This window comes from Triticum aestivum, chromosome 7A, assembly GCF_018294505.1.
Source record: "Triticum aestivum cultivar Chinese Spring chromosome 7A, IWGSC CS RefSeq v2.1, whole genome shotgun sequence".
NCBI classification, from domain to species: domain Eukaryota; kingdom Viridiplantae; phylum Streptophyta; class Magnoliopsida; order Poales; family Poaceae; genus Triticum; species Triticum aestivum.
The window spans coordinates 67,136,745-67,208,833 of record NC_057812.1 but is presented as its reverse complement, the minus strand read 5'-3'; the positions used below and the strand labels follow the sequence as shown (position 1 = coordinate 67,208,833).

Genomic DNA, 72,089 nt, shown 5'->3' with positions numbered 1-72,089 from the left:
TACGGGACCTCGCCGGACTATGAAAAAAAATATGCTCAGGTTAAAATACTAAGCCACGATGAGTCCGAAAGCTTAAATGTACTCGTACTTTATATACTTACGAGTTCATCAGGGGCTGGGCCCTGGGATCCCATGTCGGGCCGCTGTCGGCGGCGGTAGTGGACTCCTCCGGAAGAGGAGCCTTTCCCGTTTTGGGCAGTTCGGCCTCCAAGGGTGCGGAGGCCATCCTCTTCCTTCTTCCCCCCGCAGGGGATTCATCTCCCTCCTCCTCTTCGTCCTCTTCGGAAGCGGAATGGGCACCATAACCTTCCGATATTGTTTCCGAACAGCCGCACGACGAAGGCCACCCTGGGTCTTTTTGGCCTCCTTTTCGGTCATCTTCTTTGGCACCTTGTAAGGCGTCAGGACCAGCATCTTCATTAGAAGTGGGATGGCCGGGTCTTCAGGCAGCGGGGCCGGACAATGGATCCACTCCGCCTTCTTCGTCCAGCCCTGGGAGAGTTGAATAACACGCGTTAAGCGCTTCCTTTGGGTCATGCGGATAGAAAAGTTGGATAAACTCACAGAACTTGCAGGGCGGGACAGTTGGTACCCACGGTCCTCGGCGGAGTCCGGCCATGATTTGCTAGACTTGAAAAGCACCTTCAAAATGTCCTTGTGCAAGGAGCCGAAGAACCCTCGCAAGGATTGGTGCCTGGCCAGATCAAATTCCCATAGATTGCAAGTCTGGTGTTGACAAGGCAGTACCCGGCGGACTAACATCACCTGGACTATGTTGACGAGTTCAATGTTCTTACCTCCCATATCGTTAATGCGCGTCCGGAGCACCGACAGTTCGTCGAATGAGGACCAGTCCAGGCCTTTCTTAACCCAGGATGTAAGCCGCAGAGGAGCGCCGGATCGAAACTCGGGAGAGGCGGCCCATTCCTTGCCGCACGGCTCAGTGATGTAAAACCACTGCTGTTGCCACTCCTTGACAGAATCATTAAAGGTTCCCGTTGGACATATGACGTTGGGCATCTTGCTCACCATAGCGCCCCCGCACTCGGCGTGCTTGCCGCCCACCACCTTGGGCTTCACATTAAAAACCTTCAGCCATAAACCGAAGTGCGGCGAAATGCAGAGAAAAGCCTCACACACGACAATGAATGTTGGGATGTTGAGGAAGGAATTAGGGGACAGATCATGAAGATCGATCCCATAATAATACATGATGCCATGAACGAATGGGTGGAGGGGAAACCCTAGCCCGCGGACAAAGTGAGGGAGGAATACAACCCTCTCGTAGGGTTCCGGAGTGGGGACGATCTGTCCCGCCGTCGGGAGACGGTGGCTGATTTTCTTGGCCAGATACTCGGCCTCCTGAAGCTTTTTGATATCCTTCTCTTGGACGGTAGAGGGCATCCATTTGCCTCCTGCTCCAGATCCAGACATCTTTGGAAGACCTTTTGTGGGCAGAGAAGGTGAACGCTTGGGCGCTGGATCCTGAGCAGAAGGGAATGAATCGGGAAGAAGGTGTGGGTGAAAAGAGTGAATCCTTGTCCCTTTATAAGGGCGGAAGAGGCCATGCGCCTCCCCACTCACCTGGTAAAACCTCTCATTCCCCAAGCGTCGTAATTGATGGCGCGGTTGGGTTACCCACATCCGTATTGATGAGAATCACGTGATAAGGGGACACGATCTCTGCTTCGACAAGACGTGCCAAGGACACCACCTCGCGATATGTGCAGTGGTTGGTTGAGAAAAATGGTTTGAATAATGACCGGGCCGTGGTATGATGTCATGCTGTCAAACGTGTCAGCAGATTGGATTTGTGGAAATATTATTCTCTCTACGGTGGTATGTGAAACTTGTTTTGCAGAGCCAGACACTAACCTTGTGTTCAAAATCTTCTATGGAGTATTCGGAGGAAGAACCCGCCTTGCAATGTCGAAGATAAAACTGCGCGCTGGACTCATCGTCATTGAAGCCTCGTTCAGGGGCTATTGAGGGAGTCCTGGATTAGGGGGTCTCCGGACAGCCGGGCTATATCCTTTGGCCGGACTGTTGGACTATGAAGATACAAGATTGAAGACTTCATCCCGTGTCCAGATGGGACTCTCCTTGGCGTGGAAGGCAAGCTTGGCAATACGGATATGTATATCTCCTTCCTTGTAACCGACTCGGTGTAACCCTAGCCCCCTCCGGTGTCTATATAAACCGGAGGGTTTTAGTCCGTAGAACAACAATCATACCATAGGCTCGCTTCTAGGGTTTAGCCTCTAGGATCTCGTGGTAGATCAACTCTTGTAATACTCATATCATCAAGATCAATCAAGCAGGAACTAGGTTATTACCTCCATCGAAAGGGCCCGAACCAGGGTAAACATCGTGTCCCCCGCCTCCTGTTACAATCCGCCTTAGACGCATAGTTCGGGACCCCCTACACGAGATCCGCCGGTTTTGACACCGACAGCCACCCTAAGAGAATTGAGCAAGATTCTCAGAGAGCTAATGTTGATGCACCTAGTCCTTCTAAAAGGAAGAAAAAGAAAAATGATAGGACTTTGCATGCTTCTAGTGAACCCGTTGTTGACACACCTGAGAATCCCAATGATATTTCTATTTCTGATGCTGAAACACAAGCTGGTGATGAACATGAACCTAGCGATAATGTTAATGATGATGTTCGTGTGGATGCACAACCTAGCAATGACAATGATGTAGAGGTTGAACCTGCTGTTGATCTTGATAACCCACAATCAAAGAATCAACGTTATGATAAGAGAGGCTTTGTTGCTAGGAAGCATGGTAAAGAAAGAGAACCATGGGTTCAGAAACCCATGCCCTTTCCTCCTAAACCATCCAAGAAAAAGGATGATGAGGATTTTGAGCACTTGCTGAAATAATTAGACCTATCTTTTTGCGTATGCGTTTGACCGATATACTTAAAACGAATCCTTATGCTAAATACATGAAGGAAATTGTACTAATAAAAGAAAGATACCGGAAGCTGAAATTTCCAGCATGCTTGCTAATTATACTTTTAAGGGTGGAATACCAAAGAAACTTGGAGATCCAGCAGTACCAACTATACCATGCTCCATTAAAAGAAACTATGTGAAAACTGCTTTATGTGATCTTGGAGCCGGTGTTAGTGTTATGCCTCTCTCTTTATATCATAGACTTGATTTGAATAAGTTGACACCTACAGAAATATCTTTGCAAATGGCCGATAAATCAACTGTTATACCTGTCGGTATTTGTGAGGATGTGCCTGTTGTGGTTGCAAATGTTACTATTTTAACGGACTTTGTTATTCTTGATATTCCCGAGGACGATAGTATGTCTATTATTCTTGGAAGACCCTTTTTGAATATTGCAGGGGCTGTTATTGATTGCACCATAGGCAATGTCACTTTTCATGTTAATGGTAATGAGCATACGGTACACTTTCTGAGGAAACAACCTCAAGTCCACAATATCAATTCTATTGGAAAAATTTCAACAATCACTATTGGAGGTTTTGAATTTCCTCTTCCTATTGTCAAGAAGAAATATGATATTATTATTGTTGGGGACATACATATCCCCGTTGAGGTAACCTAGTGTTATTCAAAAATTCTCTGGTTTCATGTTATTCGAAATGAGTTTGTTAACAAGACCTGATCAACCTTGTTAGTGGATTCCTTTTGATGAGCATGAGATGGATGAATTTAGAAAACACAACTCTTTGTATCCTCTTTTTACTTTCTGTTATTTATATTAAATAAAGAAAAAATAGTAATTTCTGTCTGTTTTCTGAACTATCAATGCAATAAAATACCCCGAAAATAGAAGTTCTCCAAATGTCCTGAAAATTAAATATGATTTTTTCTAGAATATTTGAGAATATCTGGCACTGAAAACCCAGCAGGGGGAGCAGCCACGTGCCCACGAGGGTGGAGGGCGCGCCCTACATCCCTGGGCACGCCCCCCTGCCTCGTGGGCCCATGGCGGGTCCCCTCCACTTATTCCAGCCACCACACACTCATTCCTCCCCCACAAAAATCACTAACCAGCTCATGCACGAGTTCTAGCTCATCTTGCTGCCATTTTCGATCTCCTTGCTCAAAGCTCCATTCACAAAACTGCTTTGGGGGATTGTTCTTTGGTATGTGACTCCTCCATGGTCCAATTAGATTTTGTTCTAGTGCTTTATTCATTGCAAATTTTTGCTTCCAAGGTGACCCTGTTCTTGAGTTTGCATGTCAAATTTATGTGGTCAAAACTAGTGTTGATGCATGATATTGCCTCTAGGCACTTGTAGGATTAGTTGCTATCAATATTGTTGAGTTTGGTTCACTTTTAATTTGATGTTACTAGAAATTTCAGATATTTTTCAGAGGAAGAAATATGTTTAGGAAAATGTACCAAGGTGGTTCTTCAAGGAAGCAAGGACCCAGGCCCAAAATACGCGATGCGGACGAGGAACCACCAAGAGATGCTCAAGTGCGGCCTTGTGAATGGCCGTCAGAGGATTTCATGATCCGAGCAGGAATTAAAGAGGAATTTGATGCATGTGTGTGATACATCTCCAACCTATCTATAATTTTTGATTGCTCCATGCTATATTATTATCTATTTTGGATGTCAATGGGCTTTATTTTACACTTTTATATCATTTTTGGGACTAACCTACTAACCGGAGGCCCAGCCCAAATTGCTGTTTTTTGCCTATTTTAGGGTTTCAAAGAAAAGGAATATCAAACAAGTCCAAACGGAATGAAACCTTCGGGAACGTGATTTTCTCAACAAACGTGATCCAGGAGACTTCAAGTGGGCGTCAAGAAACAATGGAGGAAGCCACGAGGCAGGGGGCGCCTACCCCCCTGGGCGCGCCCTCCACCCCCGTGGGACCCCGTTGCTCCACCGACGTACTCCTTCCTCCTATATATATCCACGTACCCCCAAACATCCAGGAGCACCACGAAAACCTAATTCCACCACCGCAACCTTCTGTACCCGAGAGATCCCATCTTGGGGCCTTTTCTGGAGCTCCGGTGGAGGGGGCATTGAGCACGGAGGGCCTCTACATCAACTCCATGGCCTCCGCGGTGATGTGTGAGTAGTTTACTTCGGACCTACGGGTCCATAGTTATTAGCTAAATGGCTTCTTCTCTCTCTTTGGATCTCAATACAAAGTTCTCCTCGATCTTCTTGGAGATCTATTCAATGTAATCTTCTTTTGCGGCGTGTTTGTCGAGATCCGATGAATTGTGGGTTTATGATCCAGATTATCTATGAACAATATTTGATTCTCCTCTAAATTCTTTTATGCATGATTGATTTATCTTTGCAAGTCTCTTCGAGTTATCAGTTTGGTTTTGCCTACTAGATTGATCTTTCTTGCAATGGGAGAAGTGCTTAGCTTTGGGTTCAATCTTGCGGTGTCCTTTCCCAGTGACAGCAGGGGCAGCAAGGCACGTATTGTATTGTTGCCATCGAGGATAAAAAGATGGGGTTTATATCATATTGCATGACTTTATCCCTCTACATCATGTCATCTTCCTTAAAGCATTACTCTGTTCTTATGAACTTAATACTCTAGATGCATGCTGGATAGTGGTCAATGTGTGGAGTAATAGTAGTAGATGCAGAATCATTTCGGTCTACTTGTCGCGGACATCATGCCTATATACATGAGCATACCTAGATATTCTCATAACTATGCTCAATTCTATCAATTGCTCGACAGTAATTCGTTTACCCAGAGTAATACTTATGCTCTTGAGAGAAGCCACTAGTGAAACCTATGGCCAACGGGTCTATCTTTCATCATATTAATCTTCCAACACTAAGTTACTTCCTTTGCCGTTTAATTTTACTTTGCATCTTTATTTCTCTTTATTATAAAAATACCAAAAATATTATCTTATCATATCTATCAGATCTCACTCTCGTAAGTGACCGTGAAGGGCTTGACAACCCATTTATCGCGTTGGTTGTGAGGTTCTTATTTGTTTATGTAGGTGTGTGGGACTTGAGCGCAATCTCCTACTGGATTGATACCTTGGTTCTGAAAAACTGAGGGAAATACTTACGCTACTTTGCTGCATCACCCTTTCCTCTTCAAGGGAAAACCAACGTAGTGCTCAAGAGGTAGCAAGAAGGATTTCTGGCGCCGTTGCCGGGGAGATTCGTGCCAAGTCAAGTCAAGATTTCACTCTCAACAACGAGTCATTTCAGGTGTCGTTGCCAAGTCAAGACATACCAAGTACCCATCACAAACTCTTACCCCTCGCATTACATTATTTTCCATTTGCCTCTCGTTTTCCTCCCCCCCCCCCACTTCACCCTTGCCGTTATATTCGCCATCTCTTTTCCGCTCTCCTTTCTTTCACCATGTCGGAATCAAAAAGGGTTGGGGGTTCTCTCCCGAGTTTTAGTACTTTTAACAATCCTTCTATTCTCTCTAAACTCATAAAAATGATGCTATGGAAAGACCTACCGAAGTTATCAATGAGAATCTTAATAATTTTGACGAAGATGATTCCAGATTTTTTGTTATTTACTCGATGAATCTTTGAAAGATGCTTGGAATAGGCTATTAAGGATCCAGGCCAGCTATGTGCCCCAATACAAAATTGAAATTTACTTAAAGAGCTTTTATGTTGCCCTACCTTCTTTGTTTAAGCATGTCCTAGATTCTATTTTTGAAGAAGGTTTTCTTGAATGGTATGCCGTAGATACTTATGAAAAGATTAAAACCATATTTGGGCACCCCATGAATGAGAAGGTTTAATCCACATCTCTTTTGCTCTCTTACCAAAACGCATCTATCAAAGAGATGAAAGCTAGCTTAGATGCATATTTCCATAAAATGCTTAATCTTTCTTCTACCATTAACAACCATGTGCTTTACCAAAATAGAAAGATTAATGCCATAGATAATAAGTTTTCTCTTTTCTTCCCTAAAACCAAAGATGGCAATACCTAGATCTATCTTCGCTTTTATGCCTAGCTAGGGGCGTTAAACGATACCGCTTGTTGGGAGGCAACCCAATTTTTTTTATTACTTGCTTTTTTATCCTGTTTAGTAATAAATAATTAACCTAGCCTCTTTTTTGGTTGTATTTTTTGTGTTTAATTAGTGTTTGTGCCAAGTAGAACCGTTGGGAAGACTTGGGGAAAGTCTTTTTGATCTTGCTGTAAAAAACAGAAACTTCTGTGCTCACGAGAATTGCTGCCATTTTTATTTGGAAGGTGATGTTTAGTTAATTCTTTTTGAAGATGATTAACATATAAATTCCTCACGTCCAGAAATTTATTTTAGAATTTTTGGTGTTCCAGAAGTTGCATTAGCTACAGATTACTACAGACTGTTCTGTTTTTGACAGATTCTGTTTTTCGTGTGTTGTTTGCTTATTTTGATGAATCTATGGCTAGTAAAAGAGTTTATAAACCATACAGAAGTTGGAATACAGTAAATTTAAAACCAATATAAATAAAAATTGAGTTCATTACAGTACCTTCAAGTGGTGTTTTGTTTTCTTTCACTAACGGAGCTCACGAGATTTTCTATTTTGAGTTTTGTGTTGTGAAGTTTTCAAGTTTTGGGTAAAGATTTGATGGATTATGGAACAACGAGTGGCAAGAGCCTAAGCTTGGGGATGCCCAGGGCACCCCAAGGTAAAATTCAAGGACACCAAAAATCCTAATCTTGGGGATGCCCCGGAAGGCATCCCCTCTTTCGTCTTCGTCTAGCGGTAACTTTACTTGGAGCTATATTTTTATTCACCACATGATATGTGTTTTGCTTGGAGCGTCTTGTATGATTTGAGTCCTTGGTTTTTAGTTTACCACAATCATCCTCGCTGTACACACCTTTTGAGAGATACTCACATGATTTGAAATTTATTAGAATACTCTATGTGCTTCACTTATACCTTTTGAGCTATATAGTTTTTGCTCTAGTGCTTCACTTATATATTTTGGAGCACGGTGGTAGATTTGTTTTATAGAAACTATTGTTCTCTCATGCGTCACTTATATTATTTTGAGAGTCCTTTAGAACAACATGGCAATAATAAAAACTTTCATACAAGTGCATTGAATACTATGAGAAGTTTGATACTTGATAATTGTTTTGAGATGTGGAGATGGTGATATTAGAGTCATGCTAGTTGAGTAGTTGTGAATCCGAGAAATACTTGTGTTGAAGTTTGTGATTCCCATAGCATGCACGTATGGTGAACCGTTATGTGATGAAGTCAGAGCATGACTTATTTATTGATTGTCTTCCTTATGAGTGGCGGTCGGGGACGAGCGATGGTCTTTTCCTACCAATCTATCCCCCTAGGAGCATGCGCATAATACTTTGTTTCGATAACTAATAGATTTTTGCAATAAATATGTGAGTTCTTTATGACTAATGTTGAGTCCATGGATTATACGCACTCTCACCCTTCCACCATTTCTAGCCTCTCTAGTATCGCACAACTTTCGTCGGTACCTTAAACCCACCATATTATACCTTCCTCAAAACAGCCACCATACCTACCTATTATGGCATTTCCATAGTCATTCCAAGATATATTGCCATGCAACATTCCACCATTCCATTATTATGACACGCTTCATCATTGTCATATTGCTTGCATGATCATGTAGTTGACATCGTATTTGTGGCAAAGCCACCATTCATAATTCTTCATACATGTCACTCATGCATCATTGCACATCCCGGTACACCGCCGGAGGCATTCACATAGAGTCATATTTTGTTCTAAGTATTGAGTTGTAATTCTTGAGTTGTAACTAAATAAAGTGTGATGATCATCATTATTAGAGCACTGTCCCAAGTGAGGAAAGGATGATGGAGACTATGATTCCCCCACAAGTCGGGATGAGACTCCGGACGAAAAATAAAAAAATAAAAAAATAGAAAAGAGGCCAAAAAGAAAAAAAGTAAAGAAGGCCCAAATAAAAAAATGATGAGAGAAAAAGAGAGAAGGGACAATGCTACTATCCTTTTTCCACACTTGTGCTTCAAAGTAGCACCATGTTCTTCATATAGAGAGTCTCCTATGATATCAGTTTCATATACTAGTGGGAATTTTTCATTATAGAACTTGGCTTGTATATTGCAATGATGGGCTTCCTCAAGATGCCCTAGGTCTTCATGAGCAAGCAAGTTGGATGCACACCCACTTAGTTTCTTTTGTTGAGCTTTCATATACTTTTAGCTCTAGGGCATCTGTTGCATGGCAATCCCTACTCACTCACATTGATATCTATTAATGGGCATCTCCATAGCCCATTGATACGCCTAGTTGATGTGAGACTATATTCTCCTTTTTATCTTCTCCACAACCACCATTCTATTCCACCATAGTGCTATATCCATGGCTCACGCTCATATATTGCGTGAAGATTGAAAAAGTTTGACAACATCAAAAGTATGAAACAATTGCTTGGTTTGTCATCAGGGTTGTGCAAGATTTAAATATTTTGTGTGGTGAAGATAGAGCATAGCCAGACTATATGATTTTGTAGGGATAACTTTCTTTGGCCATGTTATTTTGAGAAGGCATAATTGCTTAGTTAGTATTCTTGAAGTATTATTATTTCTATGTCAATATTAAACTTTTATCTTGAATCTTTCGGATCTTAACATTCATGCCACAATAAAGAAAAATTACATAGAGAAATATGTTAAAAAGCATTCCACATCAAAAATTCTTCTTTTATAATTTACCTACTCGAGGACGAGCAGGAGTTAAGCTTGGGGATGCTTGATACGTCTCCAACGTATCTAAAAATTTTTATAGCTCCATGCTATATTATTATCTATTTTTCATGTCAGTGGGCTTTATTTTACACTTTTATATCATTTTTGGGACTAACCTACTAACCGGAGGCCCAACCCAAATTGCTGTTTTTTTGCCTATTTTAGGGTTTCAAAGAAACGGAATATCAAACAGTGTACAAACGGAATGAAACCTTCGGGAACGTGATTTTCTCAACAAACGTGATCCAGGAGACTTGGAGTGGGTGTTAAGAAATAACGGAGGAAGCCACGAGGTAGGGGGCACGCCTACCCCCCCTGGGCGCACCCTCCACCCTCGTGGGCCCCCCATTGCTCCACCGACGTACTTCTTCCTCCTATATATATACACGTACCCCCCAAACATCCAGGAGCACCACAAAAACCTAATTCCACTGTCGCAACCTTCTGTACCCGAGAGATCCAATCTTGGGGACTTTTCCGGAGCTCCGCCGGAGGGGGTATTGATCACGGAGGGCCTCTACATTAACTCCATGGCCTCTCTGGTGATGTGTGAGTAGTTTATTTCAGACCTACGGGTCCATAGTCATTAGCTATATGGATTCTTCCCTCTCTTTGGATCTCAATACAAAGTTATCCTCGATCTTCTTGGAGATCTATTCGATGTAATATTCGTTTGCGGCGTGTTTGTCAAGATCCAATGAATTGTGGGTTTATGATCCAGATTATCTATGAACAATATTTGATTCTCCTATGAATTCTTTTATGTATGATTGGTTTATCTTTGCAAGTCTCTTCGAATTATCAGTTTGGTTTGTCCTACTAGATTGATCTTTCTTGCAATAAGAGAAGTTCTTAGCTTTAGGTTCAATCTTGCGGTGTCCTTTGCCAGTGACAGTATGGGTAGCATGGCACATATTGTATTGTTGCCATCAAGGATAAAAAGATGGGGTTTATATCATATTGCATGAGTTTATCCCTCTACATCATGTCATGTTCCTTAAAGCATTACTCTGTTCTTATGAACTTAATACTCTAGATGCATGCTGGATAGAGGTCGATGTGTGGAGTAATAGTAGTAGATGTAGAATTGTTTCGGTCTACTGGTCGCGGACGTGATGCCTATATACATGATCATACCTAGATATTCTCATAACTATGCTCAATTCTATCAATTGCTTGACAGTAATTCGTTTACCCACCGTAAAACTTATGCTCTTGAGAGAAGCCACTAGTGAAACCTATGGGCCCCTTCACTTGTACTAAGCGAGAATACTGCTTGTGCATCCAACTCCATAAACCCCAAAGTTGTTCCATATGAGTCCACCATACCTACCTATATACGGTATCTACCTGCCGTTCCAAGTAAATTTGTATGTGCCAAACTCTAAACCTTCAAATAAACATTCTATTTTGTATGCTCGAATAGCTCATATATCAACTAGGGTTGTCTGTATCTTCCATCACTAGTAGAAAGAGGGTCAAATGTGAAGCACATTAGTGCCGGTTTGAATTTGAGCCGGCACTAATGTGTCCATTGGTGCCGGTTCCAATGGCTAGGCGGGCGGACATCATTAGTACCGGTTCGTTGCGAACCTTTAGCACCGGTTCGTGCCATGAACCGGTACTAAAGTGAGTGGTGGCAGGATGTTGTCAGTCCGGGGCCCCTCCAGCACCTTTAGTACCGGGTCGTATCACGAACCGGTACTAAAGGACGTCCTACATACACCCTTCGTCCACCCGAGCTCACTCTGTTCTTCCCCTTTCCCCTCTCCTCTCTGTTCTTTCCCTCTTCCTCTCAAGCTCATCACACATTTTTCCCAAAATTTGTCAAGATTTGGAGGCCCCCATCCATTCAAATGATCACAAAGGTTAGCAACTTTGTCCTTTCATCTCTCATTGCTAGATTAGCTCGTGCAATGCTTTATATAGTGATTGATTTTTGAGTTTAGTAATTTGGGAGGAATTATATATATGTGCTAGTATTTGATTTATATGCAATTTGAGGTCAAAAATAACACTTAGTTTGCATATGTAGGTGTGGTTTACTTAGTGCCTTCTAAATCTCCGTCGTAACCACCGTCGATCGCCCGCAACGTCCCGTCGCCGGCACCACCTTGTGGTGAGCCTCTTGTTCATGAATGTTTTATATAAAAAATTTATGTTTGTGTGATTTGGATATATAGTTACTCATATAATTATCTTACGCATATGTTGTTTGTTATACATAGTGCCATGGTTTTGATATCCGTCCCCGTCGGCCCTCGTTTGGGTTATGATTCGGATGTGGTATATTCTCTTTTAAAACTATTTGTTGCATTTCGTGCCTATGACAAATTATGCCCATCAAGTTGACATAGATAATTGTATGTAGGAGGTAGTTGAACCGGAAATTCCAACCGACCCTATTGTCGAGAGGTTAAATTTAGTTGAAAGAGAAAACGTGGAATTGAAGGAAAAATTGAAAAGAATTGAGGGGGAGAAGATGGAATTGGAGTTGGATGTTGCCAATGTCGTCGATGATCACAAGATTAAGATGGAGAAAATGCGCTTGAAGATTAGAAAGATTAGAAAATATGCCATTCATAGTGAGGCTTGGTATCATTATGCTATTGGTTCAATTGTTACCTTAGTTGCGATCTTGATCGCATTTGTTGTTGCATTTAAATTCTTTAGCTAGAGAGTTATTTGTTTGTTGCATTTAAGTGTTGTATGAACTTTATGTATTGTATTAATTTGGTGTTTTTGGTGCTATGTATTGAAGATGAGCCGGCAATGGATGTACGATGGCCGGTGCTCTCCTGAGTTCATTAATGGCATGCATACTTTTCTGCTTGCGGCTGAGGCAAACAAGCGGGCGGATGGTTTTATGCCTTGTCCTTATGCTGGCTGTAAGAATGGTCACAATTACTCTACGTCATGAACCATTCACGTCCACATGTTTGAGTCCGGTTTCATGCCCCACTATAATGTTTGGACGACAGCTATCCTGGCCATGGGTTCCCTGAATACGATGATACAACAATGAGGGAAGAAGCTGAGCCGGCAATGCAGGAAGAAGCTGAAGAAGAGGCATCGGATGAGCCCATTGATGATCTAGGTCGGGCCATTGCCGATGCAAAGAGAAACTGCGCAAGTGATTTGGAGAAGAAGAAGTTGCAGCGCATGTTAGAGGATCACAAAAAATTGTTGTACCCGAATTGCGTAGGTGACAAGAAAAAGCTGGGCACCACACTGGAATTGCTGCAATGGAAGGCAGAGAATGGTGTATCTGACAAGGGATTTGGAAAGTTGCTGGTAATGATAAAGAATATGCTTCCCAAGGAAAACGAATTTCCCGAGAGTACGTACTAAGAAAAGAAGGTTGTCTGCCCTCTAGGGTTAGAGGTGCAGAATATACATGCATGCCCTAATGATTGCATCCTCTACCGCAGTGAGTACGAGGATTTGAACGCTTGCCCGGTATGTGGTGCATTGCGCTATATGATCAGCCACGATGACCCTGGTGATGTCGAGGGCGAGCGCCCCAGGAAGAAGATTCCTGCCAAGGTGATGTGGTATGTTCCTATAATACCACGGTTGAAACGTTTGTTCCAAAACAAAGAGCATGCCAAGGCGATGCGATGGCATAGAGAAGACCGTAAGAAAGACGGAAAGTTGAGAGTACCCGCTGATGGGTCGCAGTGGAGAAAACTCAAGAGAAAGTATGGGAAGGAGTTTGCAGATGACGCAAGGAACGTATGGTTTGGTCTAAGCGCAGATGTCATTAATCCTTTTGGGGAGCAGAGCAGCAACCATAGCACCTGGCTTGTGACTCTATGTTTGTATAACCTTCGTCCTTGGTTGTGCATGAAGCGGAAGTTCATTATGATGCCAGTGCTCATCCAAGGCCCTAAGCAACCCGGCAACGATATTGATGTGTACCTCAGGCCATTAGTTGAAGAACTCTTACAGCTGTGCAATGGAACAGGTGTACGTGCGTGGGATGGGCACATGGGGGAAGAATTTGACCTAAAGGCGTTGCTATTCGTGACCATCAATGATTGGCCTGCTCTCAGTAACCCTTCAGGACAGACAAATAAGGGATACCGTGCATGCATGCATTGTTTGGACAATACCGACAGTATATATTTGGCTAATTGTAAGAAGAATGTGTACCTGGGACATCGTTGATTTCTTCCAAGCAGGCATGCCGTAAGAAAGATAGGCAAGCATTTTAAAGGTGAGGCGGATCACCGGACGAAGCCTCGCCACCGTACTGGTGATGATGTACATGATATGGTCAAGGATTTGAAGGTAGTCTTTGGAAAGGGTCCTGGAGGACAACCTGTTCCGAATGACGCTGACGAGCGCGCACCCATGTGGAAGAAGAAATCTATATTTTGGGACCTGCCCTATTGGAAAGACCTAGAGGTCCGCTCCGCAATCGATGTGATGCACGTGACGAAGAATCTTTGTGTGACCCTTCTTGGCTTCTTGGGCGTGTATGGGAAGACAAAATATACACCTGAGGCATGGGGGGACCAGCAACATATGCATGGAAAAGACAGCATACATCAAGGTCATGCCAGCTACGCTCTTACCAAAGAAGAGAAGGAAATCTTTTTTGAATGCCTGCTCAGTATTAAGGTACCGTCTGGCTTCTCATCTAATATAAAGGGAATAATAAACATGGCAGAGAAAAAGTTCCAGAACCTAAAGTCTCATGACTGGCACGTGATTATGACGCAAGTGCTTCCGGTTGCATTGAGGGGGCTTCTACCGGAAAACATTCTATTAGCCATTGTGAAGCTATGTGCATTCCTCAATACAATCTCTCAGAAGGTAATCGATCCAGAAATCATACCAAGGTTAGAGAATGATTTGGTGCAATGTCTTGTCAGTTTCGAGTTGGTGTTCCCACCATCCTTCTTCAACATCACGACGCACGTCCTAGTTCACCTATGCGAAGAGATTAACGTTTTGGGTCCTGTATTTCTACACAATATGTTCCCCTTTGAGAGGTTCATGGGAGTCTTAAAGAAATATGTTCATAACCGTGCTAGGCCAGAAGGAAGCATCTCCAAGGGCCATGAAAATGAGGAGGTCATTGAGTTTTGTATTGACTTTATTCCTGACCTTAAGCCGATTGGTGTTCCTGAATCGCGGCATAAGGGTGGACTGGATGGAAAAGGGACGCTAGGAGGGGATCAAATAATATGTATGGATGGACATTCTCTAACTGTAGCACACTACACTGTTCTACAGAATTTCGCCTTGGTGGCTCCGTATATGGATGAACACAAGAATTTTCTATGCTCCAAACACCCGGAGCGGTCTGATGACTGGATTGCATGTGAACAAACCAGGAGTTTCGCCGGCTGGTTGCAGACACGTACCATGCATGACGCCTCTATTGAAGATGACATGTACTCGCTGTCCCAGTTACCATCTTCGAATATAATGACTTTCAAAGGGTACGAGATAAATGGTAATACATTTTACACGATCGCCCCAGATAAGAAGAGCACCAACCAAAACAGTGGTGTCCGCTTTGATGCAACAACCAAGACGGGAAAGGAAACATATTATGGTTACATAGAGAAGATATGGGAACTTGACTATGGACGTGGTTTGAAGGTCCCTTTGTTTCGTTGCAAATGGGTCAATATGACACGAGGCGGGGTAACGGAAGACCGGCAGTATGGAATGACAACAGTGGATCTCAACAATCTTGCGTATGCAGACGAACCATTCGTCCTAGCTAATGATGTGGCACAGGTTTTCTATGTGAAGGATATGTCTACCAAGCCGAGAAAAAGAAAAGATAAGGAAGCGAATGCATCATACGATGAGCCAAAGCGCCACATAGTTCTTTCTGGGAAGAGAAACATCGTGGGAGTGGATGACAAGACAGACATGTCAGAAGATTATGAAAAGTTTGATGAAATTGCTCCATTCACAGTGAATATTGACCCGAGCATCCAGTTAAATGATGAAGATTTTCCATGGCTACGGCGCAAAGGGACACACGCGAAGAAAAAGTTTCACACCCAAAGATCTGGGATGTGATCGGCTTCACTATCATCACTTTCTTCTGTGTTTCACACCCAGGAGGGAATCTCTGTAATAGTTAGGGTAGTTATGTGTTTTGGCATTTGAAACGCGAAGAAATTTTATGTGCAAACAAATTCTTTCATGCATTTACTGATTTTTTCAGCTAAATGACCCTGAAATTGAAAAGCATTTCAAATGAACTCAGAAAAGGTTGAAAGTTGGCATGGTATCATAATTTCACCCACATAGCATGTGCAAAAAAGTAGAGAGGGTTACCGCAAAAACTGGATGCACTTCGTGTACAAAATGGAGAATCTCTTTCGTAGTATCATGGTTTCAGACGAAAACTCATCCGTTACAAAGGCATTTCATTTTTTCAATAACCTAAGCATTACCAAATTGAATATAATGTTAAAACACACTAATATTAAACATAAGAAAAAAGAATCACTGAAAAATCTATTTGCAAAGTTAAGTTATTCACAAACTAGTGATTCACAAAAATTTCAAATAATTCAAAATTTAAACTATTCAAATTTGTAAACTATCGGCACTAACAGAAAGTTTGTAATTTTTTGTACCTAAAGCAAAAATATTCACAAAGAAACTCTAAATATAGCAAAAAACAACTCAAAAATAAATAAAACAAAAATAAATAAAGTAAAAAAAAGCCTGCCTACTACGCCACAACGGCCCGCATATGACTAGAAACTCAACCTATTGTTGGGCCAGCATGCAGGCCCGCAAAGGCCCAGTAGGCCCACAGGGGAGCACAGAACATTTAGGCCCAGTAGGCCTGCTTTGGAGAGGAGCTCGAGAGAGCTACCGCACTAGGGCTTATAAACCAGTGCGGACGCCCCTCGTCTAGCGAGGTGGGACTAAACATGACGCATCGCACCTACGCCAGCGCGCCCCCTTTAGTACCGGGTGGTGTCTCAAACCGGTACTAAACGGGGGGTCTTTAGTACCGGTTGGAGCCACCACCTGGTACTAAAGGGGTGCCGTTCCTGCGGCTTGGCCTGGCCAAAACAGACCTTTAGTACCGGTTGGTGGCTTCAACCGGTACTAAAGGTTGTTCTATATAAGAAAACACTTCAAAAAATTTGTTAGTTTCTCATCTCTCCCTTTGCTTCTTTCTCCTTTGCCCCGTCGCCGCCGCCCCTCATCGCCGCCCCCGTCGCCGTCCCCGTCCCCGTCCCCGTCGCCGTCCCCGTCGTCCCCGTCGCCGCGCCCCGCCCCGTCGTCCCCGCCCGTCCCGGCCCCGTCCCCGTCGTCGCCGCCCCGTCCCCATATCCGTCGTCACCGCCCGTCTACGTCCCCGTCGCCGCCCCCCGTCATTGCGCCTCACCGGTGAGCTCCTACCCCGGTCACGCGCGCGCGCATGCACACACACACAAACACACACTGTTTTTTAGTTATAGAAATATTAGAAATGTTAGTTATAGAAATATTAGAAATTTTAGAAATGTTTTTTAGTTATAGAAATATTAGAAATGTTAGTTATATAGAAATGTTAGTTACATAGAAATATTAGAAATGTTAGTTATATAGAAATGTTAGTTATATAGAAATATTAGAAATGTTAGTTATATAGAAATGTTAGTTATATTAGAAATGTTAGTTATATAGAAATGTGTTTTAGTTATAGAAATATTTGAAATGTTAGTTTTAGCTATAAAAATATTAGAAATGTTAGTTTTAGTTATAAAATTTAGAATTTGCATATATGAAATCGCAATCCATCATTTAAAAAATGTTACTTTACTTTTGCGACATATAGTATTTGTTGTCGATGATGCCCGGCCCGCATCCTCGCCGTCGACCAGCTCGCGACGATGTCCTGCTTCGGAGGACCCATGTCCGGGACTGGGCTCCGCCGAGCTGGCACTGGGAGGTGCTACCTTCAGCGGCGTGACGCTTGGTGAGGAACCCGGCCCCGGGTGCCGTTGTCGACCCTGATCTCCTTTGGTGGCGTTCGCGTGGGTCACTTTCGGTGCGGAGGGAGCCGGCCCCGCCGGAGGTGGTACGTCGCCGTATCAGGGAGGAGGACGAGCACGTCCATCGCTACATGGCTGCTATGGACGTCAGGTTCTCCAATACCTGGCAGGTTCTTTGGGCAGATCACCCGAGCTATGATCCAGTGATGGTTCCTTCATTTTGGTTGTCCACTGCCTAGATTACTCTCTAGTATTCGATCTTTATTAGCTAGCTAGCTAGCTAGTGATGTATTCGATATATAATATTCGAGATGATTTATTCGAGATTATATATATTATTCGAGACGATGTATTCGAGATTATATCTATTATTCGAGACGACGTATTCGAGATTATATTCGATGATGCTTATTATGTACTATGATTGATTCAGTTTTTCCTTATTAATTGATTGCATCCATGCATTGTAATTTGAATATATTTCTTTTGGATTAGTTAAATAAAACCTATGGCGGACAATACCGGCAGAGAGGGAGAAGAGGCCCTGTTCAATATCATACGCAATCCTCGCGGGCCAGATGATGATCAGAATGAAGAAGATTATGACGGCTCCGAATATCTAAACAACACCGGGGAGGGTGATATGATATTCGATCGCGACGACCGAATTGATGAAGTCATGAACTATGAACATGACGAAGAAAATGTTGATCTTGAAACAACAAAGACCGGCGAGGTATATTTATATAAGCAGGCATCTGGTGATCATCACATGTTTTAAATGACTTGAAGATATATATTAACGAATCGATCTTTCTTCTTTCAGCCATCCGGATCGAGCAAATCTTCAGGCAGCAGGACATACGAGGCCCGAACAAAAAGTTGAAGGAGGGCGTAAAGTACAATATCGAGGCCATCAAACCTAATGGCGAACCATTAGCGCCTAAGAAGATTGCGGACAAGTTCATTCGTCAGTGCGGAGTTCTTGTGAAGGACCAACTCCCGATCTCCCTTCAAGAATGGAGAGAGCCAGCAAAGCCACGTCCAGATCTTACTTTTGTCGACGACAGACAAAAACTTCTGCTTTGGGAAACGCTCATGGAACATTTCACCCTACCAGATCATTTCACAGATGCAGATGTGGAGAAAGTCAAGGACGCTGCTCTTAGGAAGATGGCGGTTGCATTCAACAACCACAAGAATCGTGTATGGGACAGTACGTCAAGGGAGGAAAGAAGACTCCAGTATTCAAGGGAACACTAGAGAAGCAAAGTGCTCATTGGGACGATTTCGTGAAATTCAAGGAATCGGAATTATCTAAGGAACGGTCGAGAATAAACAAGGCCAATGCCGCAAAAAAGGATAAGTTCCATAAGCTGGGGCCAGGTGGCTACGCGGTGGGAATGCCTAAGTGGGATAAGTCTGAGAAAGAGATGGAGGATGCATGTGTCACTCCAGAAACATTGAGCTGGCCCCCCAGGTGCAGGACTTGGTTCTATGCGCATGGGGGGAGTTGGACCCGAAGACAGGCAAAGTTTCGAAGAAGGCATGTCTGGACGGAGCCGAAGATAAGCTACTTGTTGCAATAGAAGAGGCTCGATCGGGGGTGTTCGAGCCCAACAGAGAGAACGACGAGCTTACGCGTGCCCTGGGAAATCCTGAACACCCGGGAAGAACACGAGGCAAGGGCGCTATTCCGTGGTATGAGGGGTTTTCGGACTGGAACGCCGACTACAGAACCCGTGCGAGAAAGAAGATTGCGGAGGAGAAGAAGAGGAAGATGGAGGAGGAGCAGAGGAAGCTGGACTATGAATGCCTTCAAGTCCTAGAATCAGCGCACGCGGACTTGGCAGTCAAATTCCAGCGGCAGCAGGAGCAGATCGACTCACTTAGCCAGCAAAGGGGGTCTCAGCAGCTGCAGCAGCTAGCGGATGATCCAGCATTGGATAGCACCGTCCCATCCATGCCGAGAAGCAGCGTGGGTTCCGCCCCGGGCGACGCATTGCTGGATAGCTACCCAGTGGATGACATCATGGAGAACACTAACTGCGAGCTACACTTCAACATGAAGAACATATCCATTAAGGTGGCGGACGCCGTTGCTTTTACAAATCCCCCTGAGGCAACCTTCCATTGCAACCCGATTCCAGCGGGCTATGCTCGTGTCTTGGTTGATGAGGTGGTGGACCAATATTCGGGGCTACAGCTTGACATTCCTGAAGGTGACAAGGGGCACACACTGGGAGAGGCCAACCATCGTATCATCCTATGGAGAAAGGATTGCATCATCTTTCGAAGGCCACCGACACCGCGTCATCCGACTCCTCGTCAAAGTCCGCCACTGAGTCAGCAGACTCCTGCTCCTCCAAGTCCACCAACACGTCAGGCCACTCCTCCTCCATGTCCGGCACAGCTTTAGGCCACTCCTCCTCCTCCAAGTCCGGCAAAGCGTCAGGCTACTCCTCCTCCAAGTCCGGCACAGCTTCAGGCCACTCCTCCTCCTCCAACTCAGCCACGTCAGTCGTCTTTGCCGCCTCAGCAATCACGGAAGAGAGCTGCCTCAGCTATGGTGCGTAGAGGTACAAGTCAAGGTAGTACTGGAGGTACAGGCGGAGGCAAGCGATGTCAATATGGTCCAAGCAGCCTCGCTCCTCTTCCACGGAGGCCTTATGACAAGTCCGAGGAGGAAAACGCAGCCATATCGAAGGCCGAGGTCGAAGCCCATTTTGCACCGAAACCGCCACCGCTGGCAAGGGAGAAAGTGCCTGAGGAAAAGATTGACCACTTCATTCGTATGGCTAGAGCTCCAGCTCCCAAGCCTGTTGACACAGACTATGAGCACCACGTTAGGAAGTTAAATCGAGCACGTCTACAAAAAGAGGCAAGCTCGAGCTCGAGCAAATCAGCTGGCAAAAGGAGCGGTAAAATTGTTCCCCAGCTGGGAGAACAGGCGGCGCAATCAATCCCCCCGCTTGTTGTGCCAACAACACATGAGAGTACACGCGCCCAATATTATTGTGGGCAAACCGTTAATGTTCCCGGGCTAGGCGATGTGGTAATAACCGAGGAGCATATTGAGCAGGCTAAAAGCCTCATGATCACTGTTGGACAACTCCTCGATATCGAGCCTATGTCTCTGATTAGAGAGGAGGAAATAAAATGGAAATATGTCCGGGGCCAACCTTTGGTCGAGCCAGACGAGGTCAAGAAGCTCCCAACGAGAATGTATGAATTGCATCAATGGTACATGGACATTACCAAGATTTCCAATCGAGAGTCCCTCATGGTGAATGTCAAGAAGGATCATTACTACCATGAGAAAGTTGTGTCCGTTGAGTATTCAGAACTATTTTAGTTATACAATCAAGACGCACTCGACAAATCTATCATCAGTTGCTATTGTCTGTAAGTGATTTCTTTCTGTAATTTAAGTCTCAAGCTAGCTGTAGTGATCATTTTGATCAATCATTACCTGTAATTATTCTCACTATATTCTTTTCTGTGGTATTATGCAAGATGAAGATTTATGAAATGGAAAAAGGTGGACAATATGGCATTGGGTTCATTGACCCAAATACCATTAATGAATACACATGGAAATTAGATCCATATTATGAAAAAAAGTGTAGAGGAAAGCATGCTAGAGTTCTTCAAGCGCCTCAATACCAATGAAGATATACTACTTCCTTACAACTTCGAGTGAGTCACACTATCTTGTACTACAAATTCTGTTTTGCCTACTAGCTAGCTACATGTTTTTGCTTACATATGCCCGCTTAATTAAGACATGCAAACGTGTGTGCATGCAGATTTCACTGGATCTTGTTAATCATTAAAGTTGATGAAGGAACAGTTGAAATACTGGACTCACCACTTAAAAAAGCAAGTGACTACACCATCTTGTTTGGGATAGTCAACAGGTAATTTCAATAATTATTAACTATACCTCGGCCTATTTAGTTCGTCATTTCCTGATATGAACTATTTAATAACCCCTTTATTCATTTTCTTTGTCGGCAGGCAGGGCTTGGGCAAAGTTCATCCGCGTCACTCCAGACGAATGGAAAAAAAGCTGAAATGGTATCGACCCAAGGTAAGTAATTAAGTAGTACTGGCTAGCTTGCTGCCATCTCTTTAATTATCATGCTTGATTAGTTATTATCTGATCAAATTCCATTCTTGTAAAGGCCCTGAAGCAGGCGCCGGGGAATAATCTTTGTGCATACTACGTTTGCGAGAACATTCGCATGATGGCGTCCGAAAGGAGCAGATCTCAAAGACAGGAGTGGGTACGTTTGTCAGAACACTATTCACAATTTTTACACCATTATAGATATCTAGTCACACAACTAATACACATGCATATTGATCTCCTTCTTAACAGTTCAAAGAGGCGCGGGAGCAGCTCCTAGCAGAGGACCGCATAGAAGCAATTCAAGAGGAAATAGCGAGATTTTTGCTCGACCAGGTCATAGATCCCAAAGGAGTATACTATTACCCACTACCGCCCCCATGAACCACTTCCAATTGTCATCGTGCTCCGAAGGCACCAATTAGGCTAATGCCACTGGCTCCAAAGGCACCAATTAGGAGAAATTGTATATAGCTAGCTAATTGTATATATATATACATGTGTGTATATATGTGTGAATTAATTAATGGTGGTTGTGAGACATTCAATGATATATATATATATATATATATGATCGGTTCTACTAGAAATTCTATTTATATATATGCATAACGTGTACAATATGTAGTATCGTAAAATACCAGCAAACGAAAAAGAATTAAATGGAAAACACAAAATAAAATGAAAAAGAAATCATAAACCCAAAACCCCCCAACCTTTTAATACCGGTTGGTGTCACCAACCGGTACTAAAGGGCTCCCTGCCCCCGGAGCTGGCTCGTGCCATGTGGTTGCTCTTTAGCACCAGTTCGTGCTGAACCGGTGCTAAGGGGGGTGGCCTTTAGTGCCCACACTTTAGTGCCGGTTACCGAACCGACACTAAAGGGCCTTACGAACCGGTGCTATTGCCCAGTTCTGCACTAGTGCATGCTAGGCGGGTTATTCTCAAGAGCAGCGGACTCTGCTCCTCACTCATGAGAAAATGGCTGGTCACCAGGATGCCCAGTCCCATGCTTTATGCAAATCAAATCAAAATAACTGCAAACAAAACTCCTCCGGGACTCTTGTTAGTTGGAGGCACTCGTTGTTTCAAGCAAGCCGTGGATTGATGCTTGTTGGTGGAGGGGGAGTATAAACTTTACCATTCTGTTTGGGAACCGCCTATAATATGTGTGGCATGGAAGATATCAAGATCTCTCAGTTGCTATGTTGACAATAAAAGTATACCGCTCAAAATATTATTCATATCTATTTCAAAACCGAGCTCTGGCACCTCTACAAATCCATGCTTCCCTCTGCGAAGGGCCTATCTATTTACTTTTATGTTGAGTCATCATCCTCTTATTAAAAAAGCACCAGTTGGAGAGCACCGCTATCATTTGCATCCATCACTATTAGTTTACATTGAGTATGACTTGACTGGATCTCTTTTACCATGAATTACAATGTCTAGTCAGTCCTTGATCTTTAAAGGTGCTCTGTATTTATGTTTTCCGGTTTCAGAAAGGGCTAGCAAGATACCATCTTGTTATATAATATCATGATTATTTTGAGAAAGTGTTGTCATCCAAGATTTTTTATTATTGCTCGCTAGCTGATCATGCCATTGATATGAGTAAACATGAGACCTAAATGTTATTGTGAATATGGTTAGTTCATAATATTTGCTGAAAACCTGAATGTTGGCTTTACATATTTACAACAACAAGAGCAAACAGAGTTTGTAAAAGTTTTTCTTTATCACTTTCAGTTTATCAACTGAATTGCTTGAGGACAAGCAAAGGTTTAAGCTTGGGGGAGTTGATACGTCTCCGTCGTATCTACTTTTCCAAACACTTTTGCCCTTGTTTTGGACTCTAACTTGCATGATCTGAATGGAACTAACCCGGTCCGACGCTGTTTTCAGCAGAATTGCCATGGTGTTATTTTTGTGCAGAAATAAAAGTTCTCGGAATGACCTAAAAATCAACAGAGAATTATTTTGGAATATATAAAAATCCACGTCAGGCGGCCCACCACCTGTCCACGAGTGTGGGGGGCGCGCCCTATCCCCCCCCCCCCTAGGCGCGCCCCCTGCCTCGTGGGCCCCATGATGCTCCACCGACTTCAACCTTGACTCCATATATTCACTTTCGGGGAGAGAAAAATCAGAGAGAAGGATTCATCGCGTTTTACGATACGGAGCCGCCGCCAAGCCCTAAACTCTCTCGGGAGGGCTGATCTGGAGTCCGTTCGGGGCTCCGGAGAGGGGAATCCGTCGCCATCGTCATCATCAACCATCCTCCATCACCAATTTCATGATGCTCACCGCTGTGCGTGAGTAATTCCATCATAGGCTTGCTGGACGGTGATGGGCTGGATGAGATTTATCATGTAATCGAGTTAATTTTGTTAGGGTTTGATCCCTAGTATCCACTATGTTCTGACATTGATGTTGCTATGACTTTGCTGTGCTTAATGCTTGCCACTAGGGCCTGAGTGCCATGATTTTAGATCTGAACCTATTATGTTTTCATCAATATATGAGAGTTCTTGATCCTATCTTGCAAGTCTATAGTCACCTATTATGTGTTAGGATCCGGCAACCCTGAAGTGACAATAATCGGGACCACTCCCGGTGATGACCGTAGTTTGAGGAGTTCATGTATTCACTATGTGTTAATGCTTTGGTCCGGTACTCTATTAAAAGGAGGCCTTAATATCCCTTAGTTTCCAATAGGACCCCGCTGCCACGGGAGGGTAGGAAAAATGATTTCATGCAAGTTCTTTTCGATAAACACGTATGACTATATTCGGAATACATGCCTACATTACATTGATGAACTGGAGCTAGTTCTGTGTCACCCTAGGTTATGACTGATACATGATCGATCGCATCCGACATAATTCTCCATCACCGATCCATTGCCTACGAGCTTTTCCATATATTGTTCTTCGCTTATTTAGTTTTCCGTTGCTACTGTTACAATCACTATAAAACCCAAAAATATTACTTTTGCTACCATTACCTTTTGCCACTGTTACCACTACTATCATATTACTTTGCTACTAAATACCTTGCTGGAGATATTAAGTTTCCAGGTGTGGTTGAATTGACAACTCAGCTGCTAATACTTGAGAATATTCTTTGGCTCCCCTTGTGTCAAATCAATAAATCAGGGTTGAATACTCTACCCTCGAAAATTGTTGCGATCCCCTATACTTGTGGGTTATCAGGGTGGGCGCCCCCCTGCCTCATGGCCCCCTCAATTGTTTCTTGATGTCCACTCCAAGTCACCTAGATCACGTTTGTTCCAAAAATAATGCTCCCAAAGGTTTCATTTCGTTTGGACTCCGTTTGATAATCCTTTTCTGCGAAACACTAAAATAGGCAAAAAAAAGCAATTTGGGCTGGGCCTCAGTTAATACGTTAGTCCCAAAAATAATATAAAAGTGTAAAATAAAGCCCATTAACATCCAAAAGATATAATATAATAGCATGGAATAATCAAAAATTATAGATACGTTGGAGACATATCATCCCACGAACTCACGATCCAGTAGAGCTTCCGGGAAGAGCTTCATCAGCACGACGACGTGGTGACGGTGTTGATGAAGCTACCGACATAGGGCTTCCCCTAAGCACTGCTACGATATGACCGAGGTGGATTCTGGTGGAGGGGGCACCGCACACGGCTGAGAGATCGATGATCAACTTGTGTGTTCTAGGGTGCCCCCTGCCCCCGTATATAAAGGAGTAAGGGGGAGGCCGGCCCGCCCTGTAGGGCGCGCCAGGAGGAGTAGGAGTAGGACTCCCTTTCCTACTCCTACTAGGAGGAGGAAAGGAAGGGGGAAGGGGAGAAGGAAGGAGAGGGAGGAAAGGAGGAAAGGGGGTCCGGCCCCCTAGTCCAATTCGGTTTGGGCTAGGGGGGGCGCGCGCCCTGCCTCCTCTCTTCCACCACCTAGCCCATGAGGCCCAATACTTCTTCCCCGTATTCCCATAACTCCTCGGTACTCCGAAAAATTGTTGAATCACTCAGAACCTTTTCGGTGTCCGAATATAGTCGTCCAATATATCGATCTTTACGTCTCGACCATTTCAAGACTCCTCGTCATGTCCCCAATCTCATCCGGGACTCCAAACTAACTTTGGTACATCAAGTCACATAAACTCATAATATCGATTGTCACCGAGCATTAAGCGTGCGGACCCTATGGTTCGAGAACTATGTAGACATGACTGAGACACGTCTCCGGTCAAAAACCAATAGCGGAAACTGGATGTTCATATTGGCTCCTACATATTCTACGAAGATCGTTATCGGTCAAACCGCATAACAACATATGTTGTTCCCTTTGTCATCGGTACATTACTTTCCCGAGATTCGATCGTCGGTATCTCAATACCTAGTTCAATCTCGTTACCGGCAAGTCTCTTTACTCGTTCCGTAATACATCATCCCGCAACTAACTCATTAGTCGCAATGCTTGCAAGGCTTATAGTGATGTGTATTACCGAGAGGGCCCAGAGATACCTCTCTGACAATCGGAATGAAAAATCCTAATCTCGATCTATGTCAACTCAACAAGCACCATCGGAGACACCTGTAGAGCACCTTTATAATCACCCAGTTATGTTGTGATGTTTGGTAGCACAAAAAGTGTTCCTCTGGTAATCGGGAGTTAAATAATCTCATAGTCATAGGAACATGTATAAGTCATGAAGAAAGCAATAGCAGTAAACGAAACGATCAAGTGCTAAGCTAACGGAATGGGTCAAGTCAATCACTTCATTCTCTAATGATGTGATCCCGTTAATCAAATGACAACTCATGTCTGTGGTTAGGAAACATAACCATCATTGATTCAATGAGTTATTCAAGTAGAGGCAGACTAGTGACACTCTGTTTGTCTATGTATTCACACATGTACTAACACTGGTAGAAAAAGGGCCTGTTGTCCCGGTTCGTAAGGGCCTTTTGTCCCGGTTCTTGAACCGGGACTAAAGGGTCGGTACTAATGCCCTGTCCCTTTAGTCCCGGTTCAATCCAGAACCGGGACAGATGGGCCTCCACGTGGACTGTGCGCGGAGCCCAGGCAGGAGGGCCTTTGGTCCCGGTTGGTGGCACCAACCGGGACCAATAGGCATCCACGTGTCAGCATCTCTGTGGCTGGGGTTTTTGTTGGGGGGGGGAGGTTGGGGGTTTTGGGGGTTAATTTAGGTGTTTCATATATTGTGTTAGCTAGCTATAATTAATAGAGAGAAGTGTCCTCTCTTATGTCCGTGCTTGGTCGACGCTACGTACTATACATATGTATAGAGAGGACTAGACACGCTAGCTAGCTAGTAAGCAAACGAAGGAAACAGAAGATCATCATGAACATATATGCATACAGGAGAGAAGTGATATCGACCACCTCTCCTTCTCCGAGAGATTGGTCGAACAACAAGTTCTCGTATATCTATCCGACACTACCGGCTACATATATACAATAATTATCTCTTACAAATATAATCATATGGACTCATGGTCCACATAGTATTCTCCGTCTTCAGCGATCACGTGGTCAAGAAAGAATGCCACCAATTCCTCTTGAATTGCTCGCATGCGAGCTGGTGCTAGGAGTTCATCCCGCTTCCGAAACATCTAATTTGAAGAAGGGGGTCAATACATATATATATAAATGAATGAAACTCAACACAAATGATGGTAATAAAATAAAATTGTGAATGTTGTTATTTACGTACTTCATATTGTTCGTCAGTGTAGCCCCGCTCACAGGTCGTCTGGCGGATGGACTCGCAAACGTAGTATCCACAGAAATCATTCCCTTGTTCCTGCCACAACCACTTTACAAGAAATCAAGGTCAATCAAACTGATAAGCAAGAATGCCAAATGGTATTGATGAAACTAGCGCTTGAATCAATAGGAGATGCGCGGAACATGCTACTATAGTACTTACTTTCAGGTGTCTAAATTGTAGCTTCTTCGGGAGTCCTGGAGCTTTTTGGAGTTTTTTTCCAAACCCTGCCAGACAAAGAAAACAATTACTTGATATATCAGGAAATGAACAAAGTTGCTGATATGGTGGATAATGATCGATTTAACTTACTTCTCGAGCATTTGAGTCATGTCCGCATAGTCCTGGGGATCTTTTCGTCTTGAGTCTACGACGGTTACTAGTCCCTGCTCAAGCTTAATCTCTAGGAGAATATAGTGGAAACTGGACACACATGCATAACTCATCAATTACATTACTATAACCTTGACTAATATATAAGGGAAACCGAATACGCACAAGACAGTAACACTCACTTGAAGTTGTAAGGAAAGAGTATTGTATCTTTGTTTTCATTTATTACCAACGATCGTAGCAAGTTGGCCTCGGTATCTGCGGCATGAAATCTAACCTGAGTTGCATCTATGAGATATGTGTTAATGAACCCAATATCACTGACTTGTCTTTTCTTCAATTCGGCGATGTTCAATCTGCATAATATAGTGAGGATGATTATAAACACATGCAATGAAAGAGCTGAGCTATATACAGAGACTTAATGACAGAAGTAGTACTACTTACAGACAGTAGCAGGTGACCGTTGTTTTGTCGATGGCCAATTGATTGAAAAACTGAAAGAACTCCTCAAATGGAACAGGCAACAGTTCAATTCCAACGAGGTCATGCTCCTTTTTAACTTTCACATACAAAGTACTCCTCCCCTAGAGTCTCTGCAGATTTTCAAGTACCAATCATGCAATCTTCGCATCATCGTTGATAGAGATCTTTCATCTTTGACGAGAGGCTTCCCGTACTCGTATCTTTGTATCTGCACCTCCATGAAATCAAAATGTACATCGTTGGGCAGGTAATCGCCAAGATTGCTATAATCGGGCACCATCCTCGGATCATTAGCGACGTTGTCGCTAGGCACCTTGAGCGAGGGGCACGATTGCTTCGCTTGTTCGCCGAGCTGGGCAATTTGTTTCCCATCTCGTCGTTCTTTTAGCCTTTGATCACTGACAGTACTTCCCGACCGCTCCGCTTCGGCAAATTCCTTTCCAATAACGCGCTCGTAGTTTCCTTTCGGCGGAGACTTGGGTGGTTTTGTCAGGGCAGCCAGAGTGCGCTTCGCTTTCACCGGATCTACCTTCTCCTCCGGAGGTGGATATTTCTTTGCTTTCACCCCTTCAAAGAAGTTCCTCACTTCTTCTCGCGCGATCTCGGCATTCTCCTCTTGGGTCCTCTCATATGGTAACTTCTCTGGAGTCTTCAGAGAAGGACCGAATCTGTATGTCCTCCCGCCTCTGGCTGTACTGCTAGACGCCGGCAGAGCAGACGGAGCAGTTGTCTTCTTTACTTGCTTACGAGGCGGAGGAGAAGGACTACGATGCGCCGGAGCAGACGGAGCGGCGGCAGGTCTCTTTCGCCCTTGCTGACGAGGCGGAGAAGGAGGAGGCTGGCTGCTCGGGCGCGTCGGCGCAGGCGGAGAAGGAGGCGGAGTGCCGACACGCGCCGGAGAAGGAGCCGGTCGAGTGCCCTGATCGTCACTCACCAGAGGAGGAGGCGGTGGAGGAGGCGGAGTGCCCTGACTCGCCGGAGGAGGAGGCGGTGGAGGAGGCGGAGTGCCCTGAGTTGCCGGAGGAGGAGGAGGAGGCGGAGGCGGAGGCGTCCAGTTCGGAAGGTTGATGAGCTCCTTCCGCCATAGGCATGGAGTCTTCAGAGGAGAACCCAGCCTAGTCTCCCCTTCACCGGTAGGGTGGTCAAGCTGGAGGTCCTCAAATCACTCCGTTATTTCATCCACCATCACCCTACCATATCCTTCTGGAATCGGCCGACAGTGAAAAGTTGCGCTGGGTTCAGTAGGATAAACAGAGCCAACAGCAGCCTTGACCTTCAAATTCATCCATTGCGTCATAAGGTGGAAATTTTGAGACTCCATGATAGCATCCACGGGATAGATGGCAGGAGCCGTCAAGGCATGCTCTGGCCGAAGCAGCTCGATGGAAGCCACGCTGCTTCTCCGCTGAGATGGCGGGGTAGCTTCGGGGGAAGCTTCGGCAGTTCGTTTGTTGCGATTTGCTTCTCGTTCCTCTATCGCTTGTACCCTTGCTTGCAGCGCCTGCATTTGGGTCTGCTGCAATTTTTTCCTCCTCTCCTGGAATTTGTAACCGCCTACGTCCGGAAACCCAACCTTCCACGGAATGGAGCCTGGCGTGCCTCGTGTCCGTCCAGGGTGCTCAGGATTCCCGAGGGCCATTGTGAGCTCGTCATTCTCTCTGTCTAGAAAGAACATCCCTTGCTGCGCTGCTTCGATATACTGCTGAAGCTTCCTGACTGGGATGTCCATTTGATCGTTCATCCAAATGCACTTCCTGTTACAGGGTCCAAGGTTCCGCCAGCCCCGAAGAACCAAGTCCGGCAACGGTCTGGCCAGTTAATTGTCTTTGGTTCGATCCCTTTATCAACCAGATCATTCTCAGTCTTGGCCCACTTAGGCCGGGCTACGAGGTAGCCACCTGACCCCGTGCGATGGTGATGCTTCTTCTTTGCAGCATTTTGCTTGTTTGTCGCGGACATCTTCTTACTCTTTTCCGATGTCTTGTGGGCCACAAATGCGGGCCAGTGATCTCTGATCTTCTCATATCTGCCCTTGAATTCTGGTGTCTCTTTATTTTCGACAAACTTATTCAGCTCTTTCTTCCACCTCCTGAATAGTTCTGCCATCCTCTTAAGAGCAAAAGACTTGATTAATTGCTCTTTAACTGGCTTCTCTGGATCATCCTCTGGCGGTAGGGTGAAATTTGACTTCAGCTCAGTCCAAAGATCATTTTTCTGCATATCATTGACATAAGACACCTCAGGGTCTTCTGTAGCCGGCTTTAACCATTGCTGGATGCTGATCGGGATCTTGTCCCTAACCAAAACCCCACACTGAGCAACAAATGCGCTCTTTGTCCGGAGGGGTTCAATCGGTTGGCCGTCGAGCGTGATTGCTATGATCTCAAAATTTTCATCCGAGCTCAACTTTTTCTTCGGGCCTCGTCTCTTTACCGAAGTTGTGCTCGATCCGGAGGGCTAGAAAAAAGAACAAAGACTTAATTAATATGTGTACATACCAAAACAATGAATGCATCAATTAGCTAGTCAGCAGAAGCTTAACTAATATATATACCTGGCCGGACTCGGTTCGGTCACTGGAGACGTCATCACGGTCTCCTTCTTGCACCGGCATTAGGTCACCGGAGCCATCATAATCATAGCCAGCTACTTCCAGACCATCGGTGTCGTTGAGAAACAACGAGCAGACGGCATCACTTCCTCGTGCGATTATGTCCCCCAACAACTCTTCTTGTACTTCGTCTCGGGCGGTGTCCATAGTTTCTACAAATATTGACAACATGGCAATTATTATTCAAACATGACAAATGGATATATTATTCGAATATTGACAACAAATATTGACGCTGCTTCTCTAGGGTTTGGGGTGGCCTCGACAACGCTTCAAGGATAAAAAAAAGAAGAGGAAGAAGAAAAAAAAGAGGAGAAGAAAGAATAGAGGAGTAAGAACTCCTCTATTCTTTCTTCTCCTCTTTTTTTCTTCTTCTTCCTCTTTTTTTATCAGGAACGAGGGTCGTCGAGGGTCACCGAGCGGTAGAGGAAACCCTAAATAGCAAGTATCGTCGGTGTGAGATACATGTGGTCGTCGGTGTCGGACAGTACATCCATGTCCCACAGGTCGCCGAGCGGTAGAGGAAACCCTAAATAGCAAGTCTCTCCATTGCAGGCTTACGGGCCCAATTGTCACTACTATGCCTGTGGGCCTACTGGGCCTCCTGCGGGCCTGAATCCTGGCCCCCTTAGATGGGTTTCTAGTCGTATTCAGGCCGTGGGGGCCCAGTAGGTGGCATTTTTTGTTTTTTTTGTTTCTTTATTTATTTTTATTTTCTTTTGTTTTTTGCTTTATTTTTTAATTCTTTATGCTTTTAGTTTTAAAAAAATTATAAACTTTTTGTTAATGCCATTATTTTTCAAATTTGAAAACACTTTTTTTGTTTTTTTTTTGTTTTCTTTGTTGCTTTATTTATTTTATTTTGTTTCTACTTACAACAAAATACTAATTGTTGCTATTTTTTTCAGTTTTTTTGTTTTGTTTTCTACATTATTTATTTTCTTTTGTTTTTTGCTTTATTTTTTTATTCTTTTTGCTTTTAGTTTTAGAAAAATTATAAACTTTCTGTTAGTGCCATTAGTTTTCAAATTTGAAAACACTTTTGTAGCTTTTTTGTTTTCTTTGTTGCTTTATTTATTTTATTTTGTGATTAACTTTATTTTATTTATTTACTTTATTTTGTGATTTATTTTTTGCATTATTTATTTTCTTTTGTTTTTTTCTTTAATTTTTAATTCTGTTTGCTTTTAGGTTAGCAAAATTATAAACTTTCTCAGTTTTAGAAAAATTATAAACTTTCTGTTAGTGCCATTAGTTTTCAAATTTGAATAGTTAAAATTTGAATTCTTTGAAATTTGTGTGAATCACAAGTTTGTGATTAACTTACTAAAAAAATGAGAATAGATGCGCTTATAGAGGAAATTCGACCTAAATTCATAGTAAATTTCTATGAATTTCAGAGAAATTCACTATGAATTTAGGTTAAACTTTTCTCTATTAGGGCATCTATTTCACTTTGAGAGGAGCTCAACAAGGCATAGAGGGAAGGGCTTATAAACCGGTGTGAGCCCCCTTCGGTTGGCGAGGTGGGACTAAACTCTGCCCGCAACGAGGACCAACCCTTTAGTCCCGGTTTGTGGCACAAACCGAGACTAATGGTCATGGGCCAGGGGCGAGGAGCAAAATTATAAACTTTCTGTTAGTGCCATTAGTTTTAGAAAAATTATAAACTTTCTGTTAGTGCCATTAGTTTTCAAATTTAATAGTTAAAATTTGAATTCTTTGAAATTTGTTTGAATCACAAGTTTGTGATTAACTTTACTTTTTCCAGTTTTTTTGCATTATTTATTTTCTTTTGTTTTTTGCATTTTTTTTAATTCTTTTTGCTTTTAGGTCAGAAAAATTATAAACTTTCTGTTAGTGCCATCAGTTTTAGAAAAAAAATATAAACTTTCTGTTAGTGCCATTAGTTTTCAAATTTGAATAATTAAAATTTGAATAATGGTATTACGAGGGCCGAACCATAAGACATTAAAGCATTTCAAATGAACTCTAAAAAAGTTGAAAGTTGGCATGGTATGATAATTTCACCCACATAGCATGTGCATGTACAAAACGGGCAGTGGTAGCATGTTCGTGTGTTACAAAGTTGGCATGGTATCATCATAATAGTTGTGGGAGAATGTCTTCACTTTTTTTTCGCTTGTGTCATTTGCTTATTGCGCCATAACCATGGATAATCTTCATCGTTTATCAGGATGCTTGGGTCAGCCTTGACATTGAAGGGAGGAATTTCATGAAACTTTTCATAATCTTCAGACATGTCAGTCTTGCCGTCCACTCCCAGGATGTCCCTTTTTCCTGAAAGAACTATGTGGCGCTTTGGCTCATCGTATGATGTATTCGCTTCCTTATCTTTTTTTTTCTCGGTTTGGTAGACATGTGCTTCACATAGATAACTTGTGCCACATCATTGGCTAGGACGAACGGTTCGTCGGTGTACCCAAGATTTTTCAGATCCACTGTTGTCATTCCGTACTGTGGGTCTACCTGTACCCCGCCGCCTGACAGATTGACCCATTTGCACTTAAACAAAGGGACCTTAAAATCAGGTCCATAGTCAAGTTCCCATATGTCCACTATGTAACCATAATATGTGTCCTTTCCGCTCTCGGTTGCTGCATCAAAGCGGACACTACTGTTTTGGTTGGTGCTCTTTCAATCTTGGTCGATCGTGTAAAATGTATTCCCATTTATCTCGTATCCTTTGTAAGTCAATACAGTCAAAGATGGTCCCCTGGAAAACAAGTACAACTCATCACAAACAGTGTTGTCACCTCTGAGACGTGTCTCTAACCAACTGTGGAAGTCCTGATGTGTTCACATGTAATCCAGTCATCGCACTGCTCCGAGTGTTTGGAGCGCAGACTGTTCTTGTGTTCATCGACATACGGGGTCACCAAGGTAGAGTTCTGTAGAAACTGTGTAGTGTGCTTGAGACCAAGAATATCCGTCCCTGCATATTATTGAGTCTCTTCCAAGAGTGCCTTTTCCAGTCAGTCTCCCCTCATACCGCGATTTAGGGAGACCTATCTTCTTAAGGCCAGGAATGAAGTCAACACAAAACCCGATAACATCCTCTGTTTGCTGGCCCATGAAGAGGCTTCCTTCTGGCCTAGCGCGGTTACAGACATATTTCTTTAGGACTCCCATGAACCTCTCAAAGGGGAACATATTGTGTATAAATACGGGCCCTAGGATGACAATCTCATCGACTAGATGAACTAGGACGTGCGTCATGATATTGAAGAAGGATGGTGGGAACACCAGCTTGAAACTGACAAGACATTGCGCCACATCACTCCTTAGCCTTGGTATGATTTCTGGATCGATCACCTTCTGAGAGATTGCATTGAGGAATGCACATAGCTTCACAATGGCTAATCGGACGTTTTCCGGTAGAAGCCCCCTCAATGCAACTGGAAGCAGTTGCGTCATAATCACGTGGCAGTCATGAGACTTTAGGTTCTGAAAGTTTTTCTCTGGCATATTTATTATTCCCTTTATATTCGATGAGAAGCCAGTCGTGACCTTCATACTGAGCAGGCATTCAAAGAAGATTTATTTTTCTTGTTTTGTAAGAGCGTAGCTGGCAGGACCTTTATACTGCTTCGGAGGCATGCCATCTTTTTCGTGCAAACGTTGTAGGTCCTCCCGTGCCTCGGGTGTATCTTTTGTCTTCCCATACATGCCCAAGAAGCCTAGCAGGTTCACGCAAAGGTTCTTCGTCACGTGCATCACGTCGATTGAAGAGCGGACCTCTAGGTCTTTCCAGTAGGGTAGGTCCCAAAATATAGATTTCTTCTTCCACATGGGTGCGTGTCCCTCAGTGTCATTCGAAACAGCTAGTCCACCGGGACCCTTTCCAAAGATTACGTGTAAATCATTGACCATAGCAAGTACGTGATCACCGGTACGCATGGCGGGCTTCTTCCGGTGATCTGCCTCGCCTTTGAAATGCTTGCCTTTCTTTCGACATTGATGGTTAGTCGGAAGAAATCGACGATGGCCCAGGTACACATTTTTCCTGCATTTGTCCAAGTATATACTTTCAGTGTCATCTAAACAGTGCGTGCATGCGTGGTATCCTTTGTTTGTCTGTCCTGAAAGGTTACTGAGAGCGGGCCAATCGTTGATGGTCACGAACAGCAATGCCTTAAGGTTAAATTCCTCCTGTCTGTGCTCATCCCACGTATGTACACCGTTTCCATTCCACAGCTGTAAAAGTTCTTCAACTAATGGCCTTATGTACACATCAATGTCGTTGTCGGGTTTCTTAGGGCCTTGGATGAGAACTGGCATCATAATGAACTTCCGCTTCATGCACATCCAAGGAGGAAGGTTATACATACATAGAGTCACGGGCCAGGTGTTGTGATTGCTGCTCTGCTCACCGAAATGATTAATGCCATCCGCGCTTAAAGCAAACCATACATTCCTTGGGTCCTTTGAAAACTCATCCCAGTACTTTCTCTCGATTTTTCTCCACTGTGACCCGTCAGCGGGTGCTCTCAACTTCCCATCTTTCTTTCGGTTCGCACCGTGCCATCACATCAACTTGGCATGCTCTTCGTTTCTTAATAGATGTTTCAACCGTGGTATTATAGGAGCATACCACATCACCTTCGCAGGAACCCTCTTCCTGGGGGGCTCGCCATCAACATCACCAGGGTCATCTCGTCTGATCTTATACCGCAATGCACCACATACCGGGCATGCGTTCAGATCCTTGTATGCACCGCGGTAGAGGATGCAGTCATTAGGGCATGCATGTATCTTCTCCACCTCCAATCCTAGAGGGCATACGACCTTCTTTGTTGCGTATGTACTGTCGGGCAATTCGTTATCCTTTGGAAGCTTCTTCTTCAATATTTTCAGTAGCTTCTCAAATCCTTTGTCAGCCACAGCATTCTCTGCCTTCCACTGCAGGAATTCCAGTACGGTACCGAGCTTTGTGTTGCCATCTTCGCAATTGGGGTACAACCCTTTTTTGTGATCCTCTAACATGTGATCGAACTTTAGATTCTCCTATTGACTTTTGCATTGCGTCCTTGCATCGACAATGACCCGGCAAAGATCATCATCATCGGGCACATCGTCTGGTTCCTCTTGATCTTCAGCAGCTTCACCCGTTGCAGCATCATTGGGCACATCATCTGGTTCCTCTTGATCATCACCAGCTCCCCTCGTTGCAGCATCACCGTATTCAGGGGGCACATAGTTTTCATCGTACTCTTCTTCTTCACCGTCTTCCATCATAACCCCTATTTCTCCGTGCCTCGTCCAAACATTATAGTGTGGCATGAAACCCTTGTAAAGCAGGTGGAAGTGAAAGATTTTCAGGCTAGAGTAAGACCTCGTATTCCCACATTCAGTGCATGGACAACACATAAAACCATTCTGCTTGTTTGCCTCAGCCGCATCGAGAAACTCATGCACACCCTTAATGTACTCGCAGGTGTGTCTGTCACTGTACATCCATTGTCGGTTCATCTGCGTGCATTATATATAATTAAGTGTCCAAATTAATAGAAGTTCATCATCACATTAAAACCAAAGTGCATACATAGTTCTCCTCTAACAACATATAGCTCTCCAGAGCATCTAATTAATTAAACCATACATTGAAACTATGTAAAACATTTCAATGCGAAAACAAATGCGATCATAATCGCAACCAAGGTAACAATTGATCCAACGGCATAATGATACCAAGCCTCGGTATGAATGGCATATTTTCTAATCTTTCTAATCTTCAAGCGCATTGCATCCATCTTGATCTTGTGATCATCGACGACATCCGCAACATGCAACTCCAATATCATCTTCTCCTCCTCAATTTTTTTTAATTTTTTCCTTCAACAAATTGTTTTCTTCTTCAACTAAATTTAATCTCTCGACAATAGGGTCGGTTGGCATTTCCGATTCACATACATCCTACATAAATAAAATCTATGTCACGTTGGTCGGCATAATTTTCATAAACAATAAATGAACCAATAGTTATAAAGATAATATATATACCACATCCGAATCATAGACAGGACGAGGGCCGACGGGGGCGGATACCAAAACCTTCGCACTATATAAGATGCAATAATATAAGTAAGAAAAAAAATACAAGTATCTATGTAAACATACAAGTAAGAATATTTTTCCTTTCAGAAAGAAGATAAGAACAAGAGGCTCACCACAGTGGTGCCGGCGATGAGCTCGGCACGGGTGATCGACGGCGGTGAAGACGGGGACGGGGCGTGACGGACCGCTAAACCTAGACAAATATTGTGGAAAATGGAGCTTGGAGGTCGAGCTTGGAGAGGAGAAAGCTTAAGTAGTGTGGCTCGGGCATTCCATCGAACACCTTGTGTGCATAGGAGGTGAGCTAGAGCACCACCAAGCCCTCTCGCCCTCGGCCAGAAAAAAACAGAGCAGTGTGCTCTGCTCTTACGCGCGGGGGGGGGGTATATATAGGCACTTCATTGGTCCCGGTTGGTGGCATGAACCGGGACTAAAGGGGAGCCTTTGGTCCCGGTTCCAGCCACCAACCGGGACCAATGGTGGTGGGCCAGGAGCGAGGCCCATTGGTCCCGGTTCGTCCCACCAACCAGGACCAAAAGGTCCAGATGAACCGGGACCAATGGCCCACGTGGCCCGGCCGGCCCCCTGGGCTCACGAACCGGGACCAATGCCCCCATTGGTCCTGGTTCTGGACTGGACCGGGACTAATGGGCTGACCCGGCCTGGACCAAAGCCCTGTTTTCTACTAGTGTAAGTTTCCGGTTAATACAATTCTAGCATGAATAATAAACATTTATCATGATATAAGGAAATATAAATAACAACTTTATTATTGCCTCTAGGGCATATTTCCTTCAATTTCAATATCCTTAGGTACCATGAAGAAAAAAATAATGACCGCTTCGACGCTCACTGGCCCTTCCTATTCAATGTTGTGATTGATAGTTTGAACCTTCGGGAGGCTTGTATGTCGGGGCGGCAGTTCACTTGGGCTAATAACAGTTCTGTGCCAACGTACGAGAAGCCTTATAGGGTACTCATGGATACCAAATGGGAGCTAAAATTTCGTATGGTAACCGTACGAGCCCTAGAGAGAATCGAGGCATTATCGAATCATGCACCAATCGTTCTTGATTCTAATTCTACGAGCCATTCTTCCTGCCACCCTTTCAAATTTGAATTGGCATGGCTGCACCGGGAAGGTTTTGTAGAAATAATCAAGAAATTTGGGAGAGGCCAGCCATTGGTCGTACACCGATTCAGAGATGGAATTATAAAATAAGGGCCATGAGGCAACACCTCTCTGGATGGGCGAAACACATCAATGGGTTATATAAAAAAGAAAAGCAGTGCCTTTGCACCATCATTGATGACCTCGACAAAATTGCAGAGACCCGCACCTTATCTCAACATGAGATTGAATTGAAAAGACAATTTAATGAGAAGGTTGCCCGTCTTCTGCGAGAAGAGGAGATCAAATACTACCAGAGGTCCAAAGCTAACTTCATTCTAATGGGAGATAGTAATACAAGATACTTCCAATTGCTCGCCAATGGTCCACATAGGAAGAAATGTATTCATAGTCTCCAACAGGATGAGGGGCGGAACGAAGGTCAACGGGAGCTCAAAAACTATATCACCAGCTACTACAAATCTCTGTTCGGAGCGTCGGATGAAGGAAATGTCACCCTTGACGAGACCCGAACAGATGATATTCCACAAGTCATGGCAGAAGAGAATGATATCCTCACGGCACCTTTCTCAGAAGAGGAGGTGAGAGCGGGGGTGTTCCAAATGGAACACAACAAAGCTCCAGGCCCTGATGGTTTCCCCGCAGAATTCTATCAGAATTTCTGGGATATCATCAAGGCTAACCTTTTGGAGTTGTTCAATTGTCTTCCTGCCAATCGACTTGATCTATTCAGAATAAATTTTGGCGAGATTGTTTTGTTGCCGAAGATTAAGGAGGCTGAACAGATTCAGCGGTTCAGACCCATATGTCTCCTTAATGTTAGCTTCAAGATTTTCACCAAAGTGGCTACGAATAGGTTAAACGTGATAGCTGACCGTGTTGTCCGTCCATCTCAAACGGCCTTTATGCAAGGACGAAATATACTAGATGGTGTAGTAATACTGCATGAGACCGTCCACGAGATGCACCGAAAAAACATGAGCGGAATGATATTCAAAATTGACTTTGAAAAGGCATATGACAAGGTCAAGTGGTCTTTCCTTCAATAGGACCTAAGGATGAAAGGTTTCTCCGATAAATGGCGTCAGTGGATCCACAATTTTGTAACTGGAGGTAGTGTGGCCATCAAAGTCAATGATGATGTAGGCCATTACTTTCAGAGAAAAAAAAGGACTACGACAGGGTGACTCCATGTCCCCAATTTAATTTAACATTGTCGCTGACATGTTGGCGATTCTGATTGAGCGCGCTAAGCAGGACGGCCAGATTGCAGGAGTAGTGCCACACCTTGTGGATGGTGGCCTCTCTATTTTACCTATTTTACAATACGCCGATGACACAATTCTTTTTCTGGAACATGATCTGGACAAGGCTCGAAACCTGAAACTCTTGCTTTCAGCGTTTGAGCAAATGTCGGGTCTCAAAATAAACTTCCATTAAAGTGAATTGTTCTGCTTTGGAGAAGCCGTTGAGGCGGCGGCCGATTATGCTGACCTATTTGGTTGCGCACATGGCCAATTCCCGATTAAATATCTGGGAATACCGATTCATTATCGACGCCTCACCATTGCGGACTGGAAGCATGTAGAGGAGCGTCTAGAGAAACGATTGAGTAGTTGGAAAGGCAAACTACTCTCAGTTGGAGGACGGTTGGTTTTGATTAACTCTGTCCTCACAAATATGGTTCTTTATATGCTTTCTTTCTTCCAATTCCCAAAAGGGGTCCTAAAAAGACTGGATTATTTTAGATCCAGATTCTTTTGGCAAGGAGATGGTGAAAAAAAATACATGCTGGCCAAATGGAGCGTGGTTTGTAGGCCGAAAGACCAAGGAGGTCTCGGAATTCATGACTTGCAGGAAAAAAATGAGGCCCTACTCAGTAAATGGTTGTTCAAACTTCTTACTGAGGATGGTGTTTGGCAAACCATGTTGCGCAACAAGTATCTAGGTCAAGAGGCGGTGTCCCAGGCATTTTGGAAACCTGGCGATTCGCACTTTTGGGATGGCCTAATGGCGGCAAAGAAACATCTCTTTCGCTTCAGCTCTTTCGCGATAAAGGATGGGTCGGAGATTCGTTTTTGGGAAGACATCTGGCTAGGCAATGCCAGTCTCTAAGAACAATATCCAGGCTTATACAACATTGTTCGTGATAAGAATAATACTATTATACAAGTGCTCAGTTCATTCCGGCCGAATATTTCATTCAGGCGGGATTTGATTGGCCCCCGACTTGTGTCATGGCATAATATTTTATCCCGACTGGATTCGATTAACCTGCACAAGGCCGGGATGTGTTTCGCTGAAACCTTACTACATCAGGGTGTTTCATTGTAGACTCTATGTATCGTGCGCTCACACATTCTGAGATACCAGTGAGTAATAACAAGAAAATTTGGAAGTCCAAGATTCCACTAAAAGTGAAAATTTTCATGTGGTATCTTCGTAGGGGGGCTGTGTTAACCAAAGATAATCTCGCACGACGCAACTGGCACTGGAGTAAGAAGTGTTGTTTTTGTACTCATGATGAGACAACCAAACACCTCCTTTTTCAATGCAAGTTTGCACATTCTACATGGTCAGTCATCCAAATAGCGTCAAATTTGTATCCGCCCACAATTGTTGCCAACATTTTTGATCATTGGTTGGACGGTATTTCAAATAGGTTCAAAACGCTAATATGGATGGGAGTGTATGCCTTAATTTGGTCGCTTTGGCTATGTACAAATGATTTCGTTTTTAATGGAAGAAATGCTTCTCCTCTACATGTTATTTTCCGGTGTACGCAATTGCTACGTATGTGGTCTATGTTACAACGACCGAAGGACAAACCGCTGTTCAAGGTGGTCTGTATGCAATTGGAGCAGGTGGCTATGGAGGTTTTTTCCCAACATAGATGGCAACATAACCTTCGGATCGATCCACCACCTCCATCGACATAGCCATAGTTTCTGTCTATAGGGCTCTACTGTTGCCGATTTGTCGGGTTTTTTTCATTAATTTTTGTCAGACCTTCATATTGGGCCGTGTGCGTCCTATTTATGCAGAGGCCGGATGTTACTCATAATGCTTTGTATCCGCTTGATGCTACATTTGAGATAATAAAATCGCCCTTTATCAGAAAAAAAGCTATCATATTACATACTAGCAGGCAAAGGCGCAGCGCGTCGAGGAGCCCATGTGTGTTGCTTTTATTCATGAGAAAAATAGAAGATGGTGGTTTCGAAAGAGAGCAAGGTGTGAAAGTCTTTTTATCTACTTCGCATATTGATGCAAGTCCTTGCATTTTTTTACTCGGTACATTCGGGTGCTCATTTTATTTGTGTACTCTTTTGTACCTCTATTGATGGGTTTGTTTTTATGGTTTTGACCAAACGACTATGTTCATTGAGTGCATTGAGCGAGAATGGTACGTATTAAATTGCGTTCGGGTCCGGGTGATCGAGTGGTAAAACAAAGTGGAACATAGCTGATATTCATTTTTTGTGCTCTTGCAATCAGTTTGTTTGTCTTCCAAAGGTCTTTCCATTGTCAAAGATAAACAATTTAGTACTATAATTAAAAGAAAAGTTCCAAAGGCCTACTTGACAAAAGAAACAATTAAAAAATATTAAAGAAAAAATGAAGAAATGCCTGGTTTCAGAGGCCGACTGACTGTCTCATGCAAATATTCATCGTGCCAATAGCACAGCTTGAACGAAGGATAGCGTGGTTGAAATCTTGACAGATACAACATTTATACATGAACCGTTTTTACAATAGACAGAAAAAAGCCAGTAATCAACACTTGCAACCTTCAGTGCTGTGTATGGAACATCAAGGATAAGTAGACTACTACTTGCAACTATGATACAGTCATCGCAGAAAATCCACTGCAGACCGCCTTCTATTTTTGTTCTTTGCTGTCACAAACAAAAGCATGAACTAAGTAACGATATGCTGTTTTGGCAGAAAAGAAAAGACTTGGACATGTAAGGACTGAATAATTTTTAGAAAAAGTTCAAGCTGTAGAGAGCCGCCGCCTCGCCTCTTTAAGCAGGACACAGACTTTAACAAAACTAAAAAAAAAACATCTAAAAATGGAGCCCTCCCACCGGCAAGTGCTGATATCCACCACGCCTCCATGGCCCTAAGGAGACAAGGTATATCGGCGGCGGCGCCCACTGCTGTTGCCAAAGAAAGTGCCTTCCGATTTATTGATGTATTTCTTTGTAAGGTGTCGGTGAATAATTAATAAAATGGCTATATGCATCACCCTGATACAAAGGCCGGGGGCCATGCATTCTCCTTTTCGAAAAAGCTACAATGTGTGATTTAATAATGGATTACAACCAATATTATGGGTATTTATTTGATTAGAGAGCAAATTTTAGAAAAGATAATTTAAATATTTCTGTTTTTGGTCGCTATTGAACCAGTTGAACTAGCGGTCCGATCAGTAGAAACCTAAGAGCATCTCCAACATGCGCCCAAAAAGAGCTCCGCGCACTAAAAGTTTATTTTTTGGGGCGCCGGGCAGCTCCAGCAGAAGCTGTAGCGCTAAAAGTTTTTGGGCGCGCGCTGAAAAACGCTATCGCACGCAGTATATTTTGGGCGCCGGATTGCGCGCGCTTCACCAATTTGCACTGTCTGTTTTTTGGGCGCCTGCCAAAACAAAGTTGGTACCGGCGCATTAAAAATGCTACAGTGGCGCGCTATAACGTTTATTGGGCGCGGAATTTTTGTGCGGCCGTTGGAGATGCTCTAAGTTGACAATCTCACCAGTTCAATTGGCCCAAGAAGGCTGTTAATGCTGGTGGTGTAGAAACTGATCACTCATGCCACGAATATGAGTATGCGCATTTTCCGGTGTGGATGTTTCAGGCCCCAAAGCACGTTCACTTTGAACTGATATGTTCTGCTAGTTTGATCCCTCAAAAGAAAAAAAAATCTGCTAGTTTGATCGACCTCTACTAGTAATGTACACTGTGATGGTTCGTCTGGCGATTCCGTCCAGGTTAAACAAAAGCCAGGCCCTAGACCCCAGGCCCCATGACGAGTCACAGTAGTCTCAGTAAATGGAAACGGCCGATTCCGAAGGCAAATCACGCGGCTTCCCTAGGAAGGAACCAGCAGATTGAATCATACCCGTGGAATGTGGGCCGTTGGTGATATATACACACACATCAATCCCTATCTTCACGTCTCCATCCATCTATCGATCTATCGCTTTCGAGCAAACAATCCATACCATCGATCGATCGGTTCCTTCCGCCTCTCCTTCGACATCGTGTTCACGTTGAAAGGTACGCGAGATGGCTGCTGATCTCATCTGTATCATACTAGAACGTACCTACTCCAGTAGGTTGCTTGTTGATCACCATCCGTCAATGCATGGTTTAATTAGGTTTTGTTATTATGTTCATTGTAGGATCTGTACTTGGATATATAACCCTCCCAATGGCTGATGCTTGGTGTTAATTTCATTCAACAGATGAAGCTCTTTGTGGAGACCCTCGCCGGCAAGAAGATCGCCGTGAAGGTCGACCCGTCGGACACCATCAACGTCGTCAAGGCCAAGATTCATGAGCAGCAGCGCCTTACCTTTGACGACGAGGACCTAGACGACACACGCAGCGTGGCCTACTACCGCATCCATGATGGATCCACTCTCCGCCTCGGTCTGCGCCCAAGAAGGAAGATCGAAATCTTTGTCAAAGGGTTGGCTGGAAAGACCACTACCCATTATTTTGAGGAGCTGGACACCGTCGATTGCGTCAAGGCCATGATCCAGGAGAGCGACGGCATGCCCGCCGACGAACAGAGGCTCATCCATGCCGGGGAAACAGCTGGAAGATGGTCGCACCCTGGCGGACTATGCCATCCACGACTGCGCCACATTGCACCTCTTGCTCCGTCTCCGATCATGCAGCGGTCAGTGCCCAAGGGTGAGTACCTAGCTACTCCAAGAGTGATAACCTATTTTGTTCCATATGACATCTATCAAGTACCCTTTGAGAAAGTTTAGTCCTCTGGTGCACGATGGTGATTACAAAGCACAAGAGTATATAAGCACTATATATGTTTTGTTTTCCTTCTCTGCTACTGCTACTAGTTCTACTTTGGTAGCTTCGTGTGTTATATATGCATCTGGAGACCAATTATATATGCTGTCACATGCTCACATATCGTTGTTTTAGCTAGTACTCCCTCCGTCCCAAAATAAGTGACCCAATACAAATCCTAGGGCATTACACATTTGCAACTACAAGCACACATTAAAAGGACTAATGTTCTATGGCATCTTCTAGCAGCCCCACGAAAGTGAGCCAGGTCAAGATCAGGATTCCAATGCAGGCTCCGATGTTATCACTAATGTTTCTCCTGAGGTGAAGCACCCTAAAAGCAAGATTACAACTCCTATTGAGGTTGCTAACTTGAGGAGGAGCTCAAGATCCAACAAGTATGATGGCTTTAAGGTGAACCTTCAATCTGAAAGCAGAATCCAGAAATCCAAGGCGAAAGAAGAGATGCTTTCCCTCATCAACTGGCGCTACCAAAAGTGAGGTTGAAGACGCTCGCTAATTAATCTATAGGAAGATGCTACTTTGCAGAATTTCACTATTTTATTACTTGTATCTTGCTTATGGGTTATTTTATTGCTAGTAACTTGCCGATGGTTTCTCTTAAGACATGTAATGTAATATTTTGTGTTTGGATTCACAAGGTTTAAATTTTGACAAATAATTATTATTTCTGTCATAATGCTATTGATGTTAGCCGATATGCTGTTATTTGCCTCCTACAAGCAAGAATCCTCCTTTCATTAAGAACTGTTGATTCTTTTTTATTAATTTATTCAGATTCCTTTCATCTAGGGGCATCATTGCTATTTGGAGCAGTGCTATTTTCAATCGTATAGATGTTCATAGAGAGATTTTCCCTAACTATTTAGTTTACCACCAGTCATTCGGCTCGACCTAGGACTTTAACCAATATTTATGGTCCCTGACAAGTAGAACATCGTGACCGTTTTTTGTTTGGACATTTGACCTATATATTCCTTCAGACGAGGATTGGCTTCGATGCTATTAATTTGACCTGGCCGCTAACAAGAATTAAAACAGGGGGAGGGTTATCTATAGTGGCAGCCTTGGTTTAGGGCATCTCTAGAACTCGAATTTGAGAAGTACCAGTGATATTTGGTGCAAAAAAGAGCCAACTAGCAGACCCCCTAAACCCCCCAAAAGATATATCTCATTTTGAGTTTTTGACTCCCAAAACTTGCACCCTCCCCCTCTTCTCTCTCTTTCTCTCTCTAATCTAGTCCATCCACAGGAGTCTGGACTAAAAATAAGCAGCCGCCCAACTCGCACTCAACCATGCCACCGCCATCGGCCGCCACCTCCGGAAGCCCTCACCAGCGGCGACGGATTTTGCGACCTCGTCAGCTCCCACACGTCCTCCGTTGTCATCCTCCGTCAGACGCCGACAAGAGTGGCACGTTGAAGAGGAATGTAGTGAGGGAAACGCCTGCCCAGGCCATGATCTTCCTGCCGTTGATCGAGATGGTGGACCCCAGCTAGTGTCCAGTCACATGGGACCATGCCCCGTAGCCACCATGGCGTTGTGGATGGTCTACACGATGCAGAACAGGAGGTGTACTTGATGTCGTTCCGTATGAGCAGAAAGTCAAGTTCGACGTCCCTGGACGCCAAGCCTTCTTGGTCATGGTCCCTCGGAAGGCGATGGCATTGTGTCCTGGGGTCGATTATGTGGAACGCGTACACCACATCGAAAATGGAGGAGTCACAAGCTTCTGCCGCTTCTCTAAGTGGAAGAACCTCCACCACGCCAGCGCACGGGCGTCAGCCCCTGGCGGTTCCATTGCCGGTCGCGCTCCAGGACGTACATGCCTTGCCATGATGGATCGCCAGTGGCGCTAGCAGTTACTTACCAGAGCAAACCATCTAATGGAAAACACGGTCAGCGGCATTAATTTGCCAATGCAGGTTCCTGTTTTATTTAGTTACAATGCAGGTTGCTCGCATGCCGCAGGCATAGCACAACACAAGTCATGGTGTTTGGTGCAACGTCTGTCTCGTGTAGTTTCTCTGACATGGCTTTCCTCGCCGGTGGAGGCGTTCGATGAATTGCGTGAACCAAATGTATACTTTAGGGAAGTAAGTTTTATCCGCAGCTGTGGAATAGTGATTTATGTAAAAAAGAAAAAGAAAAAAAGGAAGTGCTTTTGAAAGTTTTGGTATAGGGTATCTGCTAATGTCTGGCACAGCCTTTATTCTGTCTTCCTCAATCTGCTTTTGGGTATAAGATGCTGCCTCAAATATCATGAATTCATGCATGAACGTGTTACGTGCGGTGCATGGACCATCATTGCATGGTGGAAATTTTCGGTGTCCCCACTGCTTTTCACATCGTATCAGGTGCCATGGAGTGAAGAGCGGCTATTTGTTCTATTCCTACGAAAACGCACTCTTGAACACGACGCTACTTGTAGCTTGTATGGGAATGCAACGGAGGAACGCAAGCTCATCTTATGCACAAAATCCCGAACACTTGGAAACGAGATGTGGAATTCATGGAATTAATATTCGGCCGGAAGACGCTTTTCGTGGAGGACTGACTTCTGGCATCCTGGGACGAGGACACGCGCAAAAATTCTCTTGCTGCTCCGGTGAACATGGCACCAGCGAAATGATGGGAGGAGGCGGCGTAGCGGTGGGCTTCGTGGAAAATCTGGCGGTGTCGGCTGATCGGTGGCGTGCTTGGTCATGGCGGCGGAGGTCGCAGTGGCCGGCGGCTTGGCCGGTCGGCAGCGGCGGAACATGGCCGGTGGCAGCGGCGATGTTCTATCTGGATCCCGGGGCGCAGGGGCCCTCCTCCCCGATCTGAGCCGTCGTCGAGGCGGCGCGGTTGATCAGGCCGCCGACGGCGCCTTAGCGGCGTGGTGATGGGAGGAGGCGGCGGGCTTCGTGGAAAATCTGGTGGTGTGGGCTGATCGGTGGGCGTGCTTGGTCATGGCGGCGGAGCGGCGTGCTTGGTCATGGCGGCTTGGCCTGAAATCATGGTTGGTCTCTTGGACATCTGGACTCTATGGTGGTGTCCTTGGTGGTGCGAGGCATGGTGCTCGTGGGTTGAGCCCACATCAGGTGCGGGCTAGTTTCCATGGCCATGGGGCTGGCGTGGCAGCTGGTGCTTGACGATCTGTGGCTATGGTGCGACATTTGTCCCCGGGGCTGGCGCGCAACCTGATCAAAGGTAGGGTGTACTTACTAGATTCAAAATCCTGCCTGGCATGGTCAGCCGTCGGAGGCAGTGTCTGTGAACGTCGTCATCTACTTGAAGTCTTGTTTACTTCGTGTCTTCGAGGTGCTTCGGATGAAAATCTTGATCCCTTGGATTAGGTGGTGGCGGCACTCAGGTGTTGTATCGTTCATGAAGGTGAAGCCTTGGGGCTTATGGATCGACGACGTCCAGCTTCACTTCTCGGTGTCTGGTTCCCAGTTGAGAGCTCCTTCGACTTCATAGTGAGGCTTAGTGCATATTCGTTGTTTACTTAGAGATGTATCTGGCGTGGTGGCTGCTTCTTAGCATCTTTGTATCTTGCCGTGGGTGTGTGTGGTGTGTTGTGTCACTGGTTTTAATTTGGTTGGTGCTTTATATATAAAGCAGGCCAAAAAAATTCGGTATAAAAGAAAGCTACTTGGCAAACAGAAACTTTCATAAGAGAGTCGGGAAACATGTCTTTGTCGACTGTTTTTGTATAACACACCGGGCAAACAACTAAAACAATAATAAAATACATATGTGCATTTGGATTTTCAATACTAATCTTCACCCGTTGGCCTCTATTTTTTTCTGCACTCAAGATAATCATTGCATGTTCTATGTCAAATTTTGGCTTCCTTTGGGGTCCGTTTGCTATATTTAAATTATTAAATGCATATAGGCATTTAGGGAATATAATACAAATTTAAACAAGTTCCTGAAAAAGTTTGCAAAATTGTGTTCAAACATTATGTTTGTGTTCTTCAGTCCATTTTTAGACATTATCAAAGAAAAGGAAAGAGATTTCGGACATGAGAGTGCCAAGACACAACCCCGAACATGGAGTTGATTTTTTTTAATTCCAAAAAATGCAAACAAAGAATGAAAATAATGAAACTTGGCATGCTGCACTCATATGACACCTTGAGGTGGTGGTAAAAATTTGAGAAGATTTCGAAAATGTTCTAACATATACTGCTTTGAAACCAGACGCTATAGCTTGGGGATCTGCTAGCTGGGTCTTAGTTCACCAAACCAAAACTATTCTCCTCAAAAGTACCTTTTGGGAGATGTTTTTTTTTTTGTTGTGAAAAGCAACAGATCTATTATAAAGGAGTTTTTGGGAGATCTGCTAGAGATGCCTAACTTCCTCACTATTTTTACATCCATCATGGGGTAGTTGGATAAAATTTGGAGACGATATATTTTTTTCGCACGAGTTATGTTACTGCTTGCATATATCAGGATAGTTCTATATACTATTGGGCATCAGGATTTCCTCATTTTCCATACCCACGACAAGGAATGAGCTTGGAGCCGTTGACATATGGCAAAATAAATAGTTCCGCATGAGGATGAGCCGTTGCCATATGGCATAAAAGTATGAGGATACAAACACCAACATTTTTATTGTTTTAACCTCCTTTTGCATGTCATGAGGTGCTTGTAGGTTGCTCTGAATTACCTGCTGGATAAGTTGGGTGGGGACTACTCGAAAACGGTAGGTGTGATTGATCTTGGAGGTGGGTCCGTGCAAATGGCATATGCCATTTCTCCTGCCACCGCTGTTGCCGCTCCAGGAGTGCCTCACGGCAAGGATCCTTATGTTACAAAAGAGTATCTCAAGAGAAGAGATTACAACGTTTATGTTCACAGGTTTGAAGACCCTCTCATGCATGAATGTGCTTTTGTTTATATGGCTAGTTTTCACTAATATATTTCTCTCAACATGCAACCATGCCATCTCAACATGTAACCATGCATAGAAAAGTGACACCTCAACATGCAGACATGCACGATAATTTTCATTTATTATGTTATTTTATATTTATTAAATATTTACAACTATACAATAATAATTAAACACAACGAATCATTTTGTATTTTCAGTTTTTTTAATATATTGCAAAACATTCTCCCAAGGTATCACCAAGTGTTCAATACAGTGAGGGAGACAAGCCTGTGGCTACTAGGGCTATTGCCCTAGGCCTAGTACAAGATCCCTTGTAGTTTCTTTCTAGAAAGTACTGAAAATTTGGAGAATCTATCGTTAAATCTAGCTCAGCCCTACACGTGATTCGCTACTAGTTTTGCCACTTGTTCAATATGGCAAGACCCTGCATGTGCTGGCTTACTTTTGTGGTTAATTATTGAAAGTGTATCTTACCAGAAAACTACTCAATATTAGCCATGTACTTTAACAAAACAAAATAAAAGGGATGTTGGTGTACATCCCAAATGAAACCTTTGTCGTGGTGAATGAACTTTGTAACAAACTTGTTTGGGGCCTTTTCCAGTAGGACAAAGCGCCACTGCATTTTATTTTATTTTCTTTATCTAAAAGCAAAAGCGAAGGACATGCACAAGAGTTAGGTATGTGAAAAGAAAGATAAAGTAATACAAGGCATCTAATCATTTCATGAGAGACATTTTGCTTTTTGATTTCTAAAGCCATATGATTAACTTTGTATTGTATATCAATTATAAAATGATCAGGGGAGGCTTTTTTTCTGTGCTTGTAGCTACTTACGCTACGGCGCCTTAGCTTCTCGCGTAGAGATCTTCAAGGCTAAGGAAGGACCATTTAGCTACTGCATGCTTCGTGGCTTCAGTGGTAAGTGGCCTGCATATGATCGAGAGTCATAGATCAGTATAAGTAGCCTTACTATTCATCAATATATGTAACATAACCAGCAACCCCAGAACTGATTGATGTACTATATTATTTCTCTTTTCATTCGTTCTCCAAGGCAAATACACCTACAACGGTGAGGAGTACAATGCTACCGCGTCAACGGGAGGTGCACAATACGGGAAGTGCAGAGGTGATGTAATGAAGGCACTCAAACTTGATGCTCCTTGCCAAGCCAAGAAGTGCACCTTCGACGGCGTGTGGAACGGCGGGGGCGGCCCCGGCCAGGCCAACCTCTATGTCGCATCTAGCTTCTACTACATGGCCTCGCAGGTACTCCCTCCATTCTAAATTAATTGAAATGTTGCTTTTTCTTAAATCTATAGATAAATATATCGGCACTTGGTTTCGTTAGAATTATGAATTATCAGAGAATACATTTTCATACTATATATTCGTTGTCGTAGATAGTTGCATACATTTGTATAAACTCGCTCAAATTTAAATAAGTTGACTTAGGACAAAACTAGAATTCAATTTATTTGGAATAATGTAGGGTTCAGTTACTTGAACACCCTTAAATTAGCTAGCTAGGAAAAATTAATTTGATATATCATATATGTACTCCAGCTGGATTATTTGAACTTGTCTATGTTGATCTCTATCGGTCCTGGACAGGTTGGCCTCATCGACAGTGATGCACCAAGCGGGACGTCCACCCCAATGGCTTTCAGAGCCGTTGCCTAGAAGATATGTAGAATGAGCTTGAAAGAAGTGAAGGCTAAGTACCCCAAGGTCCGCGACATACCCTACGTTTGCATGGACCTCGTCTATCAATACTCCTTCCTCGTCGATGGGTTTGGTGAGTTTCTCTCCACTACTGCCTACAAACATGCGTGTATTAGAAGAAAACGTGTGTAAAGATTTATTTACAGGTTTGGAACCCACCAAGAATATTACACTCGTGGAGAAGGTGAAGCATGGCCTCTTGGAGAAGCTATTGAGGCCGTGGCACCCAAAAAGGGGACTTGACAATAGATGTCCCATGATACGCTTGGCTTCGCTTACAATTATTGCTCTTTTTGATAAAGGGAACTTTTATTATCTCAAGATATAGCATCAAGCGGATACAAAGCATTATGAGTAACAATCGGCCTCTGTATAACTAGTATGCACACAGCCAAACCTCAATGTCTGTCAATAAGAAATAAAACAAAGCTGACAAATCGGCAACAATAGAGTCCTATAGACCGACACTATGCCTATGTCGAAGGTGATGGTCGATGTATGCGAAGGTTGTGCTGCCACCCATGTTGGGAAAAACTCTCCATAGCCACCTACTCCAATCGGGGTACACCTTACCTTGAACAGTAGTTGGTACTCCACTCGTTGTAGCATAGACCATATACGAAGCAATTTCGTACACCGGAAAATAACATGCAGAGGAGAAGCATTTTTGTCGTTAAAATCATATCATTTCTACATAGCCAAAGTGACCAACTTAAGGCATACGCTCCCACCCTTACAATTATTGTAGGATAATCACTGACCTATGCATCAAATCACATAACCATAAGCTTCCCGTAGGAGGTGTGCATTGCCACAATTTGCATGTGTTGCTATTGTATTACTCCCTAGATTGACTATCCTTTCTAAATTATAATAATGGGTTTGATAATAAAAGCTAATAAGAGACCCGGTCCTTAGTCGAAGATTGCTGACTCACTCCTAAATATATGAAGCGCGAAACTTTGATTACCAATGCTCTGGTACAATACAGGAATGCGTGTGACAAGGAGGGCAGAAGTACTTGCCATGGATAGTGTGAACTATCATTTGAAAAGAGTCGGTGCATACCTGAACCATTCACATGCCTCTGGCTGAGATATGGACCCTGCGTAAGATATGACTAACATAATGTTGAAGAGTATATGTGCATTGCCTAGTCCTTTCCATCAGTTTGGACTTTTGATTGGGTTGGCTAATGCATGGAGTTTATAACATGGTATCAGAGCTAAGGTCTTGAGTTCAAGCCCTGATTTTCGCAATTTATTTAAAAATTGTTGTTGCCCCCCTTTGTGTCCACGTATAGGTCTCTTAAGCCATACCTCCGAGTCTATTCACGTGTTGACTTTCCGTGTCAGACATGAAAGGGGGCGTTGAAATGTATCTGTAGATTGCCTAGCCCTTTCCATTAGTTCAGATTTTTGGTTGCATTGGCTGGTGCACAAAGCTTAACAAATAACACTTCAAGAAAGTTGTTAATCGATGATGGATTTCTGGTGACTTGAAACAGTCAAAGCCTGGCTTAAATCTGTGATGGATCCAGAAAGTTCCCTCGCGGAAAAAAAATGGGCTCGTGAGGTCAATTGGGTGATTTTTTTACACTACATGAAAGACCTTGTACGCTGAGTACTGAAAATACGCGACGAAGGCAGAAAAATAGTCAACAAAGGCAATACAGATTATCATGATGTTGTCTAGATGTGCATTGCGCCATCACGTGGACAATAGAAATCACGGGTTCTAGAAGTGCCACCTCCGCACATTCCTCTCTGGGAGTAGCATACCTCTAAGGCTCCTACAACGAGCGGTGACTGGAGGAGGAGGAACCCGAGGCAGCCCTTCGCCCGCATGGAGGGAGCGGTAGCATGACACGGGGCAGGGTGGGATGCCAAGGGGGTGGGGGCACACTTGTAGGGGAAGCCATCTGCGAGGCGACACCAATGAGTGAATGAGGATAACCGCCAAGTCGATCCGGTGGTGCCAACCACAGGCGGGCCAATATAGGGTTTGGTAGATGCTAAAAGTGTTGCTGCATGATGCGCAGGATACGGGGAGACACCAACAGTAAATGCGAAATTGACGGCATGGAGGCCACGGATGACACAACTATGCGCTGGCTAGTCTACGGCAGGAGCGTGAAGTTTCATTGATGCCAAAAAGATCATGGATATATTGTCCAATGTATTGTCCCGCATCATCCCTAGCTATAAATCCTAGGTGGGTGTTTCTGAATGGTGCTCTAAATTTCTTAGGAATATGAGTCTCCAACAGCTCGACTTTTCATAGTACTTTCTTGGTATTGGGAGGGGGAGGGGGATTGGGTCAAAAATGAAGCTCCAATAACTCCGCAATAAATTATTGGTGATCACCAATAAAATAGTCCATATCCCTCCCATATGGAGGGGGAGTTGGCTCTCTCCCAATCTCCTCCCTGATATAACCACATCAGCATGCCACTGTTAGACTGCTATCGTGGCGCCGCTCCACCGCGCCCCCGCCATGCCGTGCCACCAACATTATGCATCCCTATATGTTAGATTGATAGTGAGTCCGGTATGTCAGGTTGGTTATTGCCGGTGGGGTTATTGGGGATTTGATGGAGTGTCCATGTCAAACTAAAGATAGTTTAATTGGGAGAGTTTTTGTAACATAGGCAAAAGATTTGCCGCATCTACTAATTAAGGGGGAAAGAGTTTGAACATTATTACATCACGCCAAGCAACCGGAATTTCTTTCGGAACTCAAGGAGTGTGTATATGAAGAATGGTCAGTTTGCACATTTTGAATCAAGATGGCATGTGGTTAAAGATAGCCTCCAGGATAATTCTTGAATTAACAACATGTCAAATTTCGTGTGAAGTGGGCAACCGCATATAAGCGAGATTCATTTAGTGCCGACATGATATCAACCCAGAGGAGTGAAGGGATGAACAATGTCTTGAAAACAACATTCAACGGAAAACACTTGCTTCAAGAGTTGCCAGAAAAATATGACAAGTCTGTCACACATCTTCGACGCAAAGAAAAATATGAAGATTTTAAATCGCGCCATACAGACCCTCGACGCCATAGTCGGGTTCATGCCGGCCATGAGCTCGTCCATAGTGGCCAGATCCTATGCCCGGAGTTCACACGGCTCCAGTCGAAGAGTAGCTTGAGAATGACAGTAGCTTGACAATCGCAATCTGAATCACCGGATGATTGGTAAATTCAGAAAAGTCGTTAATGACCTTATGCTACATGACATTGCGCTAAATGGTCATGCTTACACATGGACAAATGATCAGGAGAACACGGTACTAAGCAAGATTGACTGTATGTTAAGCTCCGTTGAATGGCATGATCTTTTTCCGGATTGCTTTTTGCAAGGCATTTCTTCGACTGTTTCAGACCATTATCTACTTCTTCTGGCCACTGTCCACAATGCTGTGAGACACCATAGGTTTCGTTTCGAATCTTGTTGGCTCTCTCGGGATGGTTTTTTGCAGGTGGTCGCTTCTGCTTGGCCAGATCCTACCTTGTGCAATATTGTTAACCCTTTGATGAGGTTCAGCCGGAAGCTCAAAAATACAGCAAAAGCTCTTCGAAGTTGGAGCGCCAAATCTTATGGAAACATTAAGGACCAGATTGTTTGGGCCAAAACAATAATTGGATTCCTGGACCAAGCTGGGGATTCTCGTTGTCTTAATTTGGAGGAGACATGGCTTCGTAGAGAGTTGAAGAAAAAGATTCTTAGGCTATGTTCGGTGGAGAGAACCATGGCTCGACAACGGTCTAGGATTAACTATATTGAAGCCTAGGACGCAAACACATCCTTTTTTCACTTGCATGCCAGCCATAAAAGAAGAAAAAAATATTGCAAATATAAAGGAAGGGATGAATATATACACCAAACATGATGATATAGAAGCAATTCTCTTTGAACATTTTAAAAAGAATAGGTCATCCTGCTAAGAGAGCTCATGATCTCAATTGGGATTTCCTTGGGATGAAAAGTTTTGATCCAAATCAGTTTGAGAAGGCCTTCACGGAACAAGAAATATTTGAGGCCATTAAGGACATGCCGAAAGAAAAGGCTCCTGGGCCTGATGGATTCACAATGGGTTTCTATGTTAAGTGTTGGTCCCTCCTTAAGCAAGATAAGGTAGCCGCTTTCAATAATATGTTTCAACTTGATGGTCAAGCTTTCGCAGAGCTAAACAATTCTTTTCTTGTTTTACTGCCCAACGGCAAGGTGCCTCGGAGACCACGGATTATCGACCCATAAGTCTAGTTCACAGCTTCACTAAGATCTTCTCAAAAGTTCTTGCGAGGCACCTCGTTCCTGAGAAGGTCAAATTGGTGAGCAACAACTAGGGTGCTTTCCTTCAAAACTGATCCATTCATGATAATTTTCAGCTTGTGAGTGGAACTGCCAAATTACTGAAGTCAAAAGGGTGCAACAGCTTCATGCTAAAATTGGACATGGCTAGAGCATTTGACTTAGTGGACTGGCCTTACGTCATGGATATTTTGAGAGCCAAAGGATTTGGGCCGAGGTGGAGGGCCTGGATCGCCATTATTTTATCTTCGGCTTCCTCGAGAATTCTCCTTAATGGAGCTCCGGGTACCCAGATTTGGCATGGTCGTGGTCTTAGGCAGGGAGATGCTCTTTCTCCTATGCTTTTCATTCTAGCTATGGATGTTGTCAATTTATTGATGGCCAAAGTTTTTTTTGCAAGGTCGTCCTGTTTATGCTGTCAACAATTCTAGCTACTCATGTTGTCAATTTATTGATGGCCAAAGATGACAGCATGAATCTCTTACCTGCTTTCCCTCCTGACACGGTGTCTCAAAGGCTTTCGATTTATGCCGATGTTGTTATTGTTTTCCTTCGTGCTTCACCGGCCGATGTTCAGGTGGTCTTCACTTTGTTGAAGGTGTTTAGAGGTGCCTTAGGGCTGAGCCGCAATCTTATCAAGAGCTCCATATCTCCAATCAATTGTGATGATTTCTTTGCAACTATTTGCTGCAATCTTGTTGGCTGCAAGCTCGCCCATATGTCAATAACCTATCTTGGCCTGCCATTAAATTGTCAGAAGGCAAGAAATGAGGATTTTCATAGGCTTCTTGATGTGCTAAGGGAGAGTCTGGCATCTTGGAGGGTTGCTATGCTAACTCAGAGTGGTCGTTTTGTGCTTATTCGGCCAGTACTCACCTTAATTGTCATTTTTCATCTCCTCTCACTTGATACTCCTCCATGGGTCCTGAAGGCAATCGGCAAGATACGTCGTGCTTTTCTTTGGAAGGGTGCTGAAGAAGTCGTTGGCAGTCATTGTCCCGTTAAGTGGGAAATGGTTTGCAGACCCAGAGAAGTCATCGGTGGCCTTGGTGTGACTAGTTTGGTGGGCATGAGCTTGGCCGTGAAAATGAGGTGGGCTTGGACCGCCCGTGTGGAAATTAACAAGCCATGGAGATATTTGGGAGTCCTGCTTCCTAGCATCATATTGGAGAAATTTAATGTTGCAGCCATGGTGACTCTAGGAAATGGTGAAAGCACAATCTTTTGGTATGATGCTTGGTTAGACGGTGTTCATATTACCTCTATTGCACCTGACATAGTTGAATCTATCCCGAAGCACATTAGATCAAGGAGAGCGGTCGCTTCTACTATGATGGGAGGTCGGTGGCTAAAAGATTTTGAAGCTCCACTCAGAATTGATAAATTTCTCCAACTTCTAAATGTTTGGGAGGCCATTCAGGAGGTCTAGATTGACCATGATCATGTTGACATGTGGAAATGATCTTTCAAGCCATCTGGTCATTTCTCCTCTAAGTCGGCATACTTGTCTTTCTTTGAGGAACTTCCTGTTTGCACCTTGGCCAATGCTATTTGAAAATCTTGGGCCCCCCTTCGTTGACAATTTTTAATTTGGTTGGCTGCCCATAAGAGGATTTGGACTGCAGATCAACGTGCGAAACATGGGCTTCCACATAATGACTCATGTGTTTTCTGCCACAACCATTTTGAAGATGTTGATCACCTTCTTACTGGTTGTGCGGCCGTTAATATCCTTTGGAACAGAGTCTCAAACTAGCTCGGTCTTTTGGCGGTGGCTCCTTCAATCGGCAGTACCTTCATTGAATGGTGGACCTTGGCAAGGGAGGGTGTCTCGGCGCAAGACGAGAAGAGGCTCAATTTAGGACAGTATAATCGCACCTAAAGCGAGTCATCTCACGCTATCAGTCCTTTTAACCGTTCGATTTCGTGTCTGGTTGATTTCTGGCCGTCAGATCTTCCTTCATGCACGTTAGCGGGCTGTCCTAAGTGGATGCTACTCCAGGGGCAAAAACCGAGCCATGTGGTTTACAATACAGGGGCCTGCCCCTGCACCCGGGAGAGGCCATTAAGAACAGTAAAACTGCACCCTTTCCCAGCCCTCTCAGCCACCTGATGATTCCGGCCGTCCGATCTCGTGGTTTGCTTCTTCTTGGCCGTTCGATCCAATTTTGAGTCGAAGCTGGGGTAACTGTTCTGAGGGACGCTGCTCCGGTACAAAAGTCGGAAATCTGGGGTTAATTGGGCTTTCGACCGCACAAAGCCCATGTACTGCTCGATCTTTCTTCTCCCTTCCGTCACGTTCCACCGCTTGGTCTATCTCATGTCCCCTATCTCGTAGCGCCCCCTCCGCTCCCCGACCTCTCTCCTTGGGCACTCCTGACACTGCCGCCGGCAACCCCTCCCTTCCGCCCGAAGTCTCCACGCTCGCGTCCATGTAAAACCTTCGCTCCGTCCCGTCTCCACTTGGCATTTTTCCCTTGCCTAATCCCCGCCCACGTCAAACCCTAGGGGCACGTCTGACTTCAGCGTGCCCTGTCAGATCCAATGGGGGCGGCGCCGTCGACGCTGGTGCTGGGCAACGCAGGCGCTGTATCGCTGGGGGTGGTAGAGCAGATGTTCGCCAACTCGAGGTCCACATCACACCTCCCCCTGGGGCTGCTCTGATCGCTTCCGTTTCTGCCATATCGTTGTTGGTTGGCTGCCTCCTCGGGCTCACCACTTGTATCTGCGTCACCACGTTCAACCGTGGGGCGAGTGCTTTAGCTGATTGATGTTCTATAGATTGTAAGCATTTTGGATCGTGTTACTGCTTTGCCTACACAGATTCTTTGTAAGAAACAAACCCAGTTGAAATCAATGCCATGCTGCAAATTTGGTTGTAGTACGATCTGGATGTAGTAATGTACAAACCCAGTTGAAACCGTAGGGGTCAGATTTTGTTGACATGACTACATCACTACTTTCTATGACTGGATGTAGTAATGTTTAGTATTTGAAGAATTAATCTCCATACCTTTATAAATTAACCTGACATGTCATTATAATGAGAACCATTGTTGCCTCTGTGCCCTAACTTCCAACTCCTATATTGTGTTTTACCCTTTTGATATGGCTTTTGCTAATAAAGTGTTTCTTATGTGTTGGGTTTCAGGTTTTGATGCAGCAGTTCCTGGGTGTTTGCCATTCAGACTGTATTGTGGCCCCTTAAAGCAGAAAAGGCAAATCCTTTTAGGACTGCTATGATAATATTGACATAAGTTATATCATCTACCGTATGAAATGTTTTGCTTGGAGAAAGACCAACTTTTATGGTGCCAACATATGAGCTGATATCTACTCTGCTTGTAGATGCCCTGATTCTTTTAATATTTATTTAACTGTAAATAAGAGTGGAGATTTATCTATCCATTACAGTTTGGATATATTATCATAACCATCTTTTTTCATCATGTTGTAGGACACATCTTGCATACTTTTGTATGACACTATTGCAATTCATCAAACCCAAACACACAACTTTACGTTTTTGTTCAAAAAACTTTACATTTTTGTTGTGACATTTGTTACAAGGCTGAGATCCAATTTTGTCGCAAAGTTTAGTACTTGGCCTATTCTATATAGACTTTGAGTCCTCACTACACAAAATAGAGAACACTGCACCATATAGTGGCACATAAAGCTTGCATCTCCCATATGATAATTTATACTATAAATTTCTGGCTAGAGTGATTAGATGGACCTAAAAGAAAATTACGACTACTGGCACGTTTTTGTAGAAAGTTACAAATTTGGAAACAAATTGTAGCATCTTCTTTACTGTTATCTTCCATTTAAATGATGTTGATCTTGCCATCTTTACATGTTGCTTTCCATCCTATGCAGCTTGACTTCGATTCAAGTACACGGACCTGAATGCAGACATCATTTTGACTGGAAGGTCTTTCTTTTTGATTCTTTTGGATCAACAAACATGCATCATTTTGTAATTGCATGTCTGGATACTTTTGGGCAACCCTATAATTTAGTAAACCTACTAACATCATAGTTAATTGAAATATTTTGTGTTTTTGTTCTGCTCAGCTTGTAGGTAGCAATGTACTTGAAAAGTCTAATCTGCAACCTTTCCGTTCACTCAAATCCCTTAAAAATAAGATTACAAACAATTTAGGCTTATATTACAATTTATATTATCAATGATTTTTTGATGAATTAAATTTCCCAAGCCACCTTTTCTAACACATTAAAGCTATGTTTAGAAGTATCCAATAATTGTCTTGTGAAGAGATCAGAAACATGCTTACCCACTATCAAAAATAATGAATGGACTTATACAATAATCAGTTGGGTACCTTATTTTAGTTTGAGGTTCATAATTTGGAAAGGTGCTATTTTTCAATTGAACTCTGGATTGTTATTGTTGTTCTACTTATTTGTTATGCAGTGTTGTCCCACCTTATGATAATTGACAATATTGCAAAAGATATGTTTTTGTGGAGCTATCTGAATAACCTTGATATGACTTTACCTTGTCTACTATTTTTCTGTTGATGGTACCATTTGGATAAAACCTTCATATGTAATCAGTGAATTCAAATTGAAGTTCTCTGTTTATCTTTCATTTGTTTCCTTAAAGATTGATTTCACAAGATAATCCCATTTGCAAGAGACCTTTTCATCGTCTCCAGACATTTGTTCTTTGGTCTCAAATTTTTTATACTTTCAATGTCATTTTTTGTATGATAGTATTATCTGATCATGCGAAATGACACATTTTTCCATTATCAGATATGTTGTCTTATCATTAACTGTACTAAATCTGGAATGATGTTAATTGTCTCTTAGATTCCTCCATGACCTGCTAGCTTTTGGAGAGAAAATTATAACCATCAGCTTTCGAATTTTTCTCACCATTTCCATGGGAAAGAGGGATTACGGCATTGTTTTTACAATTTTTATACTATTCTTCTATCAAAATGTAAGAGTGTGTGAACACATTCTATGACTGAACTTACATTTGTACATATATGTTTCACTTTGTTTATCCTAAAAGACTAATATGTTTATTGGAATCATATATATTATTGAAATTCCTACCGTTATATTGATATAATTGATGGGCGCAGCAACGCGCGCCATCAATGATCTAGTACTGCTATAATGTTGGTCGCTTGGTCCGTTTGGAAAGAGCGTAATAAGAGAGTGTTTGAGGACAAGTCGGTCCCGATGGACACTGTGGTTAACCTCATCAAGGGTGATGCTTTTGATGGTTTAAGGCAGGCGCTAAGTGCTTTGAATCCTTGTTTGTATAACTCTGTGTTGCCCCTTGTCTTGATCTTGTTTTGGTCGCCTTTCTGTATGTTGCTTAGGACCTTGTACTTGTTTCTTTTTCTTCTATAATGATCACATGGAGTTCTCCTGCATGGTTCAAAAAAAATGAATGACAGTAGTTTAAAAAATGGAAAGCGTCGATTCTAGATGCAAAATCGCCTTGCGCCGCCGCGCGCCTTGCCTTTGAAGGAACCAGATTAGTTCCCAGAAACCCTACCCGTGGGCCGTGACAATATATAAACACATTGTTCCCCAGACTCACCTCTTGATCTATATCTATCAGACAAGCCTTACTATCAACGATCAGTCGCTTGCGCTTCTTCGTCATCATCGACATCCATCACAGTATAACATCTATGTACCTAAAGCTGCCGTTGATCTCAAACTCTACAACTTGCATGGTCCTTTATGGAGTATTTCTTAATTATAACCATGACCATCCATCGATGGGTTGATTTGGGGAGATTGCATGGCTGATAAGATCTGTGCTTCCTGGGTTCAACTTAATGTATACATATGCGTAGTGAGTTTCTTCGCTCGTGTTCATCCACCTCGGTTTAGTCTCTGATGAATTGACTTTTGTACTAGCTAGTAGCCGTACTAAACAAAGGCCATACTTGTTCAGATCTCTTCCCATGCATGCATGATTCTACTGTATGTCCCTTCAAACTACTCTTGACCTTCGGTGCTCTATTTCAGCAGATGAAGCTCTTTGTCGAGACCTTCATCGGCACGATGCTCAGCATCAATGTCGACCTATCCGACACCATCAACGTTGTCAAGGCCAAGATCCAGGTTCTATACTTGAATTAATGTAGAATGATCTCATGTTTGTCACATTGGGTTGGTTCTTTATTTAGGCTCATAGGGTCGCATCATTAAGACACATCATAACCAATGTACATCTGTGATGACCATTGAAACAAGCACCAGGTGAACAAAATCTTCCATTTCGAAAATTAATGAAACATGCATCGTGTTTTCTTTCAAGCTCTTAACTCAAGTTGGCCAAATCTCAACAGAGCCACGAATAATGCAGCCAAAATTAATGCAATTCTTAAGAACTTGCGCTACAACCTTAAACTTTGATTTCTTGCCCTAAGGTAAATATTGAAAACTCCAATCGGGCCCTTTCGGAACTAGATGGGCACGAAACCCATTGTCCTCTGACTCTCCCTGGATCAAAATTTCAGGCCATTTTGACACAACACCTTCCAGACCTGCATTAAAAGTTATTGGAGGAAACATTGACTACAGTAGGAACCCCAATATCACAATCCATACTCGATAACTCTCTAAAAATCATGTGTGAGGTCTCGCAATAGTTATGCATATATGCGTTGTAAACTCTATGCCTTGTTGATGTTATGAAAACAAATAGATTATTTGTGATGCAATATATATGTATTGCCATAGTGTTACTAATGTGCGCCCTATATTTCTTACTGGTGGGCACTATCTTAAAAATACCAACAAACATTTTGTATAATAATTTTTGGGTCTTTCTATCCAGCGATGGACGTCCGTGTGAAACGGATAGCGCCATATACACACTATCGTCGTTAGTCATAGATTAACATTTGGCCGGCTAGAAGCTAGTACGGCAGTTTTGCTCAACTCGGCCTTGCTAATGTACCACAACTTTGTTTGGAGGATTTCCTGATGGGGTCACATACTAAGGATGGGGTCACAGAGTTGACATCCTTGACCCACCTAAGACCCCACATCAGTAAACAAACAGGCTCCTGGGCCATGAACACATTCGAATACCCTCTTCAGGAAATTCACTCAGATGTTATACATCCACTCGGACGGACTACAGTCACTCGGCCATGGTCACTCGCACTCGGACAAGGGAGGCAAAGGGACCACACAGGATATGGAGCGTTGGAGGAGCACAATGAGTGGCATCATGCATAGTTAAAGCATCGGTTATCAGTAACGCATGTAATAAAGTCCATCCTTCACCTCCCCTTGTAAGTTGTAACGTAGCCATGATGGGGCGTGGCGAATTTATATAAGCCGCCCCAAAGTTCTGAGACAGGGTTCACATCCACTTGTAATCAACAGACACCAGAGAAACATAGCCTCAGGGTTCGAGACGTAGGGTTGTTACCTCTCCGCGAGGGGCACAAACTCGTAAAAACCGATTGTCACACATGTGCCGTAGTTAGGATCAGCCCTCATTAATACCCCTACTACTCATTGTCAGGTTCGTTGTCTCCCTCTCCCTTGAGCAGTGAAATCCCTTTTAATCTCGCAAAAAAGTTAGAGAGAGAGATAGAGAGAGATTCCGCTATAAATTTTAATGGAACATTGAACTGGTATCTTTGCTAGAATTTCAAATGTTCATTTATTTGAGAGAAACAAAAAAGAGGAATTTATCTTGCACGAACTTTGATGTGAGAATGGACTGTGAGGATGGAGGGTACACTGGTATTGCGGTACAACCAGAACTTTCCCTTTGATCATCGTGGGTGTAGACATGTAGTGTGTCTGGGTGTAGAACAACCACACTCTTGATCAATCTTTATTGATGTACATTGTGACAATCTCTTGGTTCGTATCTCATAGAATAAAGAGAGAGCCGTCTCACGCAGCCGTCTCACGCAATCGCATCCTTCCCTAAACAAATGTAGGGTTCCTTTGCCTCCCGCTGGTCTGCCTCGTCTCCGCTGGCCTTAGGGCCACGGCGGCGCAGTGGATCCCAGCCCTTGCTGGCGGGAGGGCATTGCTTTTTTATGTTTCTTTGAGTTTTGTTAAGGTTTGTGTCCTGCTTAGAAAGACAAGACGGTGGCGACTTTCTGAAGATGGGGCGTGTGGAGTGTCTCTGGCGGATCTGTTCTTGGTGAATTTGCTCGGATCTAGTTGTAGTTCGTCTACATTCGTGTGTCTTCTGGTTGGAGCCTTCCGATATATGCTACTTTTCAACGTCGGTGGTTGTCGTTCTGATGCGCTGGTCCTATGAGGCCTTGGCATGACGACTTTCTGACTGTTCTACTACAACAAGTTTTGCCCGGCTATGGCAAGGGAGGGGCGATGACTACGGCGCGTCTTTGGTCCGCTTTGGTGCTTGTAGTCCTCACTAGGTGATCTACTATCTAAATGTAATTTTTATTATTTTTTATATTTGTTGTACTGCCATGATTGAAGATAGGTAGATTGGAGGTATTCCCGCCAAAGAAAAAGACAAGAGCCGGCAAGGCGGGTCTAGCTTCTTCTTTTTTTTAACTTTGCATATGCATTTAGCTGATCGAAGAGATGGATTTGAAGGGCTTATGATAGATTCATTTGTTGGCTCGTGGGACGCAATGGCATTCTACTAGTAGCATATAGTTCAGGACGAAGAGTAGAGCTGAGCAGAGTTTTGTCCTGGTAGTCTCAAAAGTGAAAAGCGCCGCTTTTTCCAAAAATAAAATAAAATGGGAAAGCGCCGATTCCGGAGGCAGAATCGCCTTGCCCCGTCGCGCGCCTTGCCTTGAAAGGAACCAGCAGATTAATTCCCAAAACCCTACCCGTCGGCGTGAGCCGTGGCGATCATAAACACATCGATCCATATCCCATTTCACGTCTAGATCGATCTCTAGCAAACAAACCATCATCGTCCCTCTGTCTTCATCGATCGAGTCCACGCTGTAAGGTACTAGGGCCAGCTGCTGTTGATCCATATCCATCTCTGTAGTACCTAGAGTCGAGGGGGTCTTGAGATTGAAAACCTTGAAGTTAAAAACAGATGTCTTCTCAATAAGTGGATGTATAAGTTATTTGTTGAGACTGAGGCCACATGGGCGCAGATTCTCCGTAGTAAGTATCTCTAATCCAAAACATTGTCCCAGGTGACAGCGAGGCTGCTGGATTCGCCTTTTTGGAAAGGACTCATGAGAGTTAAAGAGGCCTTTTTCAATAGGACAAAGTTTATTGCCGGAAATAGCGCTAGCACACGATTCTGGGAGGATACTTGGCTAGGAGAGACACCCCTTGCGCTTCAATACCCGTCTCTTTATAGTATTGTTCAACGACGCGAGGCTTACGTTGCAACAGTACTCCAGTTTGTCCCCCATAATAATCAATTCAGAAGGACGCTAGTTGGCAATCGTTGGGAATCATGGATTCATTTAGTGAGTAGACTGATGGAGATTTAGCTGTCTCAACAATCCGATAAGTTGCGCTGGAACCTTACTAGGACTGAGGAGTTCATAGTTAAATCAATGTATCTTGATGTAATCAATTCTAACTCCATTTCTAGTTACAAATATGTCTGAAAAGTCAAGGTTTCGTTGAAAATCAAAGTGTTTATGTGGTTTGTACATAAACAAGTCATCTTAACTAAAGATAATCTGGCAAAGCGTAACTGGACAAGACCTACTAGGTGTAGCTTCTGTGATCGGGATGAAACTATCAAACACCTCTTTCTGGATTGCCCGTTGGCTAAGGTTCTATGGTGGACGGTGCACATAGCTTTTAATATTACTCCTCCGAGCTCTGTCAGCTTGTTATTTGGAACGTGGCTTAACGGGTAGAGTTCGAAACGGCGTGCCACATTCGCGTAGGAGTATGTGCTTTATTGTGGGCTGTGTGGAATTACAGAAATGATTTCGTCTTTAACAGAACATCAAATATTCATTTTTTGCAGGTTATCTTCCAGGCCACTGTTTTGATCCGTATGTGGTCGCTACTCACTTCGATGGAGGCCAGGGAGCGTTTGGTTACTGCATCTATCCGGTGGGAGATGGTAGCAAGGGATATATTCAATCAGTTTGGATGACGGTCATGTAATAGGATAGGCAATTAGTTTTTCTATCTTGTTTGTGCCAGCCGGTTGTGGCTTTTGTGGCCGTTTTTATTGGCTCTTTGTGAGCTTTCACTTACTTTTTCGAGACTGCAAGACCTTGTTGAACTTATTTGATTTTTATAAAGATGGCAGTATGCATCGTTCTGATGCAGAGACCGAGAAGCCTCCGTTTTCGGAAAAAAAAAACCTAGAGTCGAGATCTCTTCCCGTCCCGTTTCTGTACTTATGTCTGAATTTATCCTTTTTACAGTATAAGTACTTGGATCTAGTTTGATCGTTAGTGTTCATTCACTCCGGTTCAGTCTTTTAATTGCTTCTTTCAATAGGAGTGTCGATCCGAACTGATCTGAACATGGTTCCTCGCTAAGTCCCCAAGCCATTGTTTTTTCTTGATCAGTCGCTGTAATTAGTGCTAACAGGATTTCTCAGTCTCCTGCAACATACGTAAGTAACGTAATTCCTCCAAATTACTGATGTTTGCTGCTCTCATTCGATAGATGAAGCTCTTTGTCCAAACCCTCGCCGGCAAGACGATCACCGTCAAGGTCGACCCGTCGGACACCATCAACGTTGTCAAGGCCAAGATTCAGGACCAGCAGTGCCTTACCGTTGGCGAGAAGGCGCTAGAGGACAGACGCACTGTGGCCGATTACAGCATCAAGGATGAATCCACTCTTCACATTGATCTGCGCTACCAGAGAAAGCGGAAGCAGCCAACTGTCATGCATGGTGAGCAGCCCAAATCTGCAAAAAAGAAGAGAATAGATTATCAAATCTTTCTCAAAGGGCTTGTAGACAAAACCACCGCCCTTAAGGTTGCCTACTCGGATACCGTCAGAAGTGTCAAGGAGATGATCCGGGACCGGCAGGACATTCCCGTGGACGAGCAGATGCTGATCTATGCAGGGAAACAGCTTGAAGATGGTCGCACCATGGATGACTATGGCATAAAGAAGGAATCTACACTTCACCTCATGCTCCGCCTCCGATCATGCGGTCCTAATTGCCCAAGAGTGAGTACCTAGCTAGCCCAAAAGTAGTCACCCTATATGGGAAGTCTTTTACAAAAAAAAGTCAAAATAGTTTAGAAGTGTTTTTAAATAAACTTGACTTTCTTTTGCACTAGTATATAAATTTTCACAAATAAAAAAGGGCAAAAAAAACATTTGCTTGCTATTTATAGGTCATTATTCACACTCTTTTAGCTGATATTTTGTTTTTTTTGAAGTCAAGGGGATTTTTCTTTTTGTGGACTTTATTTTTCAGTACACTGGAAGGCCAACTTTATTTTAGCTATCATAATTACATGTTGTTGTACTAGTTGCTTGAACGATACTCTCACGAATGTAATTTCCATACGTTAATGTTAATGGTCCATGAATGTAAGCAGTATACGTAGGTACAAGAAGGACATAAATTCAAGTTTCTGAGTTAGCAAGGCATGTTAACTTCGATGACTTGCATGTCTAAATCAGGTTATCCATACACATAGTACATGTATATCTAAATACATCACAACGGAAACATAGTATAAGTGTGTAACCTGCCACTAAAGCACATAACACCTTCAGTTGTAGTTCAGCAATCTATTTTCGCACAAATTATTTCTTCCTAAATGTACTTTTTTCACACCGGTACAAATCCTGGGACTAATGTGTTGTGGCATGTGCTAGCAGCCCTGTCAAAGTGAGCCAGGCGAAGATCAGGATTCCCATGCAGGTTCCTCCACTGTTATCACTGCTGCTTCTCCCAATGTCAAGCAACGTAAAAGAAAGATTCAGACTCCTATTGATGTTGCCAACCTTAGGAGGAGCCCAAGAACCAACAAGTATGACGGCTTTAAGGTGAACCTTCAATCTAATAGCAGAATCCAGAAGTCCAAGGTAAAGAAGAGATCCACTCCCTTAGCAACTACCGCTACCAAGAGCGAGGCCAAGGAAATCCCTCCCCCAACTCCTATCCCAATATTTCAACACATTGGCAGTGTATTGTCTGTGATCAGGAGTGTATGGGATATCAGCTTCGGAGCACTCCACAAACAAGTTGTTTGCTAATTGCCTAATATGGAGGAAGAGGGAGATGGTCCTTCTACTGCCAAGTAATTTGCTAGTACTTTATTACTAGTATTTTTCTTATGGCATATCTTATTACCTGGAATATTTTGTGTTGGAATGTTCATGGTTTAAATTTGGATGATAAACATGTTGCCCGTCGAAATTTATCTATTTATTTACTACTAATACTAATTAGAGACTCACTAGAAATTATCACGCTAATAAGAAAAGAAAAAGAAAAAAGAAGGGGACTCCCTAAAATTCCCACATTAATCAGAAAAAAGCTGAAACCACTAATATAACAGTGTAGATTTATCGTAGATTGGTGTAGATTTATTGTAGATCTTTGGTCATTTTTTATTTTATGGATAATTCCCATCCGTCCGGGTATATTAAGTACCTTCTTCTTTTGCACTAAAGTTTGATCATATATTTAATCAATCAGTTAAATGTAAATTATATGTCAGAAATTTTAGAAATCTGTTTTGAATAAATCCAGCAATATACTTTTTTGTAGCATATACTGCCTTTTTTTACCCAGAATACTAAGGGCCTAATCAACCCAGGACATATTATATAGGGGTCTCTAGGTTTTTATTTTCGTTTTTTTTTGCGAGTGTGACTTTTTTCTATCTCAGGAATAAGGCCCAAATCTTGATGCAGCGGCCTAGCTGGCCCAGCTATGGAAAGGATGAATTTTCAGCACCTATATTTGTTTCTTGCCGTATCAACGAGAGAGAAGAAAACAGAGCAATGCTGAAACGAATCATTACACATTTTTTTATGGAAAAATTTATCTGTTGAGATATATCCTCGAATTTGCTAAACATGTTTCGTATATCTTTATCTAATAATAATAATAATAATAATAATCTCTCCCTATTAATCTCTCCCTAATAATAAAGCAAGGATTGACTCCGTGGGTCACCGTCACAATATGCTTTTCCCCGTGATTTTACGCTTTCAATTTGAATTTAAAACATATTCGAGGTGGTACTAAATTTTATCTCCGTCCACCGTTTCACCACCCTTCGTACCTCAGTTTCGCATCAGTTTCGTTAGTAAACGAAACAGCCCATGACCTGGCACACCGAATCAGGCCCAACTATCCCAGTTAAGGTTAAATCTTCCTCGCTAGGACGCGCTGCATGTACAAAGTAATAATAGTCCCACCCCGCTTCTTTGCACCCGATTCCATCTACTTTTATATGTCAGCGGCCTTGTTGCATTAGAAGCCAACATGCATAGAATCGAAACAGATCAAAGAAGAGGGAACAAATCCACGCAAATCTTGTTAACCCTCGCGGGGGGACACACAACAAGCATAGGACCGAAACATATCAAAGAAGAGGGAACAAATCCACACAAATCTTGTTATACTCCCTCCGTTCGGAATTACTTGTCGCAGAAATGGATGTATCTAGACATAGTTTAGTTCTAGATACATTCATTTTTGAGACAAGTAATTCCGAACGGATCTGCGGAGGAGGCCTTGAAGCAGCGGTGGCCATTGAGGCTTGAAGTGGGTCATACTGACTACATAGGTACCGATGCAGCTACTGATGGCGGGCACACCGGACACGACCGAGTGCTTGCACAGCCAGGTACCGATGAAGCTGCCCAGGAAGAATTGCCTACACGTCGACGGCATGCGCACAACGTCGCCGTGCTCAGGCACACCACGCACTCCACCGACATCACCCTCCCCTTGCTGCCCCTCCTCCTCTTACTATATTGGTGCTCCGGCAGCCACCCCAGCTGCCCAATGGCGAGGGGTGACGGTGTTGGCGCCACTCGTCTCTGTATGTGAAGGTGAGAAGTGCGGTGATGTCCTCAGCCCGAGGTGGGCTCCGGGAGGCGGGCCGTGGCTGGTGCGACTGGCCGTAGCGGACGGCCAAGTAGAACACAATGCCGACAAGGACATCGATGATGATGTACATCAACGTCAGGTTAGAGCAGGTGTGTTATACTTCCGTGGACCTTCTTTTGGGGCCTCTAACGGGGGTGTATATCGTACTGTCTGTCCTCCATTGCTTCGCCGCTCCGTCACGGCAGCCGCTTGCTCGATGTCCGCCGTCTGGCAGCCGCACTGCTGCCACTAGCTAGGATTCATGGCGTCTGGCGTGAGTAGCTCGCTGGGGGCTGGCTCCTGGCTGGTTGCTCGATCGGTTCATGCCGTACTGCCTATTTTTTTAGCAACTCATGGCGTACTGGCTTCACTGGTGGAAAAAGGGCCTTTGGTCGCGGTTCGCAACTGCCATTAGTCGCGGTTGCGCAACCGCGACCGAACGGGCGCGACTAAAGGCCCCCCCCCTTTAGTCGCGGTTGCTTAAGAACCGCGACTAAAGGCCCGTCCACGTGGGCGCCAGGTGGCCGTCGGGGCGGAGGACCTTTAGTCGCGGTTCTTCTGGCCAACCGTGACTAAAGGCCGCCGCAGGTTTAGGGTTTTAGCCCCCCCCTTAAACCTGTTTTCTGTTTAATTTGTATTGTTTTATTTCTTTTGTGCTTTATTTTAATTTTGAAGGAGTTTCATATATTCTACGGTACTACATACATGCATATGAATGTACAATTTCAAATAAATTTGAAATTAGAACCAAAAAGAATTCAAGAGGAATATACAATATATATTCAATATCATCGGATGACCATATACAATTTTGAACAAGTTTCCATACATGATTTAATGCATATAAAGTTCTACGTCCTCGTAATAGTGTTCTCCTTTAGGATGGAGGACTTCCCTGCTGAACCATCCAGCTAGTTCCTCTTGAAGTGGTCGGAAGCGAGCTTCTGGACTAAGCATCCACCGGAGGTTATTCCTCTGAGCATTGGTATCACTCGGAACCCGCTCAGAGGTGTATCTCCGGATCATCTCACAGACATAGTATCCACATAGATTGGTCTCCGGTGGCTGAATATCCCCAGCATTCTTAGCCTTTAACATTTTGAATTCTAGCTCTTTTTTGAATTCACCGACCTTTGTATCTACGAACCGTCTCCAAACCCTACGAGGCAAAGAAAATTAAATGAACAAGAGAGTTATTAATTAGTTACTTGATATTAGGAAATGAACGAAATAGGCCGATCGATATAGAGCGCAAATGAATGAAAATAATTACTTCTGCAGCATTCTTCTCATGCCGCCCCAAAGCTTTGGATCCATATTCACAGAGTCGTGGACGAGACATTCTGAGGTGTTAACTTTAATTACTAGCAGAATCCAGTGGAACCTGCGGACACGATACATGCACAGTACGTCATGCATAACTCATCGATTAGCCGGCCACATACCATGCATGGAGTAAACAAAAGAGAATGTGCTCAAGACAGAAACACTCACTCAAAATGGTAAGGAAATAGAATATCACTTTTGAGTTCCTGCTTTGTAAGAAACTGCCACAGGTCTGCCTCCACGTCGGCGGGGTAACGCTCCAACACATGTCCATTAACGATGTGTGGGTCAATGAACCCAACATCATGGATGTTCCTTACTCTGCATTCCTTAATCTTCATTCTGCATGTATAATAGCGGACACAACAATATAGTTAGGACATATATATAGTGCAGGCAATATGAACGAGATGGGGTAGAAATTAATAAATCACTTACAGAACGTAGCAACTGATGATAGATTTATCGAGCTCGCGCAGATTGAAAAGCTGGAACAATTCACTCAGTTCAATTTGTACATAGTAATGTTTGAAGTGATGCTCATGTCTAACTTCCGCATAAATATATTCTTCGGCGTTTTTATTTTTTATGTAACCCTTGTACCATTTCAGCAGACCTTTCATTTGTGGAGGTAGATCCTTTTCCTACGCAGGCTCGACGAGAGGCCCATTCTTGACATATGTAATTACTACCTCCTTCACTGGCGCCTCATCAAGGCCTAACAGTTCATGAAGAGTAATACCTAAGTTGGCCGCTTGTTCTCTGGCACTCGTTACAGTCAATCCCTGTGCTGCCGCAGCTTGTATGATCTCGGGGGCATCCGGACAGAAGGCTTCCACTATAAGCGGGGCAATCGATTGTTTACTTTGTTCCCCGAGCTGGGCAACTTGTTTCCCGCTTTTTTTACTTTCGGCCTTCTCCCGCTCTTTGTTCTCCTTGAACATGAGTGCCTGCCTGCGAAGTTCACGTGCATAGTCGTTAGGCAGATTCTTCGCGGCTTGGGACGGTGTGCTCAAAAATGACTTAGCCCACTTCTTTTGCTCATCAGAAAATACTGGCTTGGGCTCGGGCTCTCTTTTCTTCTTGCAGTCCGCCTTCCATTTCTCCAAATCAATAGCCGCGGCCGCGTCGACTTCCTCGGCACTACGTTCCCAAGGCCTTGTGGGGAGAGGCTTCAGTGATGGCTCCGGTACCTTTGTGGTCTTAGGTACATAAGGGTCCGGGTTAATAATCCAGGACTGCTTCTGCTTCTTTGCCGGAGGTGGATTGGGGGGCGGCGTCTGATCACCCGCCGGACGAGGACTGGGGGGCGGCGGCTGATCACCCGCCGGACGTTGTGGACTGGGGGGCGGCGTCGGCTGACGTGACGGAGGTGTAGGTGAACCGCCACCACCACCACCACCACCACCACCGCCACCGCCACCACCACCACCGTAGGGGGGTGGACTTGTTGTCCTTGGCGC

At 43.7% G+C, this 72,089-nt stretch overlaps 2 protein-coding genes across 3 annotated transcripts; both read left to right on the top strand.

Annotated features, from left to right (window-relative positions):
- The first annotated feature begins 43,378 nt into the window (after nt 1-43,378).
- Nucleotides 43,379-45,032, top strand: LOC123154361 (polyubiquitin-like). 2 transcript variants are annotated; one of them, XM_044573116.1, is made up of 3 exons: nt 43,379-43,556; nt 43,745-44,198; nt 44,565-45,032. In XM_044573116.1, the coding sequence occupies exons 2-3, from the start codon at nt 43,745-43,747 to the stop codon at nt 44,576-44,578; spliced, it is 468 nt and encodes a 155-aa protein (XP_044429051.1). In that variant the 5' UTR covers nt 43,379-43,556; the 3' UTR covers nt 44,579-45,032. The 2 variants fall into 2 exon arrangements, with proteins under 2 accessions (XP_044429051.1, XP_044429050.1); XM_044573115.1 differs by having other exon boundaries at nt 44,562-45,032.
- A 3,946-nt stretch (nt 45,033-48,978) lies between these two features.
- LOC123154468 (probable apyrase 3) lies at nt 48,979-51,028 on the top strand. The gene is made up of 4 exons (XM_044573196.1): nt 48,979-49,194; nt 50,061-50,152; nt 50,289-50,503; nt 50,849-51,028. The coding sequence occupies exons 1-4, from the start codon at nt 49,076-49,078 to the stop codon at nt 50,915-50,917; spliced, it is 495 nt and encodes a 164-aa protein (XP_044429131.1). The 5' UTR covers nt 48,979-49,075; the 3' UTR covers nt 50,918-51,028.
- Nucleotides 51,029-72,089: the final 21,061 nt, after the last annotated feature.

Coding starts and splice junctions, on each gene's coding strand:
- LOC123154468 (XM_044573196.1), top strand. CDS start 49,076: ATGGCATATGCCATTTCTCCTGCCACCGCTGTTGCCGCTCCAGGAGTG. Junction 49,195..50,060: donor TACAACGTTTATGTTCACAG/GTTTGAAGACCC, acceptor CTGTGCTTGTAG/CTACTTACGCTACGGCGCCT. Junction 50,504..50,848: donor TCTACTACATGGCCTCGCAG/GTACTCCCTCCA, acceptor GGTCCTGGACAG/GTTGGCCTCATCGACAGTGA.
- LOC123154361 (XM_044573115.1), top strand. CDS start 43,745: ATGAAGCTCTTTGTGGAGACCCTCGCCGGCAAGAAGATCGCCGTGAAG.